Source organism: Myotis yumanensis, unplaced genomic scaffold, assembly GCF_028538775.1.
Source record: "Myotis yumanensis isolate MYYU_CA2020_CCGP unplaced genomic scaffold, mMyoYum1.0.hap1 SCAF_2, whole genome shotgun sequence".
Taxonomy (NCBI): domain Eukaryota; kingdom Metazoa; phylum Chordata; class Mammalia; order Chiroptera; family Vespertilionidae; genus Myotis; species Myotis yumanensis.
The window spans coordinates 172788823-172849770 of NW_027223753.1; the positions used below are offsets into that span (position 1 = coordinate 172788823).

At 40.4% G+C, this 60948-nt stretch overlaps 2 protein-coding genes across 2 annotated transcripts in view; both read right to left on the reverse strand.

The window, feature by feature from the left end:
* Positions 1–10725, reverse strand: part of LOC139004016 (fetuin-B-like) — a 17721-nt gene extending 6996 nt beyond the window's left edge. The window contains exons 1-5 of the mRNA XM_070406615.1: positions 10423–10725; positions 9967–10077; positions 7667–7754; positions 5661–5824; positions 4827–4928 (exon numbers count right to left, since the gene is read on the reverse strand). Coding sequence (XP_070262716.1) covers positions 4827–4928; positions 5661–5824; positions 7667–7754; positions 9967–10077; positions 10423–10647 — 690 coding nt within the window. The 5' untranslated portion in view covers positions 10648–10725. The remainder of the gene's footprint in view (positions 1–4826; positions 4929–5660; positions 5825–7666; positions 7755–9966; positions 10078–10422) is intronic.
* Positions 10726–21127: 10402 nt separating this feature from the next.
* LOC139002230 (fetuin-B-like) lies at positions 21128–45274 on the reverse strand. The gene is made up of 7 exons (XM_070403608.1): positions 44975–45274; positions 44519–44629; positions 41911–41998; positions 39881–40044; positions 39048–39149; positions 22492–22575; positions 21128–21548 (listed from the first exon to the last, which is right to left on the reverse strand). Exons 1-7 carry the CDS (start codon positions 45197–45199, stop codon positions 21219–21221), a joined length of 1104 nt encoding a protein of 367 aa, XP_070259709.1. The 5' UTR covers positions 45200–45274; the 3' UTR covers positions 21128–21218.
* Between the last annotated feature and the right edge of the window lie 15674 nt (positions 45275–60948).

Below are 60948 nucleotides of genomic sequence, written 5' to 3' on the forward strand. Positions count from 1 at the left end.
CCAAATAAACAAAATCAGAAATGAAAGAGGTGAAATAACAACCGATCCCACAGAAATACAAACAATGATGTAAAAATACTATGAACAACTCTATTTCAACAAAAAGGACAACCTAGACAAAATGGACATATTCTTAGAAAAATAGAAGCTCCCAAAACTCAACCAAGAAGAATAAAAAAACCTGAATAGGCCGATAACTACTGAAGAAATTGAAACAGTGATCAAAAGTCTTCCAGCAAACAAAAGCCCTGGTCCAGACAGCTTTACAGGAGAGTTGTAAGAAGCATTCAAAGAAGAACTAAAACCTATCCTCCTCAGACTATTCCAAAAAATTTAAGAGGGAAGGCATACTTCCAAATTCTTTCTGTGAAGCCAGCGTTACCCTAATCTCAAAACCAGATAAAGACACCACAAAAAAAGAGAACTACAGGCCAATATCCTTGATGAACATAGATGCTAAAAAATCAACAAAATTCTAGCAAATTGGATTCAGCAATACATTAGAAAGATCATACACCATGATCAAGCGGGATTTATTCCAGGGATGCAAGAATGGTACAGTATCTGCAAATCAATAAATGTGATATATCGCATAAACAAACTGAGAGACAAAAATCACATAATCATATCAATTGATGCAGAGAAAGCATTTGACAAAATCCAACACCCTTTCTTGATAAAAACTCTTAGCAAAGTGAAATAGAGGGATCACACCTCAACATAATAAAAGCCCTATATGAGAACCAAGATGGCGGCATAAGGTACAAACCTGTACGTGCTGCCCCGCACAACAACATTAAAACCACAACTATAAGACAAAAAAGCTATCATCCAGAACCATGGGAAAGCTGACCGAGTGGAAGTTCTACAACTAGAAGGAAAGAAAAAAGCATATTGAGACTGAGTGGGAGGTAGAGGCACCAAGAACACAGGTACGGAGGCGCACGCGAGGCTCTACACCTGTGTGCAGGGTTTTTTTCAATCAGAAGGGGATACAAGCTCTTGAATGCCCTCAACTCATTTACAGCGAGACTCTGGGGTCCCAGACTCCTACGGGGAGAAATGACACTGTCTTGCAGCTGGTCGGAAAGCGACCATAAATTCTTTCATTGTTATTGTTATCATGTTAATTGTTAACTGTTAACTATCCTGTACCCACCTAAGTAAAAAAAAGTATAATTGTTCACATTAACTATCTTGTACCCAACTAAGTAAAAGAAGTATGTATCTATCATTTTACTTTTACTTTTCATTCAATCTCAGAAGTTCCCTCCCCCACGGCTTTGCTTTCACACACCTCCCTAATCTATCACCAATGGATTTTATGTAACCCACTTACTTCTCCTCCTTTGATTGTAATGTATAAAACAAAGTGAAAAGCTGCCATTCTCCTGAGCATTTATCCAAATCTCTTGAGTCTCTGCTTCTCAGGAATTGTAGACAGTTTGGCTTAAATAAACTCACAAAAATTCTTTACAGGTTTGAATGCTTTCACGTTAACACTCTTCTCAGAAAAAAATCACTCTCGGCTCCTTCACCTTTTCTTTATTTAAAAAATAAAATAATTTTGATTTCTTATTACACATGCAATAGTTATTTAGAATATGGATAAACAGAACGAAAATAAAAAGACCTATAATTGCACAGAAAGATATGATTTCTTTTCTTCTAATCATTTTTCATGTGCATACATATAGTTTTTCTTCTGGAAAATAGGATTATAATTTATATATTCTTTATAACCCCCTTTTGTAAGTCAATAATATGTTGTGAAAAATCCTTTTATGGCACTGAATAGTCTTCTATGATCTTTTTAAAAATATGTTTTTATTGATTTAAGAGAGAGGAAGGGAGAGGAAGAGATAGAAACATAGATGAGAGAGAAACTTCATCAGCATTTGGCTACCTCCTACACGCCTCCTGCTGGGGTTTGGGCCTGCAATTGGGCATTTGCCCTGATCAGAAATCAAACCCACCATCTTCTGGTTCATGGATTAACGCTCAACCACTGAGCCACACCGACCAGGCTTCTATGATCTTTATAATGATTACCTAGTATTCCTCTGTTATTTAACAAGTTCTCTTTTGTTAGACACTAAATTATATCTCATTTGTTTTGTTTAAACATTGAAGCTATATCTTTTTATATATACCTAGTTAACTTCTTAAGTTAAATTCCTGGAAGAGAAATTTTAGACTCACAGAGGATAGACATTTTCAAGTATAAATAGAATATTATTATAAAATGTTGCCTCAATTTCTAAAGAATTTTAAGAATACAGTATTCACATTGAATTTACTAACATGTGTCTAAAGAGAGTGCCTGAATATTACTCTATCACCCATCTCCAGACTATATGAAGAGAAGATTAGAAATTCTTCAGAGCAGGAAAAATCCATTAATGTGGAAAGTTCTTGGAGAATGGTGCTTCAGACCTTCCCTTCTCTTCTTCATCACCAAATCACATAGGGAAAGGGCTCTGAGAGAACCTTCTGGAGAGACTGCAGGTACTGGTACCAAGTAGAGCCAGGCCCCTCACACTCAGCCTGGGATTTGCTGAGCTACCATATTTCCTAGGCCTACTTGAAAAACCAAATATCCATCAACTGATGAATTAATAATATGTGGTATATCCCTACAATTAAATATTATTTGATAATTAAAAGAAATGAAGCACTGATACATTCTACAAAATGGCTAAACCTTTAAAATGTTATGTTATTAATGTTTATTGCATTTAACATTATTATAGTTAAGATTGTTTTTCTTTTTTTTTTAAATATATTTTATTGATTTTTTACAGAGAGGAAGGGAGAGAGATAGAGAGTTAGAAACATCGATGAGAGAGAAACATCGACCAGCTGCCTCCTGCACATCTCCTACTGGGGATGTGCCCGCAACCCAGGTACATGCCCTTGACCGGAATCGAACCTGGGACCCTCCAGTCCGCAGGCCGACGCTCTATCCACTGAGCCAAACCGGTTTCGGCAAGATTGTTTTTCTTGAAATATTAACGTTTATTGCATGTAAAACAGTAATAAAAATAAAATTGATTTAAATTAAAATAAAAAAATAAAAATTGTTATGTTAAGTGAAAGAAGACAGATTCAAAAGGCCATACAGTATGTTTCCAATATATGAAATGTTCGGATAAAGGGAAAGTCACAGAGATAGAAATAGATTAGTGGCTTCCATGAGCGTGGGTAAAGGACTAAGGAGACTGATTGCTAATGGGTATGGAGTTTCTTTGGAAACTGATGAAAATATTCTAAAATTAGATACTGATGGTGGTGGCACAACTCTGAGAATACACTAAAATGTCACTAAATTGTATAGGTTAAAAGGGTGAATTTAATGGTGTGTGAATTATGTCTTAACAAAGCTGTTATCCTATCTAATAAAAGACAAAATGGGTAATTGACCATACCTTCGCTATGCTTCCCATTGGCTAATCAGGGTGATATGCAAATTAACCGCCAACAAAGATGGCGGCCGGCAGCCACGCAGCTGAAGCGAGCAGGAGGCTTGCTTGCTCCAGTGATGGAGAAAGTCAAGGTTCCCCACCTGCTGCAGCCCAGCTTGGAGCTCAGAAAGCAACAAAGTTTCAATTATAGAAGCTAAACAAACCCCAAATACCTGCTTTCAGCAGGCTGTGGCCACAGAGCTGGAGCGAGCATTAGCTCCAGTGACGGCAACAAAGTTTCAATTATAAACGTAAATAAATCCCAAGATTAAAAAAAAAAAGAAAATGGCCCTCAGTCCCTCACCCAGACTGGCCAGGCACCCAAGCAAGACCCCCACCCTGATCAGGGACACCCTTCAGGGCAAACCAGCCGGCCGCCACCTGTGCACCAGGCCTCTATCCTAACTAGTAAATGGGTGATATTCAAACTGACCCTAACAGCAGAAAGACTGGGAATGACTGGTCACTGTGACACACACTGACCACCAGGGGGCAGACACTCAATGCAGAAGCTGCCCTTTGGTGGTCAGTCCGCTCCCACATGGGGGAGCTCTGCTCAACCACAAGCCAGGCTGATGACTGCCAGTACTGCCAGTGGTGGTGGAAGCCTCTCCTGCCTCCTCAGCAGCACTAAGGATGTCTGACTGTCCCTTAGGTCTGCTCCCTGCTGGCAAGTGGACATCCCTGAGGGCTGCCGGGCTGCCAGAGGGATGTCTGATTGCCAGCTTAGGCCCAATCCCCTGGGAAGCAAGCCTAAGCCAGTAGATGGTCATCCCCCGAGGGGTCCCAGACTGCGAGAGGGCACAGGCCAGGCTGAAGGATGCCCCCCCCCCCCGCCCCGATTTCACCAAGCCTCTAGTTATAAATAAGTAAATAAATGGAGAAAAGACTTTGAGGCATTTTGTCCAATTGTGTTACAACATGTTGTGCCAACTGGCATTCCCAGCAGGTATGTCAGATGGCTTCAAGTCACTCTCTCGACCTTAGATGCATTCTTTCAAAGACGTCCTGTTTGACTTTGTCCTTCTTAAAGAGTGGCCCAAGGAATAAAACTGTATTCTAAATGTAACTGGATTTGTTCAGATATAAGTAGGACCACAATCAACCACTGAGAAGGTTTCTCTATATTTTAAACTATGATCTCTATGATCTTTTTCTGCAAAGGCATAACATTGCTGATGAAGATTGTATTTGCAATAAAATATTATTGCATCTGAGCCACCACAACCTCTAATTAGTCAGTTACTCCTTGAGGAGAAGAAAAATGTCTTTGACAGCTCATACATAATTTATGCTCAATCATACTTATAGATGATCTGGGAACACAAATCTTAAATTAGGAAAACATTCAGGAATACTCACCCCAGAGTCAGTGGGCTGATATCCAGAACTGCTGGCTTCAGTTTTGATATCTGGTGACTCTTTGATTAAATATTCCACAAAGTAGGAGGGGCCAAACACCCACTGGTATGACACAAGAGTTGAGAAATAAAAATTAAACCTCTCTATGTAGAGAAACAACTGAGGTTTGGCAGCATTATTTTTATAGAAATCATACATTCTCTGAGTCATTGTCAACACTGGTCTCCTGTTGTCCCTGTAATTCCCACCATGATCAAACCCCCTATTTTGATTTTGTTATTTAGAAAACATAATCAGCATTCATTTCTTCCCTCTTAGGGATTTGAATGGGTTCTAAAAACCTTCCCTTGGGTGAGCTTAATTTTCTTCAAGCAGTTTTGTTTTTAGATTAGTTTTTCTTTATATGATAGATATCAACATAATTCAAATGCAGATGAGCCTCCATGTCTCCTAATCCACAAAACTCAACATCCACTCCAGGCCTTAAAATAGAGCAGAAGCTGACCTGCTAAATGAGATCCATGGTCAATCAGATATGAGAATGTCGCAGTAAATAGTGAACCTGCGTAGAATAAACCAAGGAGACTCTGAGTCTGTTTCCATTCACGCCTTAAAGGCAACGAGGTAAAATCAAATCCCACAACTCTTGTGGAAATTTCATGGAATAACTTAGAAACTGAAACATAATTGATTGAATGTGCTTCAGGTCTACCAAAGCAGGGAGTAAAGATTGGATTATAACCAAAGAAGTGCCTTAATATTCTCCTCTCAGTTTAGAAATCAATAGCAACAGTCATGAGACATTGTTGGTGTAACTGGGCATTTCCACCTCACCTGGCTAGAAGCCCGGGTGACTTTGACAAGAGAATATTGCCCTGTTTTGCTGTCCTCATTGAATTTTGCAAGCGTCTCAGTGACAGTTTCCAGAACATTGGGATCTGACAAGTTAGTGGGGGGTGGGCAGTCGGGACACATTCTCTGAATCTTTCTTCGAGAAACTGTTGATGACAAAGAGAGTAGTTTAAAAATAAAGCCTCTTAATGGTTTTTAATCCTATCAATCATATGACCACAGCAAAAGCAGAGATTAAATAAAAAAAGAATTCAGTTTCGGCAAGGAAAAGGCATTATCTGGAATGAAAGTTAGCTATCAGCAGTGAGTTTTCTGCAATGAGCATGCATTCCTTTAATAATGTATTAAAAAATCAAAGCAAAATTTTTTTTCACCTAACACAAATGTATTTATGCTAGGAATTTTGTTCAAAACACATATGTGTTTATATTGACACAAAACCTTCCCCCCTATTAGTAGCTCAATACATTCTATCATTATTGCCTCTGTAAACCAGTCGAGTATCTTAAAAGGTTGGGATCTTATTATTGGTATGTCTTATTCATTTCTTAGTCTCTAACACCTAAGATAATGTAAGTGCTTTGCAAATGCTTATTGAGTGAATGAATTAGTGACATATGAAAGGTTCAAAAATGCAAGTCAGCCAGAAATTGGCCAACTTATTGTATGATTGGCTAGAATAATCATTCTAATGGTACAGCCAAAATTTCTGACTGGGGGTTACAAAACTAGTGTGAAAGTCAGAGTAAGAACTTCTCTGCAAGTTATTACAGAGCAAAACAGTTGATCAATCCTGTATTTATATGAGTGTATTTGGCTATTCTTTGGGGGAGTTACATCCACAATTTGTCACTCGTGGCACCAAACCTATGTGTCACTTTCTGACCTCCCATACCTCTGGTACCTGTGACTTTTGAGTCCTGATCTGTTTTACTAGTTGTTGTTCTCTAATTTAAGTAAGGCTCATCTTCTCAACCAGGAAGCTTCAACTGTGGCTAATGCAACATTTGTTCTGTTGCCTTGTCCCTCAAAGGAACCAGCAGCAGTGTTATGACCTGGAGCTTGCTAGAAATGCAGACTCTCAGGCCCCACCACAGACCTGTGGAATGAGAGTCTGTACTTGAACAAGATCCACCAGGGGAGTCACATGCACATAGTAGTTTGACAAGTAGCCATATCCAATTTTCCCATGCGTTGGATGCTTGCTTTCCAAAGAGAAGGATCCAGAATGAATACATGTGCATATTTGAAATGTCATTAGTTACACCCTCATTCTTAGTTCATTTGTTCAACAATATTATGGACTCCTTACACTTCTTAGGGACTTGGGGGAGGCTGTAGCAGGAAGAAAGAAGGTATAAAATACTCTGCATGAAATAAGATAGAAGACTTCAAATCAAGGCAGTGCATGGTCTATGCTCCATGAGTGCTTACGTTAAAGTTTCATAGGAATGAGAGCAGGAAAGTTTTTTCCTTTCCTGAATAGAGAACATTATAGAGAACATTGGCAGTGGACATTAAAGAATAAATATGAGTTACAAGTGTGTGGGTACCAGGGGAGGGCATCCTCAGCAGAGGGAAAGTTACAAGCAAGATGCAGAGATTTGAAAGTGCAATGTGTATTCAGAAAAGAGTGGGATTTTCAGTTAAATGAAGTACAGAGGTGATATAGTCAGAGAGGTAATGGCAAAGATAGCTAGAAAGGGAGCTTGGAGACCAGTGTAGAGATGATCCCATTTACGTCAGACTAAAAATTTAGGATTTAATTCAATATTCATGAATAAAACTATTGCAGGTAATTTAGGAAGACTAATTATGGGAAGAAGAGCAGTGCAAGTTGAATTTCACAGGGGAGGCAAGTATCAGATACATTAAGAACCTAGCCTTGGTATGAATAGGAAATAAGAATAGGAGCATAGCTCTACTTATTTCATTTTTCATCTTTCATTAAAATAAACAAAATAAACAAAATAAGAGCGCTCTCTTACCTGGGCGAAGAGTACAGTTATAAGCAGGTAAATAAAGAATTCTTAGTGGCCTGTTCACATAATATAATGCTTTGCATTTGCCATAAACCTGGAACCAACAAACATATTTTATGACATCATGGTACAAACTCTGACTTTTTAAAATACCCCCCAAAATGAAATTGGACTTTTTATTTTTAAATATATTTTTATTTATTTCAGAGAAAAAGGGAGAGGGAGAGATAGAAACATTGATTGACTGCCTCCTGCATGCCCCCTACTGGGGATAGACCCTGCAACCCTTGGCATGTGCCCTGACGAGGAGTCAAACCATGACCTCCTGGTTCAGAAGTCGATGCTCAAGCACTGAGCCATACCAGCCAGGCTGGACATTTTATTTTTAAATAATGAAAAATTTAAGGTCAATTTTGGTGGCTTTGAGAGTGAGAAACTGCCAGGGGGTAGTTTCAAACAATTTAAACTTCTCCTGGGACACACCTATACTACGTTTCCCAGATTCCCTCCCAATTAGGTGTGACTGTGTATAACTGAATTCTAACCACATAAAAGTGAGCAGAAGTGGCTGCAATCACTTCCAGGATGGCTCATGAAGATCTCCTATGTGCCATCTGTCCTCCATGCTTTTTCTATTTCTAGAGCTTGATGTAGATGAGCATGGTGACCACAGAAGCCATTAGTTGAAGGTGGCAGAGTCTAGAGCCACAGTGTGGAAGGAATCTGGGTCTCCAAATCATTCCTGGAGGAAAGCCTCCTCTTGAATAAGAATTTCTGTTTTGAATTTATATGAATAAGAAATAAACTTCTATCATGTTGGAATCAGTATATACTTTTTGGGCATGTGTTTTAGCAGCTAGTATAACCTTTATAACTATAATTTACAACAGGGTAAATGAGACTCCCAGAAACACCTCTTTAAAATCAGGTAGGTACAGTTTGACAAATCTGGTTACATGATTAGAAAAGATATCTTGATCAAATAGCTTACTTCTAAACACAATCATGTACTCAAAAGTGTCATATCAATAAATGGAAATAACTCAGGATAATTGAGAACAAATAAAAATTATTATTTTCAAGCCTCTTCAATGGTCATCTTTAAAAGGATCAATTCTCAGGCCCTTTAGGTCCTGATTCCAGAAAATTCTTCCACAGCACCCCTGAGAGCTTCAACTGTAAGCCTTTCCATTCCCCAGCCTCAAACTTCATATTAGTATTCATTAAAAAAAAAAAAGCAAAAAACAAACAAACAAAAAACCCAAACAAATAAAAAGCTCTCCCTTTACTGCTTCCACAGTCTTCCTTAAACACACATCCAGAGCACTACAGCTCAGACCTTCTTCTCACAATTTAAACACAGGCTTCGAGCCTACAGAAGAGTCTTGGAAGTAGGAAACAATTTGGGTATCACAACCCCAATAGGACTCTCAGAAATTCTCCCAAATTAAACTCTGTTTTGTCTAATAGAATTGGAATAACCACAGGGTAACCATTGTCATGAGATTCTAAAAAAGGATATTTAAAAGATGGCCAGGACACCCCGGCCCACAAGGCTCAGTGGTCGAGCGTTATTGACCTATGAACCAGGAGGTCCTGGTTCAATTCCCAGACAGGGCATATACACAGGATTTGGGCTCTATCCCCAGTGTGGAATATACAGGAGGAACCCAGTGTTAGATGTGCAGGAGGCAGCCAATCAATGATTCTCTCTAATCACTGATGTTCCTATTTCTTTCTCCCTCTCCCTTCCTCTCTGATATCAATAAAAGTAAACTGAGTGGCCAGATTATTATGACCACCCCTCAGTACAATGAAGTGAATTAGCTATGCAAATAATAATAAAACCTTGAGAGTATTTGCTTAGAAAGTTTTCAATATTTTTGGAAGTGTCAATAAAATACTGATGGGGTGGTCATAATAATGTGGCTGGTCATAATAATCTGGCCACTCAGTGTATATTTAAAAAAAATAAAATATGGTCAGAGACATAGAAACATGGAACAAACTGATGAATCTCAGAGGGAAGGCAGGGGTAGGTAGGTGGTGGGAAGAGATTAACCAAAGAACTTATATGCATATATGCATAACCCATGGACACAGACAATACTGTGGTAAAGGACTTGGGCAGGGGGCAGGGGCAGACTAGAGGAGGTAAATGGGGCGGGGGAATGAGACATCTGTAATACTTTCAACAATAAAGATAAATTTTAAAAATAAAAGATGGCATACAATGAGCAATCTTCACCCTTTAGACAGAGGATACTCTATTTCTCCCCTAAAATTCCTGGGATACAAACACTTACCTGTTCATGCAGGGGCCTCTTTTCACAGTCCTTCCACGGCTTCTTGCTGAGCACATGGCAGGTAGTATGCAGTACGTCCATTGTGAAATAGAACAGAGATCCCAGACCATCCTGTGGGAAGGGGTGAAAAAATGTACCACAGCCCACATGAAGCAGAAACCCCTAAAGACGGGTCCAAAATGTTTCTGATTTATGGCGGAACCAGTGGCTATCATATTTGTGATGATGTCTTATAGTCTATGAGACACTCGACAAGTGTCAGAGTAAGATACTGTTAGCACTTGTTCCTGTTAACAGTAAAAGCATGTAGTACAACCCAGCAGAGGGGAGCAGAGACTTCTCAGCAGGTTTCCAATTTTGAAAGCACCTGCCAACATGTGTCCCTGCAGGTCTATCCCATGGCCGGCCTATGCAGCTTGTGCAAACACCTGCCCCAGGTAGGGGATTGTCACTTACCTGTCTGTGTTCTTGGACAGCGCTCACTCGGTTGAGGCTCAGCACATAGCCTTCCTTTAGGTCGTTATTGATGTCCTGCAGGACAAATGCTGCCATACCCAGCATATCTGCATCATTGCAGCCATGAAGGAGGAAAGGCAAGTGGCTGGGGACCTTCAGGGGCACAGATGTAGTGGTGCAGCTCACGGCCAAGGTGCAGAGCACCAGGAGTAGGAGTAGACCCATTCTGTGGGGAACAAGACCCAGGGTGCTTCAGTAAATGGAGCTGCAAGGATGGGATACTTATAGGACTCTGTAAGGCCAATTTGACTGGTTTTGTAATCACAATCTGAACCTTGGACCAGAATTTAAAACACAATGTCGCATTTTATCTCCTTGAACTCTAAATGTGGATTTCCATGAGTCAGCACTTTGGATGGGATTTGCCAATGTCTTAATCTTAGACAGCTGAACAAACTCATATTCACGCGTACAGGTAAGCAAACTTACGTAACCTAACCCTTTCCCTAGAAATCATAATAAACACTCAGGTCAAGGCTCCTAAGAGGTCATGATTGGATTCTGGTTTGCCTCCTTGGTTCCAAATGAATCAGAATATACAAACTGTCCTATTCTCCCATTTCCCCTAGCACCTTCCCTCCAGCTGATGTCCTTGGCCACACCAATAATTACCCCAGACTTGGAGCCTGGGGTCACAGTCCATGATACCAATTGTATTAGTTGAATTCACACTTCCTGCCTGGCCTTCCATGTTTACCATTCTTGTTAGATCAGGAAAAAAGGCTCTAACCCCACATCACCTACATGAAAGACCAACGAGATTCCTAAAGCCCTTTGGGGATCTGGCTAGGAAGTGGTCTATGTATATTTTTTAAAACAAAGACTTCATTTAAGTAAAAAAAAAAGAGAGAGAGAGAGAGAGAGAGAGATGGTATATCAAAAGTTCATGCATCATATGCCAAACTTTTTCTTCCTTTTGTGGAGCTGTGTGGAAGCAAACTCATAAGGAAACTGAAACCTATTAGTATTGTTAGGAGGTAGACAATGATTGACAGGTAGGCTGGAATGTAAATCCCTCAAGGTTGGGACTCTTGCTTTTCTCTTTCAGCTTCTGCTTGGGGTTCAGGAAGTTTCTACTGATTGGAACTGTACAAAACACAAATATCTTTTAAAACCCTATTTAAAAAAAAAAAACCCACAGGGAGCCACTGAGAACTCTGGGATCTAATACTGAAGCTGGGCTCCCCAAGAGAGAATATTACATCTAGCTGTGAAAAGCAGTGGGAGTGGCAGCTGAAAGTTTGGGCACCCTCTTAAAGAGTCAATGCACAAAAATTCTCGGTGAAGCAACTCACCTGGTGCTCTGGCAGAGGGAGGGTGAAGCAGACTGGAGCCTTGAGAGCAAAACCCAGGACTGAGGCCTTGGGGGATAGAGCACAGAAGGCAGACAACCCAAGTTTCCTGGGCTGAGTCATTCCCTCACACAGCAGAGGACATCTTTCCCAACAGACATCTGCCTTGCATGGGTGGAAGACAGTTAAGTCACCCTATTGGAAAACACCTTGCCCTGAGGCCACTTAAGAGATTAAAAGTAACAATTAACCTCCAGGCAGAAGCAACTGCCCCACCCAGTTGAAATAACTCTCCCCACATCTGAGCACAATTGCCTAGGGCAATTCACTTCAGAATTTTATTAGTCTGTAGACCAGTGATTCTCAATCTTGGCTGCACATTACAATCACCTGGGAATCTTTTCTTTATTATGGGGTGGGGCCACAACATTAGTAACAAAAAAACAGAATTTCCAGAGGATGAGGCCCAGAAATCAGGATTTTAAAAAGATTCCCAGGTGATTCTAATGTGCAGCCAGGGTTGAGAACCACTGCTGTAGACAGAGGTGGTCTCTGGAGGCTTTGCATCTTTGCCTGATCCAATTTGTCAGAAAGAGCCTTTAACTCGTCCTACACTAGAGATTGAGAGGTGTAGAGGATCTACCTAATACACAGTCACAAACCCAAACAGACAACCAAAATGAGGAAACAAAGAAACACCCCCAAATGAAAGAACTAGCAAATTCTCCAGAAGAAAAGATCAATGAAGCAGAGATAAGAAATTTATCTGAAACAGCGTTCAGAGTAATGATGTTAAAAATGCTCAACAGTATGAAAAAAGATATAGTAACTATGAAAAAAGAACAGTTTGAGATAAATAATGACATAACAAATAAAGAACACGTTGGAAGGAATACACAGCAGATTAAGGGAAGTTGGGGATTGAATCAGTGAATTAGAGACAGAGTTGGAAATATCACTCAATTAGAGAAACAAAAAGAAAAAAAAACAATTAAAAAACAGGAGGAAAGCTTAAGGGAGCTGTGGGACAATGTGAAACGTAGCAATATCAGAATTGCAGGTGTGCCAAAAGAGGCAGAAAGGGAGAAAGGAATAGAGAAGGTGTTTGAAGAAATAATGGTAGAAAACTTCCCTCACCTGGTAAAGGAAACATCACACAAGTTCAGGAGGCACAGAGAACCCCAAACAAGAAGAACCAAAACAGACCCATGCCCAGACACATCATAATTAAAATACCAAAAATTAAAGACAAAGAGAGAATCTTAAAGGCAGCAAGAGAAAAGAAAACTATTACCTACAAAGGAGTTCCCATAAGGCTGACACCTGATTTCTCATCAGAAACTCTACCGGCCAGAGGGAATGGCATGAAGTACTCAAGGTAATGGAAAGCAAGGATCTGAGACCAAGATTACTATATCCAGCAAGGCTATCATTCAAAATAAATGGTCAAATAAAGAGCTTCCCAGACAAAAAAAAAAAAAAAAAAAAGGCTAAAGGAGTTCATCACCACCAAGCCAGCATTATAAGAAATGTAAAGAGATTGCTGTAAGGGATTGCTGAGAAGAAAAAACTGAGAGACAAACCTAGCCATACAGAATTAAAATGGCTATACTAGTAAATAAGTAGCTCTCAATAATAACTCTAAAAGTAAGTGGATTAAATACTTCAATCAAAAGGTGTAAGGTAGCAGAATGGATGCAAAAACATGACCCAACTATGTGCTGTCTATAAGAGACCCACCTCAAAGCAAAAGACATGCACAGGATGAAAGTTAAGGAAAAAAATTTTCAATACAAATGGAAAAGAAAAAAAAGCTGGAGTAGCAATACTAATATTCTACAAAATAGGCTTTAAAAGCATCATGCTAAGTGAAATAAGCCAGTCCAAGAAAGAGAAATATCATATGATCTCTCTCATTTGTAGAATTTAATGAACAACATAAACTGATGAACAAAAAGAGAGCCAGAGGGGTAAAAATATCCTAGAATATAATAGAAGTAATCCTGTTATTTGCAGGTTTTTAATATTTACTACACTTGGGTATGCTATAACATTTAGATTCCTATTCATAAAACAGCAGTACTTCCAGTATACGTATACACACACACACACACACACACACACACACACACACACAGAGATACACTCACTTGTAGAAAGAAGGGGACATATTTCCTCTTTCCCTGTGGTTTCCAGCCACACTCAAAAAGTGAAAAGAAACAGATAAAATTAATTGTAATATTTTGCTTAACCTGATGTATTCAAACATTATCATTTCAATCTGTAATTAATATAAAAATATGAATGAGCCTTAGCTGGTTTGGCTCAGTGAATAGAGCATCAGCCTGTGGACTAAAGTGTCCCAGGTTTGATTCCAGTCAAGGGCAGCTACCTTGTTTGCAGGCTCAATTCTTAGCCCCAGTTGGGGTGCATAGGAGAGGCAACCAATCAATGTGCCTCTCTTACATTGCTGTTTCCCTTCCTCTGTCTCTCCTCCTTCTTTCCACTCTCTCTAAACATTAACGAGAAAATATCCTCAGGTGAGGATTAACAACAACAATATATATATATATGAGAGAGTATACATTCTTTGTTTCATACTACCACATACCACGATTTGTTCTAGCCTCATTTATGGTGGTCCATAGTCACAGGTGGCCACCCGATCAGACTGCACAGGCTCCTCTCTGTCAAAGGAAGGCAGCAGGAGCCCCTTCTCCTGAGGCTGCTATAAGGACTGGCCACGGAAAAAACAATGCCAGGTGCTTGGCACAGCCCTGGCACACAGGACACCTGGGGACAACGTCTGCCATCAGTGCTCTGACTGCTCCTGTGGTCCTTACCTCATCTCCCACAGTGCAGATCCCAAGTGGCTCTGCTGGCAGCCTTTCCCCAGTCTACCTGAATGGAGTCAGATAAGGAGAAGCAGGGATTTGATTTTCCTCCTGGCAGGTGTGATTCAGGGCAGCGATTTAGGATTGGTTTCAGAACAGCACAGGTCAGCCACGTGAGGCATTGTTTGCTGCAGAGCTGGGTGGGTGTGGTACTTGGGATTAGGTCTCTGGGGAGTTAGAAATACAGGTATGAAGTCTTGACCTGAGATGGTGGGGTGTGTACTCAGGAAAGTTGTGCAGCAGCCACAGCTCCAAAATATCAGGCTGGCTCTGACCTGGTTAGCAATGATCTCTGCAGCTGGTTGGTTTTTCTCTCTCTTTCCCTTTCTCCTTTATCTTTTCTTCTTTCCACATCCTGAATGAACATCTACTCACTATGCTGCCAAGGCCCAGTGTTACAAATATAATAAATAACACTGATGAATTCTCAGAATGTGCCCAGCCTTGTGCTAAACCCTGTCTTCCTTCTTTCATTTAAGGTCCACAACCAAACCAGTGCTGTAGGGTACCACTGTTATTCCCATTTTATAGATGAGGAAAACTGAGGAGCAGTGAGGTTATGTAGCTTGCCCAAGGTCTTATAGCCAGGGTTAATATCTAGCCTATATGGCTTTGGGAGGAAGGCCTAGTTCTTGCCCTCAATGAGTGAGTACTAAGAAAGCAATAGGAGGAGAAACTAGCTATGCTGGGGAAGTCACTTCTCAGAAGAGGTTACATTCTGTCTGGGGCTTAAGGGCTGAATAGGAGTATGCCTGATGAGCAAGGCAGGGAGGGTAACCAGAGAAGTGGGAGCAGGAGGAGTAAAAGCAATAAATGTGAATTACATAGTTTACCTTCTGTCCTGTCAATCCTTCTCACTGTCTCCAATATAAACTGGATGGTGTCACTGCCAATCCACCCAGTAGCCTCAGGCCTCTTTTGGCAGTCTGTCTCCTAAAGTATCCTACATCTGGATACTCTTACTTTTATCAATCATATTTAGGTAATGTATGAAAAAACTCAGGATGTTTGAGGGCATGTTTTAGTGTCAAAAATATTCTTAGGATGCCATGGATGCATGGTTTAGTTGGTTGGAGCTTTGTTCTGTACATCAGAGGGTTGCAGGTTCGATTTCCAGTTAGGGCACGTGCAGTAGGCAACCCATGGATGTTTCTCTCTCTCTCTCTCTCTCTCTCTCTCTCTCTCTCTCTTCCTCTCTACCAAAATCAATAAAAACATATCCTCAATGAGCATATATATATATATTTTTTCTTTTTCCTTGGGGAAAATCTACCTTATAACATCAAAAGTGGGATTTCCTCCAAGAATCCCTGTGGTGTTGTGGTCTAAAGCACAGACTATGGGCTCAAACAAACCTGGGTTAGAATCCCAGCTCTACCACTCATCAGCTGTGTGACAAAAAGGCTTCTCACTCTCTCTGAATTTCAGATTCTTCTTTGATAAATTGAGGCCACAGAGAACCCATAGGATGGATGTGAGGGTAAGATGGGATCCCACACAAAAGTACCTGGAACACAGTTTGCCTTTAGCATCTCACCAAAGAGAATCTAAAAGAAAGAATCTAAAAGATAAGAGGAGATGGGAAGACAGGCAGGATCTCCACATGTAGGTCTCATACTCACATTCGTGAAGGAGGGTGGAGGCCGCAGTGCCGGTTTATGAAGAGATGTCCAGGATGTCAGGCTTTCCTGAGAATGCAGGGTCACTCAGACCAACCCTATGCACAAGCAACTTACGTATAAACCAGAAGCCTGGTGGCTAATTTACACTGGGGAGGGAATGCCTCTCCAGTGTCTCCGGAGCCAGGCTGGACAAGTTCTTCCTCTCAGATCACCCTTTTATATCCGGCAATCAGGCTTCATGGTCACTTCAGAACACCAGGCAACAATGCACATGGCTGAGCCGCCACTGCCAGGCATACACCCTGGTTTCTGCATGAGAGGTGGGGTCCTCAGCAGAGGTCAAAGCTTTAATCCGGGGCAGTCTCTTTCTGAAGAGCTGCCCAGCACCTGGATCAGACCTGGGCACTTCCCAAGTTACCTCATCAACACCTTCAGAAGCCAACTCAGAGGGTGTGGCCTCCCTTCAGATGGCTTCCTTCACCCAGAGGTACTGGTTCTCATGGGTTTCACTCCCAATGGGCGCATTTATTGTTAAATTCTACTCTACCCGATACTGCCCATACATGGGAAAGGGAAGCAGCAGTGCCAAGAGTCTACTGCGTGCCAGCACTGCTGAGTCCAGGTACTTACACTTAATCCCCATGATGTCTTGTTGGGAGGCATCTTCATTCCCATTTGGTGACTGTGTCACACAAAGCAATGTGTGCTTTCTAATACCCCCAGTGTGGCAACATCTGCCAAACTAACAACCAGACGTGATGGTATGACCTGTTCTCATGGAGGGCTGCAGCTCTGGCACATTTTCTTTCAGGGGAAGCTCAGCTATGAGCACGAAGAGACAATTATCAATTAAGCCTTTCTGTAGTGCATTAGAGTCAGGAATGAGGGCTCTGTCCTCCAAGATGTAACACCGCAATTATGCCTGTTGCTGGTAATTACCACTTATCAGCTGAACTGAGCAATTCCAGAATACCTAGCATAGAATTAATAATTATATAGCCCAGGCTGCATGGCTCAGTGATTGAGGTTCAACCTATGAACCAGAGTTCAAGGTTTGATTCCTGGTCAGGGCATTTGCCCAGGTTGCAGGCTTGATCCCTAGTGTGGGTTCTGCAGGAGACAGCTGATCAATGGTTCTCTCACTCATTGATGTTTCTATCTCTCTTGCCCTTTCCTTTCCTTTCTTAAATCAATAAAAATATTTTTTACAAATAACATATTTGAATGGGTAAAATTTCTTTTAGAAAGACAAAGAATTCCAGACCAGCCCATGTGTCTCAGTGGTTGAGTGTCAACCCAGGAACCAAGAGGTCACATTTAGATTCCTGGTCAGGGCACATGCCTAGGTTTCAGGCTGGATCCCCATATTTGGGTGTGCAGGAGGCAGCTGATCAATGATATTCCTCCCTCATTGATATTTCTAACTCTCTATCACTCTCCCATCCTCTCTTTCTAAAAATCAACAAAAACATTTTTAAAAAGAGAAAGGCAAAGACTTCCATATTAAGTTAAAAACAAAATTAATGTATTACATTTTCAAGAATAATGTCTTGGAATATAAAAGATAAAGGTAGATTACACATAATGGATGATCAAAACTATATGAAGCAAATATAAACAGAAAAAGGATCAAGAGTATTAATATTGGACAAAGTAAAATTCAGGGTAACAAAAAAATCTCATGATGGTAGTAAAGAAGATAATTTTATTTTTATAAAGATACAGTCTAGAAGCATGAGGTTAAAATACATAAAACATAAATTAAATATATATGTGTAGAAATAGATTAAAATAATGGTGGTGGAGAAATTTTATATACAACTATAAATTTAAGATAGACCAGTCCTACTTTGGGAGGAAAAAGCAAGATGGTGGCATAGGTAAACACCGGAGATTGCTACTTAGCGAAACCACTTCAAGAATACAACTAAAAGACAGAACGGAAATCATCCAGAACTACAGGAAGGCTGCATGAGTGGAAATTCTACAACTGGAAGGAAAGAGAAAAGCATACCGAGACTTAGAGGAGGTACAGTGAGGAAATAAAGTACAGAGGTACGGAGGCACACACAGAGAGGGCTGGTGGCTGAGGACACGGTTGTCTTTTTCAGTCGGTAGGGAGTCTCAAGCTCTGAGTTCCAGTTCCGGGCGAGTCTCAGGGGACCCAGACTCATGCGGGAGAAACTGGACTGTCTGGCATCAGTCAGAACTTGAGGGCAGCTTTCTCTTGGACGTGCTTGCAGTGATTGCCGGGACACTGAGAAGCGGGGCCTCTGAGGGCAACTATAGCTGCTTGCTCCGCCCTGTTGATCCCCTGGAACCCCCGCCCCATCCAAGCTGTGCCCCTGCTTTTGCATATGAAAGGCCTGGCCCTTTGCAATCTGAAAATTACCTAACAAACTGCAGCTGGCCCAAAGCCCCATGGCAACTCCCATTGCTTCACAGCTGAGTTCCTGCTGGGTAGACTCAGGCAGAGGCTAGATTAGCACCTCCTTAGAGATCCAGAAGCCAGTGTTCCCGGTGGTCAGAGTGGGACCATCCAGATTGCAGCTCCTCGGATCCATCCATGACACACTCAGGGGGCGGACTCAGTGAGCACCAAAGCCCACTGAAGCAAGTCTTGCCCCAGAAGGGTGTCTCCAGCACAGAAGTTCTTCCACTGCAGACACACTAATTCTCACAGCCAATTGGCCTGGAGGTCAATGCCTCTCAGTGATACCAACAACAATCAAGGCTTAACTACAACAAGACTGTGCACAAAGCCCACAAGGGGGTGCACCAAGAGTGTCGACCTCAGGTAATAAGGAAAGCTCAGCCACTGGGCTCTATAGCACACCTAGCACAGAAAGCCACTCTATCAACACAGGGAAGCATAAAAAAATGTGGAGACAAAGAAACAAGCCACAAATGACAAAAATGGAGGAAAGCAAACTACTGGATATAGAGTTTAAAACCACACTTATAAGGTTTTTCAAGAATTTTCTAGAAACCTCCGATAAATTTAGTGAGACCCTCAAGAAATCTAGTGAGACCCTCGAGGATATGAAAAAGGACCAGCTAGAAATTAAGCATACACTGACTGAAATAAAGAATATTATACAGAGTTCCAACAGAGGATCACAAGAATCAAGTCAAAGATTTGAAATATGAAGAAGCAAAAAACACCCAACCAGAAAAATTAAAAAAAAAAGAATCCAAAAATATAAAGATAGTGTAAGGAGGCTCTGGGACAACTTCAAGCATACCAACATCCAAATTGTGGGGGTGTCAGAAGAAGAGAGAGAGCAAGATATTGAAAACCTATTTGAAGAAATAATGACAGAAAACTTCCCCTACCTGGTGAAACAAATAGACTTATAAGTCCAGTTAGTGCAGAGAACCCCAAACAAAAGGAATCCAAAGAGGACCACACCAAGACACATCATAATTAAAATGCCAAGAGCAAAAGACAAAGAGACAATCTTAAAAGCAGCAAGAGAAAAACATTCAGTGACCTACAAGGGAGTACCCATATGACTTGTCAGCTGATTTCTCAACAGAAACTATGCAGGCGAGAAGTGAGTGGCAAGAAATATTCAAAGTGATGAATGCCAAGAACCTACAACCAAGATTACTTTATCCAGCAAAGCTAGCATTCAGAATTGAAGGTCAGATAAAGAGCTTCACAGATAAGAAAAAGCTAAAGGAGTTCATCACCACCAAACCAGTATTATATGAAATGTTGAAAGGTATCCCTTAAGAAGAGGAAGAAGAAGAAAAAGGTAAAGATACAAATTATGAACAACAAATACACATCTATCAACAGTGAATCTGAAAATTAAGTGAATAAATAATCTGAGGAACAGAATAAACTGGTGAATATAATAGAATCAGGGGCATAGAAATGGAGTGGACTGACTGTTCTCAGGGGGGAAGGGGTGTGGGGTGTGCGGGAAGAGAATGGACAAAAATCATACAGCTATGGATGAGGACAGTGGAGGGGGGGGCGGGGTGGGCAGGGGGGGGGGGGTGGGAACCCCATTGAGGGGAGCTATGAGAGAAAAAAAGAGGAACAACTGTAATAATCTGAACCATAAAGATTTAATTAAAAAAAAAGAATTTAAATTTTAAAAAAAAGGTATATGTGTGTGCCTATCTGTATCACATATAAACACAATTTACATATAAATGTACATAATATAATATGTTGTCTACATCTCTTTATATATTTTTAAGGGGGAAAATTGGGAATGAATGTTACTTGGGCTCTTAATTTATCCTCTGAGCAAAACTATTAAATAAGCTAGAAAACTCCCGAACTTGGAAACACTATCTGATTCTCTCCAGGCTTAGCCACAGGCAACTATTTCTTCCTTCTAACCCCATTGAAAGGTGACTTTATCAAGTTCTGGGCTCAGAGACTATTTATACAGGTAAGAAAAAGAAGTCCACCTTCAGGTTGAAGGCTGTGCAGACAATATCTGACAAATATTTAGTGTTGAAATAATTATGCAGTAGAAGATGCATGAAACTATGTGATGAATCTCAGTCTCTCGGTGTCCTTCAATTTTTATCTCATTTTGATCAAAAGAATAACAATATGTTCTTGCTCAGATAGGGCAGGGCATTCCTAAGTATGACAGGTCCTGCATCAAAGACACTTGGCTAAAAGTCAGTAATCGTTACAAAGGGAAAGGTAGAGGACATACGAGGCAAGTATTCATGGATTGATATCTTGGATGGCTCAGAAAGCATGCATCGCAGTGTACAAGTGGAGGGTGTGGTTTCATTTCCACTTTCAGCCAAAATGATGAGACCAAGAAAAGTCACAAAGACACACTTTATTAGCTATTCTCTACGTTCAAATCCTCTGTCTCTCTGTCTCCCTTCCCCACTACCTCTCATCTCCTGCAGGGCACCACATCCTCATGGAATCCTCTATGTGGTTCTCATGGTGGGAGAATAATAGGGTTGCTCATGAAGGCTTTTCCAGGACACTCAGCAGAGCGTTGTTCTTCTTTGGGGAAAGGTAGGACAAACAGCTTCTTAATCATAGGCCCATGGAAGAGGAAGGAAACATTGAGGGGTTCTCCCTGGGGATTTGTGGTTAGATCCAGGTGCACAGGGAAGGCCTCAGCAAGATCCGTTTCCTGAGATTCTTCATCATCCAGCTCAGGAAGGTACTGGACAGATCTGCTTAGCACATTTTTGGAGGGTGAGTGCGTGGGTTTTTTGTTTCTCTGGTAAACAGCGAATTTTCTCCTTCTAGGAATGGGAGCCTGAAATAAAAATGCTTTCAATAAGGAAATGTTCTCTAGGGAAATCTCTTCTGTGGCTAGTGCCAGGCTAAGCTGTTCTATGCCTTTCTGATGGAATGTTTCAAGGGGAGCCAGCTAGAGGGATGGGCCTTTGGTTAAAGGGTTTTAAAGCAAGCAGATAAGGGCCAGGAGGAACTAGGACTTGTAGAAGCTTGATAGCAAGCTTGATCCAGAGGACTTAAATGGCATATTCAAAGTCCCTAGTGGGCTGTCTTCCTGCTCCTAGTGTGACAGCAATAGCACCATTACTAATTGTTTATGCTCTGCCAGGCCCAATACAGCACCCTTTATCCAGGTCTTCTCACTAATTTCTCACAAGAAACTGAATAAGGTAAGCATTGCAAGCCCATTCATAGATGAGGCAACCATGACTCAGAGAGGTAAGAATTTTCCCATGGTCACCTAGCTCATAGGTAGCAACCATGACTCAGAGAGGTAAGAATTTTCCCATGGTCACCTAGCTCATAGGTAGCAGAGCAGGACTGGAACCCAGGTGGCCTCTCTCAACCACCCTTTCAACTATATCAGGCTGTCTCATATCAAGTGCTCAATAAATACTTCTGGAATGGGACCAACTATTTCCATGGAAACAACTTCTCCCATTAGTTCAAGGTAAGGGTCTTTGGGACACCGAATTTAAGTTCTCAGGGCCTGAGACATCCAAGCTCAGAAGTCCCTATTTATGAAAGTCTTAATTATTCTGCAGGAACTCCTTGGGACTAAAACAAAGAGTGACAGGTCTTTAACTAGCTAGCCTATGGGTGTGACCTCAGGGCAGACTAAATAAAATGGTGATCATGGATCTTAGGAAAATAAAATGAGAGGATGAGGTAGGGAGAGTTAAAACATAGATATTCTGCTTTTTTTCTTCAGAGAAAGATAAACAATTAGAATGAAAAAATACCTGTGATTGAAAGAAGTCACAATTTATACCGACAAGCTTTACTTCAAATCTTCGACGCAGAGTACCTCTGCAAATACCAACAGGCTAAAAAAAGAGAGAGAGAGAGAGAGAGAGAGAGAGAAGATACAAAATTGTTTGAGTTTTATAATTATCAATTATCATAAATGGAAATCAACTTGCTTTCTGCCTGTGTGGACAAACAGCCAATCAACATTTATATGCTACTACCATGCAATAGGGAGGCTCTGAGCCAATTATCTCTAGACTAGTCACATGGTGCATGGATTGGTGCACACTGAAAGAAAATTAATTAGAAGGTTGCTGGCAGAGTGGGACTGAACAAAATGGGCCGAACACGCCCTGGAGCCATAGCTCAAAGTCTGAGGAATGAGTGAGGTCCCTCCACCAGGTGGAGTCCCTTGGCCAGGCCTGCAGGGATTGGGCCAAAACTGGCTCTCTAACTTCCCCTGAGGGGTTCTGGAGTGCAAGAGGGCACTCTGCAAAGTTGCTGTCGTACAGGGTGTGGAACACAAAAGCAAGTGTTCAGTAAACCAGATTTGGGGATGACAGTTCCCCAGCAACAACATAACCCACAGCCAAAGGTAGAATCACGCAGCCCCAGGAGTAATTGTGTCCCCTCCTCTTTGGTTTCAGAGTGCATCACCCAAGACCCGCTGCTGCCAAGTCACTGCAGCTTGGCACCTTCTGCATACAGTGTCTGCCCCCTGGTGGTCAGTGAGCATCATAACGGCCAGTTGGATGGAGGGAAGAACACTTAGCATATTAGCCTTTTATATATATAGATTATCCCTCCAGATAACCACCTAAACAAGTCTAAATTGCCTTCAATGATGGAAAATTTAAAACGTCTTGAGGAGGAGGAGGAGAAAGATAGCTGGCGACAGGATGGCAGACTGCAAGATAGTGTGTGAGTGAGAGAACAAAAGGAGAATGTGTGGACGTACGTGGAGTGTATATTTGTGGGTGAGGAACAGCTATACTCCAAGGGACTGTTGGGGACCGCCGGACCAGGCTCCCCGGAACGACAGCCTCCACTGCTGCTGAAATCTCTCCCAGAGCAACCAACTCTGCCGTGGAGACCACACCATCTTGAAGGGGAGAGTGGCTATTATGGGAAGCCTATACATCCCAGGACTCTACAACTACAACACCCAGGGACCAGCTGCGAACTCAGGAACACCAGATCTCAAGCAGCATGAATACAGGGACTCGGATGAGCTCTGCACCTTCTTATGGAAAGGTCAGAATTCGCCTAGGTAAAGGTGGGGTCTGTGATCCAGAATGGAGAGAGAAATGTGCACAATGGGATCTAGAGGTTCGGGAGAATTCTGCGCCCCACAAAATCCACAGCCATTGGGGCTAGCATGATCCGCGAATGTGGAAGGGGATCCGCAGGGCTGCTGGCAGAAGGGAACTCTAAAAATCAACCCATAGCTGAACCGGGAACAAAAAGTCAGCCTGAAATTTTACCAGTGTGCCAGCTGCTTAGTACCAGGGGAAAAAAGACATGCACAGAGACGTTCACAGAGTTGCACACAGTGCCAGAGGGTAAAAGTTGAAAGTTCACACCCTTACTCTGGCTCTTTTTTTCTCTTTAAATCCTTGCTTTTGATTACTAAGCCAAGTACATAAGATCACTCGATTGGGGACACTCTATGACAGCGGTTCTCAACCTGTGGGTTGCGACCCCTTTGGTGGTCGAACAACCCTTTCACAGGAGTTGCCTAAGACCATCCTGCATATCAGATATTTACAATACAATTCATAACAGTAGCAATATTACAGTTATGAAGTAGCAACGAAAATAATTTTATGGTTGGGTCACAACATGAGGAACCTGGGGATCAGAGAGGGGAGTAATGATCAGAGAACTAGATCTGGGGCAGTCCATTCTTCCAAACCAGTATTAAGTGCCACAGGGAAAACAAAATCTAAATACTGGCTAGAGAGGACTTATAACCCTGGAGGTCAATCCAGAAACACTGCCAGCCAGGGGTTGAATCACAAATTGACTCTTATGTAAACACAAATAAAAGAGCATAAGAAACAAAGAAATACAGCCTGCTTGAAAATCAGGACTATGGCTTACAACACAGAGGAGCAGTGGAACACAGGGACTTCAATACTGTCCTGACTACCTGACAGGAAACTGGCGCGCCAAACAGGACAGTAATGGAAGTGAATGACCTTCACTACTGCACATTTTTATATTTTTCATCTTTCACTTAGGAAACAAATTTTTTTTCTTTTTCCCTCATTTGATTTTACCTTTATAATTATTATATTTTTATTTTTAATCAGTATTATTACTACTACTATTTTACCTTTTTTTAAAAGTGTCATTTTATTTTCTCTTTATTTTATTTTATATTGGCATTAGTGTTGTGCATTCTATTTTCATTTTTCCTTTAGCATAATTTTGCTCTATCTCAACTTTACCTTTATGCCAACACTCTCTACCTCACTTTCCCCTTTTGTTGTCCTGTTTCCCTTACCCTATTCCTGCTATTAGATTATCGCTATTCCTTCTTTTTACCCCATAAAAATTCACCCTACTTATATATCTAATTTTTGATCGCCTGCTCTAAGTCCATACATAATTCTCTGTTTTCTTTCTTCACTATCCAAATTTTTTTCTCTCTTCCCTTTTTTGTTGTTGTTGTCATTGTTTGTTTGTTTTGTTTTGTTCTAGGTTTTTTGTTTTATTTTGTTTTGTTTTGCCTTGCTTTCTCTCTGTCCTATTGTTGTTGTTTGCTTGATTATTGATTAGATTGGGAGTTTTTGTGCTTGTTTCTTTTTTAGGTTTTTTTGTTTATGTTTTTGTTTGTTTTTGCTTCTGTTTTTACTCTCTTTTCTTGTTATTAGCTGTTGTTTGTAGTTTGCATTCATCTCTGGGTGTTTGTTGTTTGCATTTTTTGGGATTTGTGGTTGTTCCATTGGTGTTTTCTCCCCACATAGTTTTTTTCCCTCCTTCTTTATTATTCTCTTTCTTTTTCTCTCTTACTTTATTTCCTTTTCTCAATATAATTTTGAACTCCTTTTTTTTCTTATCCCCTAATTCTCTTTACTCTGGTGGTCACCTTTATTTGGGGTTATTACTATCGTGAATACATTTGTGTTCAGTGCCTTGTGAATTATGCGTTGTTGTGTTGTATTTTGTGCCTTTCAATCAATGCTGGAGAGAGAGATCTACATAACCAGATACCCAGAGAAGAGAGATCATGGGCAACAAAGAAACAGCCCTCATATGAAAGAAAAGGAGACAGCACCAGAAAAAGAGGTAAATGAAATGGAGGCAACGGAGGTAAGCAACCTGTCAGAGAAAGAATTCAGAGAAATGGTCATAAGGTGAATGAAAAGAATGGAAGACAAATTCAACAATATGTGTAAGAACCAAGAGGAAATGAAGAACCAAGAAGAAATGAAAAATGACATCGCTGCTATAAAGAACTCAATAGAAAACATCAATAATAGACTAGAAGAAGCAGAGGACCACATCAGTGAGCTAGAAGACAAGGTAGGAAAAAATACCCAAACAGAGCAGCATCTGGGGGAAAAAAACAACTTAAAAAACAAGAGGAGAGCCCAAGGGAACTTTGGGACAACACGAAACAAAATAACCTCCGCATAATAGGGGTACCAGAAGGAGAGGAAACTGAGCAAGGAGTAGAAAACCTGTTTGAAGAAATAATGACAGAAAATGTCCCTGATATAGGGAAGAAAACACTCACACAAACCCAAGAAGCTCACAGAGTCCCAAACAAAATGAACCCCAAAAGACTGATACCAAGGCACATTATAATTAAATTGGCAAACACCAATGACAAAGTAAGAATCTTAAAAGCGGCCAGAGAGAGACAGAAAGTTACCTACAAAGGATCCCCCATCAGACTAGTCACTGATTTCTCAACAGAAACACATCAAGCCAGAAGAGTATGGAATGAAATATACAAAGTCATGCAAAGGAACGGTCTGAATCCAAGAATACTGTACCCAGCAAAACTATCAATCAAAATTGAGGGTGAAATTAGGATCTTCACAGATAAAAAAGGACTAAGGGAATTTATTACCACCAAACCAGCAATGCAAGAAATGCTAAAGGGTCTGCTATAAAAAGAAGAAATAGGAAGCGAAGAAGGAACACAGGCATAAAGAATAAAAATGGTGACAAACAAGTACCTATCAATAATAACTTTAAATGTAAATGGATTAAATGCCCCAATCAAAAGACATAGGGTAACTGAGTGGATAAGAAAACATGACCCATATATCTCCTGTCTACATGAAACTCACCTCAGAAAAAAGTACTCACACAGACTGATGGTGAAGGGATGGAAAAAGATTATTCAGGAAAATGAAAATGAAGAAAAAGCTGGGGTTGCAATACTTATATCTGACAAATTAGATCTCAAAGTGAAGGACATAACAAGAGATTAGGAAGGCCACTTCATAACACTAATGGGAACAACCCAACATGAAGAAATAACTCTGGTAAACATATATGCACTCAATACAGGGACACCCAAATGCATAAAAAAAACTTCTGGAGGATATCAAGGGAGAGATTGACAGCAATAGAGTCATAGTAGGGGACTTTAATACCCCACTACCACCATTGGACAAATCCTCTAAACCAGTGGTTCTCAACATTCCTAATGCCGGGACCCTTTAATACAGTTCCTCAGGTTGTGGTGACCCCCAATTTCATTGTTACAAATTGAACATAATTAAAGCATAGTGATTAATCACAAAAACAATATGTAATTATATATTTGTTTTCCGATAGTTTTAGGCGACCCTTGTGAAAGGGTCGTTCGACCCCCACAGGGGTTGCGACGCACAGGTTGAGAACCACTGACCTAGATGAAATGGACATATTCTTAGAAAAATAGAAGCTCCCAAAACTCAACCAAGAAGAATAAAAACCCGGAATAGGCCGATAACTACTGAAGAAATTGAAACAGTGATCAAAAGTCTTCCAGCAAACAAAAGCCCTGGTCCGGACAGCTTTACATGGGAGTTCTGCCAAGCATTCAAAGAACTAAAACCTATCCTCCTCAGACTATTCCAAAAAATTTAATAGGAAGGCACATTTCCAAGCTCTTTCTATGAAGCCAGCATTACCCTAATCTCAAAACCATATAAAGACACCACAAAAAAAGAGAACTATAGGCCAATATCCTTGATGAACATAGATGCTAAAATCCTCAACAAAATTCTAACAAATTGGATTCAGCAATACATTAGAAAGATCATACACCATGATCAAGTGGGATTTATTCCAGGGATGCAAGGATGGTACAATATCTGCAAATCAATAAATGTAATATATCACATAAACAAACTGAGAGACAAAAATCACTTAATTATATTGATTGATGCAGAAAAAGCATTTGACAAAATCCAACACCGTTTCTCTATAAAAAATCTAGGCAAAGTGGGAATAGAGGGATCATACCTCAACATAATATAAGCCCTATATGACAAACTTACAGCCAACATCATACTCAACAGGCAAAAAAACTAAACCAATTTCCCCTAAGAATAGGACCAAGACAAGGATGCCCACTTTCACTACTCCTGTTTGACATAGTACTAGAAGTACCAGCCATAGAGATCAGACAAGAAGAAATAAAAGGCCTTGAAATTGGAAAAGAAGAAGTAAAACTGTCCATATTTACAGATGACATGATACTATAAATAGAAAACCCCAAAGACTCCATCAAAAAACTACTAGACCTAATAAATGAATTTGGCAATGTAGCAGGATACAAAATTAACACCCAGAAATCTATGGCCTTTTTATACACCAATAATGAACTCACAGAAAGAGAAACTAAAAAAGCAATCCCATTTACCATTGCACAAAAAACAATTAAGATACCTAGGAAAAAACTTAACCAAGGACATAAAAGACCTGTACTTGGAAAACTACAGGACATTGAAAAAGAGATAGAGGAAGACATAAACAAATGGAAGGACATACCATGTTCATGGATTGCTAGAATCAACATCATTAAAATGTCCATACTACCTAAAGCAGGGGTCCTCAAACTACGGCCTGCGGGCCACATGCGGCCCGCTGAAAACATTTATCCGGGCTTGCTGGGTGTTTTTGCTGCCGCTGCCTGTCCTGCTCAGCAGCCAACTCATCCTGGGCCCGCAGTGCGCATGTGTGGAATGTCTGAGGGACAGTGAACTGGCCCCCTGTTTAAAAAGTTTGAGGACCTCTGACGTAAAGCAATCTATAGATTCAATGCAATACCTATTAAAATACCAATGACATATTTCAAAGATCTAGAACAAACTCTCCAAAAATTCATCTGGAATAAAAAAAGACCCCAAATAGCCACAGCTGTCCTGAGAAAGAAGAACAAAGTTGGAAGGATCACAATATCAGACATCAAACTATATTACCACGCCTTGGTTCTCAAAACTGCCTGGTACTGACACAGGAACAGACAGATAGATTAATGAAACAGAATAGAGGACCTAGAAATTGATCCAAGCCATTATACTCAATATTTGACAAAGGAGGCAAGAACATACAATGGAGTCAAAACAGCCTCTATAATAAATGGTGCAGGGAAATTTGGTCAGATACATGCAAAAAAATTAAACTAGATCACCACTTACACCATACACAAAAACAAACTCAAAATGGCTAAAGGACTTGAATGGAAGACGGGAAACCATAAAAATCTTGCCGAAACTGGTTTGGCTCAGTGGATGGAGAGTCAGCCTATGGACTGAAGGGTCCCAGGTTCGATTCCGGTCAGGGGCATGTGCCTGGGTTGCGGGCACATCCCCAGTGGGAGATGTGCAGGAGGCAGCTGATCGATGTTTCTCTCTCATCGATGTTTCTGGCTCTCTGGCTCTCTCCCTTCCTCTCTGTGGAAAATCAATAAAATATATTTTTAAAAAAATCCTACAAGACTCCATAGGCAGTAAAACTGCAGATATATGTCATATCAATATCTTTACAGATACAGATCCTAGAGCAAGAGAGACTAAGGAGAAAATAAACAAATGAGACTACATCAAAATAAAAAGCTCTGCACAGCAAAATAAACCATGAACAAAATAACAAGAAAGCCCACTGCATGGGAGAACATATTTTCCAATGTTATCACTGATAATGGTTTAATTTCCAACATTTACAGGGAACTCATACAACTTAACAAAAGGAAGATAAACAATCCAATCAAAAAATGGTCAAAGGACCTAAATAGACACTTTTCGAAAGAGGACATTCAGAAAACCAAGAGACACATGAAAACATGCTCCAAGTCACTAATCATCTGAGAGATGCAAATCAAACAACAATGAGGTATCACCTCACACCTGTCAGAATGGCTATCATCAACAAATCAACAAATGACAAGTGCTGGAGAGGATGCAGAGAAAAATGAACCCTCCTTCACTGCTGGTGGGAATACAGACTGGTGCAGCCATTGTGGAAAACAGTACGGCATTTCCTCAAAAATTTAAAAATGGAACTTCCATTTGACCCAGTCATACCACTTCTAGGAATATATCCAAAAAAAAACAGAAACACCAATCAGAAAGGATATATGCACCCCTATGTTCATAGCAGCACAATTTTTATTAGCTAAGATTTGGAAAGCCTAAGTGGTCAACAGCAGATGAGTGGATTAAAAAAAACAGTGGTACATCTACACAATGGAAAACTACACTGCCATAAAAAAGAAGAAATTCTTACCATTTGCAGCAGCATGAATGGAACTGGAGAGCATTATGCTAAGTGAAATAAGCCAAGCAGTGAAAGAAAAATACCACATGACATGATTTCACTCATTTATGGATAATAAAGAACATTATAACCTGATGAACAAAAAGATAGATACAGAGGCAGAGAAGCATCAAACAGACTGTCAAATTACAGCAGGAAGGCTGGGGAGTGTTGGTGGGGTGGGGGCCGGGGGAGCAGTGGTAGAGATCAACCGAAGGACTTGTATGCATACATATAACCAATGGACACAAGACACTGGGAGAGGCAGGGGGTGAGGGCCTGGGTGGGTGGTAGGGGAGGCTGGGGAAAGGTCAATGGGGGGGACAAAAAAGGAGACATATATAGTACTATTTATAATACTTTAAACAATAAAATAAATTTTAAAAATAAAACTTCTTGAGGAACAAACTTTATTAGAAAATTCTTTATACGAAGTGGAAATCTGTGTCTATAGACTGTGTACCTCTTGGCCCTATTTCTACCCTTGAGTCACTTAAAAAACTCGTTCTCAACTCTCATGTAGAGCAGTCCTTTATGTATGTTCCATCTGAGTTAACTCTTGTGGACGAAAGGGGCCACATGCTAATCTGACAAGCTCAGGGAAGGCCTTCATGGCGGTCTTGCAGACTCAAAGACCTAAAGTAACCACAAAGGATGGTCTGAAATTAAAACTTTAACTAAAGGCAGTTTATAGTGGGTAGTCATGTCCTAGACCAGTGATGGCGAACCTTTTGAGCTCGGTGTGTCAGCATTTTGAAAAACCCTAACTTAACTCTGGTGCCATGCCACATATATAAATTTTTTGATATTTGCAACCATAGTAAAACAAAGATTTATATTTTTGATATTTATTTTATATATTTAAATGCCATTTAACAAAGAAAAATCAACCAAAAAAAATGAGTTTGTGTGTCATAGGTTCACCATCACTGTCCTAGGCCAATATCTTTCCTGACAAAGGTCAATCTTTACCTTAACTGAGCCTATTGTCTTTTTGCATTTAAGATAACATACCTAAAATGTCAGGGTAACTTTATCTTCCCCTTTTCCAGACCCTTCAGGGTACAACCAACTGTTTACAATTATCAATGGGATAATTGTAAGGACAGAGACCATAAATTCTTTTCATTGTTATTGTTATCATGTTAATTGTTAACTGTTAACTATCCTGTACCTACCTAAGTAAAAAAAAGTATAATTGTTGACATTAACTATCCTGTACCCAACTAAGTAAAAGAAATATTATCTATAAATTTACTTTTACTTTTTATTCAGTCTCAGAGGTTCCCTCCCCCACAGCTTTGCTTTCTCCCACCTCCCTAATCTATCACCAATGGATTTTATGTAACCCACTTACTTCTCCTCCTTTGATTGTAATGTATAAAACAAAGTGAAAAACTGCCATTCTCCTGAGCATTATCCAAATATCTTGAGACTCTGCTTCTCAGGAATTGTGGACAGTTTGGCTTAAATAAACTCACAAAAATTCTTTACAGGTTTGAATGCTTTCACGTTAACACTCTTCTCAGAAAAAAATCACTCTCGGCTCCTTCACCTTTTCTTTATTTAAAAAATAAAATAATTTTGTTTTCTTATTACACATGTAATAGTTACTTAGAATATGGATAAACAGAAAGAAAATAAAAAGACCTATAATTGCACAGACAGATATGATTTCTTTTCTTCTAATCTTTTTTTTCTGTGCATATATATAGTTTTTCTTCTAGAAAATAGGATTATAATTTATATATTCTTTATAACCCCCTTTTGTCAGTTAATAATATGTCGACAAAATCCTTTTATGGCATTGAATAGTCTTCTATGATCTTTTTAAAAATACGTTTTTATTGATTTAAGAGAGAGGAAGGGAGAGGAAGAGATAGAAACATAGATGAGAGAGAAACTTCATCAGCATTTGGCTACCTCCTACACGCCTCCTGCTGGGGTTTGGGCCTGCAATTGGGCATGTGCCCTGATCAGAAATCAAACCCACCATCTTCTGGTTCATGGATTGACGCTCAACCACTGAGCCACACCGACCAGGCTTCTATGATCTTTATAATGATTACCTAGTATTCCTCTGTTATTTAACAAGTTCTCTTTTGTTAGACACTAAATTGTAACTCATTTGTTTTGTTTAAACATTGAAGCTATATCTTTTTATATATACCTAGTTAACTTCTTAAGTTAAATTCCTGGAAGAGAAATTTTAGAATCACAGAGGATAGACATTTTCAAGTATATATAGAATATTATAATAAAATGTTGCCTCAATCTCTAAAGAATTTTAAGAATACAGTATTCACATTGAATTTACTAACATGTGTCTAAAGAGAGTGCCTGAATATTACTCTATCACCCATCTCCAGACTATATGAAGAGAAGATTAGAAATTCTTCAGAGCAGGAAAAATCCATTAATATGGAAAGTTCTTGAGGAATGGTGCTTCAGCCCTTCCCTTCTCCTCTTCATCACCAAGTCACACAGGGAAAGGGCTCTGGAGAGACTGCAGGTACTGGTACCAAGTAGAGCCTGGCCCCTCCCACTCAGCCTGGGATTTGCTGAGCTATCATATTTCCCAGGCCTACCTGGTGCTGAAATTAAAGGAGACCACAAAAAGGGAGTTTGAAGGCATGCTTAATGTGTGAATCCTAGAGTTTAGGGACATATGGGCTATAGAGATAGGGATTTGTTTCTCTCTTAGAGCATTCTAAGAGAGGTTCTTGGTAAAGCAGCCTACCATGGTAAGAAGAAAGAGCAGCAAGGGAAGCCTATTTCCACTGTCTGAGATAGTAAAATTCTGTGAAGTTTACATGGGACAAGCAAATGTCTATGTATTATTCTTTTGAATGTGCCCACCTGAAGGGACTTTCAAATATAGGACATTTAATAGTAAAATTTTGTGGGGGCTCTAAGAAGGGACAGTTCCAAGGAGCCAGCTGGAGAATACATCATCCTACTAGGAAAAGACCTCTGGATGAACTCACGGCTGTACCCTCTGAAAGAACCAACACTGGAGCCTGTTTTATAGAAAGCCAGCGTAGACCAAGAGAAAACTACAACTGTAGATTTAGTTGTATAAAAAAACTCGGTACTCTCTTCTCTACTCCTCTCTCATTGTTCTTTGAACTTGGAAGATCCAGAATTAAGCAAAAGATTTCAGGAGGGGAAGAAAAAAATGGAAGAACAGACCTTGATCCCTTCCTCACATCAGGTCTTAAGCTCTAGGTCAGGCTTGAGCTACAGAAAGGGAAAACTCTGTATTAAATGCGAGATTTCTTGTTGATTCAGAATTGACTGAACAGTCAATACCTGAAAGTGAATCTTAATTACCTAAGTGAAATTGTTTCTCTTATTGAAAATAATCAGATAGCTAGATCTGCCCAGGAAGTCATTGACAAGTGGAAGATTCCACAAAATAGGGTGAAGATGTTTTCCCAATTATTCCTTGACAAAATTGAGAATATTCAATTGACTGGTTGCAAAAGGCTTTTGAGAAACACACATAGGTTGAAAGTAAAAAGATGGAAAAAACTTACACTGTAAACAGTAACCAAAAGAGAGCTGGAATGATTATACAAATATTAGGCAAAATTTACTTTAAGACAAAAATTGTTACTAGAGAGAAGGAAAAACATTTTATAATGATAAAAAGTCAATTTATTAGAAAAACATGACAACTATACATATATATGACCTGCAACAAAGCCCCAAAGTACACTAGCCAAAACTAACTGATTCAAGGGGATGTAGAAAATTCAACAGTAACAGTTTGAAACCTCACTTTCAATAATGGATAGAACAACTATGCAGAATATTAACAAGGAAACAGAAATTTTACACCACAGTATAAACCAACTAACCCTGACAATTACCAAATAATTCACCTAACAACAGCAAAATACACATTCTGCTCAAGTGTACATGGAACATTCTCCAGGATATTCCTTATTATAAACCATAAAATAAACTTTAGTAAATTTAAGAATTAAAATCATTCAAAGTACATTCTCCAACCACAATGAAATGTTTTTAGAAACAGAATAACAGAAGAAAATTGGGGAATTTCAAATATATATATATTAAGTATGCTACTTAATATATATATATATATATATATATATATATATTAAGTAGCATACTTCTAAATAACCAATTTGTCAAAGAAGCTATCACAATGAAAATTGGAAAATACTTTCAGATGGATGGAAACAAAAACACAATGTACACAACTTGTTGAGATGAAGCTAAAGAATTCCTTCAAGCCGAAACCGGTTTGGCTCAGTGGATAGAGCGTCGGCCTGCGGACAGAGAGGTCCCGGGTTCGATTCCGGTCAAGGGCATGTACCTGGGTTGCGGGCACATCCCCGGTGGGGGATGTGCAGGAGGCAGCTGATCGATGTTTCTCTCTCATCGATGTTTCTAACTCTCTCTATCTCTCTCCCTTCCTCTCTGTGAAAAATCAATAAAATATATTAAAAAAAAAAAAAAAAAGAATTCCTTCAAAAATAATTTATAGATGTAAACGCTTATGTAAAAAGAGCCCTGGCCAGTTGGTTGAGCATCTTTCCATGAATTCAAAGGTTGCTGGTTCGATTCCCACTCAGAGAACATACCCAGGTTGTGGGTTTGATCCCCAGTAGGGATGTTTCTCTCTCTCTCTTTCTTCTCCCTTCCCCTTTCTCTCTAAAATAAACAAAAAATATATTTTTTATAAAAAAGAAAAGAGAAAAAAGATTACAAATCAATAACCTAAGCTCTACCTTAGCAAACTAGAAAAGGTAGAGTAAAATAAGCCCAATGCAAACACAAAGAAGGCAAAAATAAAGAATAGAGAGGAAATAAACTAGGTGATAAAAATAACACAAAGAAAATAAACAAAACTGAAAGTTGACTCCTTGAAAAGATCAATAAAATTGACAAAGCCCTAGACTGACCCCCCAAAAAAGACTCAAAATACTAAAATTAGAATTAAAGAGGGAACATTATTTCAGATCCTTCAGAAATAAAAAGAGAATACTGTAAACAACTATACTGGCAAATTAGATAACTTAGACAAAATAGACAAATTCCTAGGAAGATACAAGCTACCAAAATCCACTAAAGAAGAAATAAAAAAATCTGAATAGACTTATAACAAGAGATTGAATTATTAGTCCAAAAAAACTTCCCACAAAGAATAGCCCAGGCCCAGATGGCTTTATTGGTGAATTCTACCAAACAGTTGAAGAAGAATGAATACCAACAAACTCTTCAAAAATAAAATAGGAGAAAATTTTCGACTCATTTTATGAGGCCAGTGTTAAACTCATATTTAAAATACGGCAGAGACAACACAAAAATAAACTATAGATCAGTATCTCTTATGAATATAGATAAAAATCTTTTTAAAAATACTGACAAATGGAATTCAGCAACATGTAAAAAGTATTGTACACTATGATCAATTGGGATTTATTCCCAAAGTGCAAGACTGTATTAATATAGAAAAATCAATCATTGCTATATATAATACTAATAGATTAAAAGGGGGAAATCAAATGATTATCTCATTAATACAGAAAAAGCATTTGACAAACTCTAACACTCTCTCTTGATAAAAATATTCAACAAACAAACATTAGAAGAAAACTTTCTCAACTTGATAAACAGTATCTATGAAAAACCTACAGTTAATATCATATTAAATAATGAAATACTGAATCCTTCCCTCCCTAATAACAGGAATAAGATAAGGATATCTGTTCTCCCCACCTCTATTTAACATTGCACTGGAAGTTCTAGCCAGGAATATTAGTCAAATAAATGAATAAAGGCATGCAGATTAGAAAGGAAGAAGTAAACTATTTTTATTTGCAGATGACATGATCTTGCACATATATAGAAAATCTTAAGGAATCTACTGGAAAACTATTAGAACTAATAAATGAGTTTGGCAAGGTTATAAGATACAGATCAATTAAATTTTACAAATCAAGATATATAAAAATCAATTTTATTTCTATAAACTTGCTATGAATAATCCAAAAATAAAATTAAGAGGATAAATATATGATGGTAGCATCAAAGAGAATAAGATATTTAGGTGTACAAATAAGTAGAAGTCTTGTGCACAGAAAACTACAACACATTGTTGAAAGAAATTAAGTTCTAAAAAAATGAAAAGACATCCCATATTCATGGGTTGGAAGACTTAATATTGTTAAAATGACAATACTTCCCATATTGATCTACAGATTCAATGCAATCAGTCCCTCTCAAATAACCAACTGCCTTTTCTTTTAATCCTTACCCATATTTAGGACATATTTTTATTGATTTGAGAGAGAGAGAGGAAAGGAGAGAGAGAGAAGCATTTACATGAGAGAGAAACATTGATCAATTGACTCCTGTACACACTCTAACTGGGGATCAAACTCACAATGTACTAGTAGGTATATGCCCTGACAGGGAATCGAACTTGCAACCTTTTGGTATATATGATGATGTTCCAGCCAACTGATCTACACAAGCCAGGGCTCCAATTGCCTTTTTAAAAATAGAAACTAACAAAGCTGATCCTAAAATTGTTGTAAGAATTCAAGGAATCTAGAATACCCAAAACAATCTTGAATGAGAGCAGGGATGACTCACACTTCCCAATTTTAAAACTGACTACAAAGCTATAATATTTAAGTTAGAGTGGTAGTGGTGTAAGAATAGATATATAGATGAGTGGAATAACATTGAGAGTATAGAAATAAACCCTTATAATTATGGTCAATTAATCTTCTTGAAGTATGCAAGACAATTAAATGGGGGAAGAAATAGTCTTTTCAACTAATAGTGCTGGGACACCTGGACATCCACATGCAAAAGAATAAAGTTGAGTCTCCTACCTCTCATCATATACAAAAATTAACTAAAAATGGGTCATAGATAAGAGCTAAAACTATAAAACCCTTGGCTCAATCCATAGGAGTGAATAAATCTTACTGATCTTGGATTAGGCAATGGTGTTTTCAGTATGACATCAAAAGCACATTCAACAAAAGAAAAAATATACAACTATGACTTCATCAAAATGAAAGACTTTGTACTTCAAAAAACATCATGGAGGAAATGAAAAGAGAATCCAGACAACGGAAAAAATATTTGAGAACCCCATATCTGATGAGGGGATTATATCCAGAATATGTACAGAACTCTTACACATCAACTATAAAAAATAAATAGGCCAATTTTAAAATGAACAAAGGATTTGAATAGATTTCTCCAAAGAATATATACAATTGTCCAGTAAGCACATTGAAAGATCCTCAACATCATTAGCCGTAAGGAAAATGCAAAATAACAACCAAAATAAAATATTACCTCATACCCAGTAAGATGGCTATAATAAAAATTCAGATAATAATAATAAGCATTGACATGTGTGTAGAGAAATTAAACCCTCCTACATTGCTGATGGGTTTATAAAACTGGTGCAGTCACTTTTCACAGTTAGTCAAAAGGTTAAACAGAGTTCTCATATGACCCAGCAATCCCAGTCCAAGGTATATACCCAAGAGAAATGAAAACATATGTATCCATAAAAACTTGATGTTCATAGCAACATTATTCATAATAGCTCAAATGAGGAAACCCAAATATCCATCAACTGATGAATTAATAATATGTGGTATATCCATACAATTAAATATTATTTGATAATTAAAAGAAATGAAGCACTCATACATTCTAAAAAATGGATAAACCTTTAAAATGTTATGTTAGCCCTGACTGGTTTGGCTCACTGGATAGAGCGTCGGACTGCGGACTGAAGGGTCCCAAGTTCGATTCCAGTCAAGGGCATGTACCTTGGCTGGGGGCACATTCCCAGTAGGGGGTGTGCAGGAGGCAGCTGGTCGATGTTTCTCTCTCATCGATGTTTCTAACTCTCTATCCCTCTCCCTTCCTCCTTGTAAAAAATCAATAAAATATATTTTTTTAAGAAATGTTATGTTAAGTGAAAGAAGACAGATTGAAAAGGCTATACAGTATGATTCCTTTATATGAAATGTTCAGATAAAGGTAAAGTCACAGAGATAGCAAATAGATTAGTGGATTCCATGGGCATGGGTAAAGGACTAAGGAGAGTGATTGCTAATGGGTATGGAGTTTCTTTGGAAACTGATGAAAATATTCTAAAATTAAATACTGATGGTGGTGGCACAACTCTGAGAATACACTAAAATGTCACTAAATTGTATAGGTTAAAAGGGTGAATTTAATGGTCTGTGAATTATGTCTTAATAAAGCTGTTGTTATAAATAAGTAAATAAATGGAAAAAGACTTTGAGGCATTTTGTCCAATTGTGTTACAACATGTTGTGCCAACTGGCATTCCCACCAGGTATGTCAGATGGCTTCAAGGCACCCTCTTCATCTTGGATGAATTCTTTCAAAGACGTCCTGTTTGACTTTGTCCTTCTTAAAGAGTGGCCTAAGGAATAAAACTGTATTCTAAATGTAACTGGATTTGTTCAGATATAAGTAGGACCACAATCAACCACTGAGAAGTTTTCTCTATATTTTAAAGCCTCTATGATCTTTTTCTGCAAAGGCATAACATTGCTGATGAAGATTGTATTTGCAATAAAATATTATTGCATCTGAGCCACCACAACCTCTAATTAGTCAGTTACTCCTTGAGGAGAAGAAAAGTGTCTTTGAGAGCTCATACAGAATTTATGCTCAATCATACTTATAGATGATCTGGGAACACAAATCTTAAATTATGAAGACATTCAGGAATACTCACCCCATAGCGAGTGGGCTGATATCCACAACTGCTGGCTTCAGTTTTGATACATGGTGACTCTTTGATTAAATATTCCACAAAGTAGGAGAGGCCATACATCCACTCGTATGAGACAAAAGTTGAGAAACAAAAATCAAACCTTCCTTTGTAGAGAAAGAACTGAGGTTTGACAGCATTATATTTATAGAAACCATACATTCCCTGAGTCACTGTCAACACAGGTTTCCTGCTGTCCCTGTAATTCCCACCATGATCAAATCCCATATTATGATTTTGTTATTTAGAAAACATAATCAGCATTCCTTTCTTCCCTTTTAGGGATTTGAATGGGTTCTAAAAACCTTCCCTTGGGTGAGCTTAATTTTCTTCAAGCAGTTTTGTTTTTAGATTAGTTTTTCTTTATATGATAGATATCAACATAATTCAAATGCAGATGAGCCTCCATTTCTCCTAATCCACAAAACTCAACATCCACTCCAGGCCTTAAAATAGAGCAGAAGCTGACCTGCTAAATGAGATCCATGGTCAATAAGATATGAGAATGTAGCAGTAAATAGTGAACCTAGGTAGAATAAACCAAGGAGATTCTGAGTCCATTTCCATTCATGCCTTAAAGGCATTGAGGTAAAATCAAATCCCACAACTCTTGTGGAAATTTCATGGAATAACTTAGAAACTGAACATAATTGATTGAATGTGCTTCAGGTCTACCAAAGCAGGGAGTAAAGATTGGATTATAACCAAAGAAGTGCCTTAATATTCTCCTCTCAGTTTAGAAATCGATAGCAACAGTCATGAGACATTGTTGGTGTAACTGGGCATTTCCACCTCACCTGGCTAGAAGCCCGGGTGACTTTGACAAGAGAATATTGCCCTGATTCACTGTCCTTGTTGAAACTTGCAAGCGTCTCAGTGGCAGCTTCCAGAACTTTGGGATCTGACAAGTTAGCGGGGATGGGGCAGTCAGGACACATATTGTGAATCTTTCTTCGAGAAACTGTTGATGCCAAAGAGAGTAGTTTAAACATAAAGGTCCTTAATGGTTTTTAATCCTATAAATCATATGACCACAGCAGAAGCAGAGATTAAATAAAAAAAGATATTCAGTTTTGGCAAGGATGGCGTGGAAAAGGCATTATCTGGAATGAAAGTTAGCTATCAGTAGTGAGTTTTCTGCAATGAACATGTATTCCTTCAATAATGTATTAAAAAATCTAAGCAAAATTTTTTTTTCACCTAACACAAATGTACTTATGCTCAGAATTTTTTTCAAAACACATATGTGTTTATATTGATAAAAAAACCTTCCCCCTTATTAGTAGCTCAATACCTTCTATCGTTATTGCCTCTGTAAACCAGCTGAGTATCTTAAAAGATTGGGATCTTATTATTGGTATGTCTTATTCATTTCTTAGTCTCCAACACCTAAGATAATGTAAGTGCTTTGCAAATGCTTATTGAGTGAATGAATGAGTGATATATGAAAGGTTCAACCACTCTCTCTCTTTGATTCAAAAATGTAAGTCAGCCAGAAATTGGCGAACTCATTGTATGATTGGCTAGAATAATCATTCTAATGGTATAGGCAGAATTTCTGACTGGGGGTTACAAAACTAGTGTGAAAGTTAGGGTAGGAACTTCTCTGCAAGTTATTACAGAGCAAAACAGTTGATCAATCATGTATTTATGAGTGTATTTGACTATTCTTTGGGGGAGTTACATCCACAATTTGTCACTCATGGCACCAAACCTATGTGTCACTTTCTGACCTCCCATACCTCTGGTACCTGTGACTTTTGAGTCCTGATCTGTTTTACTAGTTGTTGTTCTCTAATTTAAGTAAGGCTCATCTTCTCAACCAGGAAGCTTCAACTGTGGCTAATGCAACATTTGTTCTGTTGCCTTGTCCCTCAAAGGAACCAGCAGCAGTGTTATGACCTGGAGCTTGTTAGAAATGCAGACTCTCAGGCCCCACCACAGACCTGTGGAATGAGAGTCTGTACTTGAACAAGATCCACCAGGGGAGTCACATGCACATAGTAGTTTGACAAGTAGCCATATCTAATTTTCCCATGCCTTGGATGCTTGCTTTCCAAAGAGGAGGATCCAAAATGAATACATATGCATATTTGAAATGTCATTAGTTTCATCCTCATTCTTAGTTCATTTGCTCAACAATATTATGGACTCCTTACACTTGTTAGGGACTTGGGGGAGGCTGTAGCAGGAAGAAAGAAGGTATAAAATATTCTGCATGAAATAAAATAGAAGACTTCAAATCAAGGCAGTGCATGGTCTGTGCTCCATGAGTGGTTAGGTTAAAGTTTCATAGGAATGAGAGCAGGAGAGTTTGTTCCTTTCCTGAATAGAGAACATTATAGAGAACATTGGCAGTGGACCTTAAAGAATAAATATGAGTTATAAGTGTGCGGGTACCAGGTGAGGGCATCCTCAGCAGAGGGAAAGGTACAAGCAAGAAGCAAAGATTGGAAAGTGCAATGTGTATTCAGAAAAGAGTGGGATTTTCAGTTGAATGAAGTACAAAGGTGATATACTCAGGGAAGTAATGGCAGAGATAGCTAGAAAGGGAGCCTGGAGACCAGTGTAGAGATGATCCCATTTATGTCAGACTAAAAATTTAGGATTTAATTCAATATTCATGAATAAAACTATTGCAGGTAATTTAGGAAGACTAATTATGGGAAGAAGAGCCATGCAAGTTGAATTTCACAGGGGAGGCAAGTATCAGATATATTAAGAACCTGGTCTTGGTATGAATAGGAAATAAGAACAGGAGCATAGCCCTACTTAATTCATTTTTTCATCTTTCATTAAAATAAACAAATTCAGAGCGCTCTCTTACCTGGGCGAAGAGTACAGTTATAAGCAGATAAATAAAGAATTCTTAGTGGCATGTTCACATAATATAATGCTTTGCATTTGCCATAAACCTGGAACCAACAAACATATTTTATGACATCATGGTACAAACTCTGACTTTTTAAAATACCCCCCAAAATGAAATTGGACTTTTTATTTTTAAATATATTTTTATTTATTTCAGAGAGGAAGGGAGAGGGAGAGAGAGATAGGAACATTGATTGACTGCCTCCTGCACGCCCCCTACTGAGGATAGAGCCTGTAACCCTTGCCATGTGCCCTGACCAGGAGTCAAACCATGACCTCCTGGTTCAGAAGTTGATGCTCAAGCACTGAGCCATACCAGCCAGGCTGGACATTTTATTTTTAAATAATGAAAAATTTAAGGTCAATTTTGGTGTCTTTGAGAGTGAGAAACTGCCAGGGGGTAGTTTCAAACAATTTAAACTTCTCCTGGGACACACCTATACTACGTTTCCCAGATTCCCTCCCAATTAGGTGTGACTGTGTATAACTGAATTCTAACCACATAAAAGTGAGCAGAAGTGGCTGCAATCACTTCCAGGATGGCTCATGAAGATCTCCTATGTGCCATCTGTCCTCCATGCTTTTTCTGTTTCTAGAGCTTGATGTAGATGAGTATGGTGACCACAGAAGCCATTAGTTGAAGGTGGCAGAGTCTAGAGCCACAATGTGGAAGGAACCCAGGTCTCCAAGTTATTCCTGAAGGAAAGCCTGCTCTTGAATAAGAATTTCTGTTTTGAATTTATATGAATAAGAAATAAACTTCTATCATGTTGGAATCAGTATATACTTTTTGGGCATGTGTTTTAGCAGCTAGTGTAACCTTAATAAATATTATTTACAACAGGGTAAATGAGACTCCCAGAAACACCTCTTTAAAATCAGATATAAACTGATGAACAAAAATAGGTACAGAGGCAGAGCAGCATTGAACAGACTGTCAAACTACAGTGGGAAGCCCAGGGAGGGTTGGGAGGGGTGGGTAACAGATCAATCGCAGGACTTGTATACATGCATATAAGCATAACCAATGGACACAAGACACTGGGGGGTAGGGGAGACCAGGGGAATGTCAAGGGGGGGGGGGGGGTGCGGAAGGAGACATATGTAATACTCTTTGTAATACTTTAAGCAATTAAAAAAATTTAAAAAAAGAAATATGAAAAAATTTCAGATAGCTGCAGTTTGACAAATCTGGTTACATAATTAGAAAAGATATCTTGATCAAATAGCTTACTTCTAAACACAATCATCTACTCAAAAGTGTCATATCAATAAACGGAAATAACTCAGGATCATTGAGAACAAATAAAAATTATTATTTTCAAGCCTCTTCAACTGTCATCTTTAAAATGATCAAATCTCAGGCCCTTTAGGTCCTATGATTCCAGAAAATTCTTCCACAGCACCTCTGAGAGCTTCAACTGTAAGCCTTTCCATTCCCCAGCCTCAAACTTCATATTAGTATTCATTAAAACAAAAAAGTAAAAAGCAAACAAACAAAAAACCCAAACAGATAAAAAGCTCTTCCTTTACTGCTTCCACAGTCTTCCTTAAACACACATCCAGAGCACTACAGCTCAGACCTTCTCACAATTTAAACACAGGCTTCGAGCCTACAGAAGGGTCTTGGAAGAGGAAACAATTTGGGAATCACAACCCCAGTGGGACTCTCAGAAATTCCCCCATATTAAACTCTGTTTTGTCTAATAGAATTGGAATAACCACAGGGTCACCATTGTCAAGAGATTATAAAGAAGGATATTTAAAAGATGGCCAGGGCCCCCCGGCCCACATGGCTCAGTGGTTGAGTGAGTGTTGACCTATGAACCAGGAGGTCCCAGTTCAATTCCTAGACAGGGCATATGCCCAGGTTTTGGACTCTATCCCCAGTGTGGAATATGCAGGAGAAACTCAATGTTAAATGTGCAGGAGGCAGCCAATCAATGATTCTCTCTAATCACTGATGTTACTATTTCTTTCTCCCTCTCCCTTCCTCTCTGATATCAATAAAAATACACTGAGTGGCCAGATTATTATGACCACCCCTCAGTACAATGAAGTGAATTAGCTATGCAAACAATAATAAAACCTTGAGAGTATTTGCTTAGAAAGTTTTCAATATTCAGTATTTTTGGAAGTGTCAATGAAGTACTGATGGGGTGGTCATAATAATGTGGCTGGTCATAATAATCTGGCCACTCAGTGTATATTTAAAAAAAATAAAATATGGTCAGAGACATAGAAACATGGAACAAACTGATGAATCTCAGAGGGAAGGCAGGGGTAGGTAGGTGGTGGGAAGAGATTAACCAAAGAACTTATATGCATATATGCATAACCCATGGACACAGACAATAGTGTGGTAAAGGCCTTGGGCAGGGGGCAGGGGCAGACTAGAGGGGGTAAATGGGGCGGGGGGGGGCGGGGGAATGAGACATCTGTAATAATTTCAACAATAAAGATAAATTTTAAAAATAAAAGATGGCACACAATGAGTAATCTTCACCCTATAGACAGAGGATACCCTATTTCTCCCTTAGAATTCCTGGGATACAAACACTTACCTGTTCATGCAGGAGCCTCTCCTCACAGTCCCTCCACGGCTTCTTGCTGAGCACATGGCAGGTAGTATCCAGAACGTCCATTGTGAAATAGAACAGAGATCCCAGACCATCCTGTGGGAAGGGGTGAAAAAATGTACCACAGCCCACATGAAGCAGAAACCCCTAAAGACGGGTCCAAAATGTTTCTGACTTATGGCGGAACCAGTGGCTATCATATTTGTGATGATGTCTTATAGACTATGGGACACTGGACAAGTGTCAGAGTAAGATACTATTAGCACTTGTTCCTGTTAACAGTAAAAGTATGTAGTACAACCCAGCAGAGGGGAGCAGAGACTTCTCAGCAGGTTTCCAAGTTGGAAAGCACCTGCCAACATGTGTCCCTGGATGTCTACCCCCTGGCCGGCCTATGCAGCTTGTGCAAACACCTGCCCCAGGTAGGGGATTGTCACTTGCCTGTCTGTGTTCTTGGACAGCGCTCACTCGGTTGAGGCTCAGCACATAGCCTTCCTTTAGGTCGTTATTGATGTCCTGCAGAACAGATGCTGCCATAGCCAGCATATCTGCATCATTGCAGCCACGAAGGAGGAAAGGCAAGTGGCTGGGGACCTTCAGGGGCACAGATGTAGTGGTGCAGCTCACAGCCAAGGTGCAGAGCACCAGGAGTAGGAGTAGACCCATTCTGTGGGGAACAAGACCCAGGGTGCTTCAGTAAATGGAGCTGCAAGGATGGGATACTTATAGGACTCTGTAAGGCCAATTTGACTGGTTTTATAATCACAATCTGAACCTTGGACCAGAATTTAAAACACAATGTCGCATTTTATCTCCTTGAACTCTAAATGTGGATTTCCATGAGTCAGCACTTTGGATGGGATTTGCCAATGTCTTAATCTTAGGCAGCTGAGCAAACTCATATTCATGGGTACACGTAAGCAAAATTACATATCCTAACCCTTTCCCTAGAAATCATAATAAACACTCAGGTCAAGGCTCCTAAGAGGTCATGATTGGATTCTGGTTTGCCTCCTTGGTTCCAAATGAATCAGAATATACAAACTGTCCTATTCTCCCATTTCCCCTAGCACCTTCCCTCCAGCTGATGTCCCTGGCCACACCAATAATTACCCCAGGCTTGGAGCCTGGGGTCATGGTCTATGGTACCAATTGTATTAGTTGAATTCATACTTCTTGCCTGGCCTTCCATGTTTACCATTCTTGTTAGATCAGGAAAAAAGGCTCTAAAAAAGGCCCACATCACCTACATGAAAGACCAACGAGATTCCTGAAGCCCTTTTGGGGATCTGGCTAGGAAGTGGTCTATGTATATTTTTTAAAACAAAGACTTCATTTAAGTAAAAAAAAAAAAAGTGTGTGTGGGGGGGTATATCAATAGTTCATGCATCATATGCCAAATTTTTTCTTCCTTTTATGGAGCTGTGTGGAAGCGAACTCATAAGGAAACTGAAACCTAATAGTATTGTTAAGAGGTAGACAATGATTGACAGGTAAACTGGAATGTAAATCCCTCAAAGTTGGGACTCTTGCTTTTCTCTTTCAGCTTCTGCTTGGGGTTCAGGAAGTTTCTACTGATTGGAACTGTACAAAACACAAATATCTTTTAAAAATTCATTTAAAAAAAACCCACAGGGAGTGCCGGAGTTCATGTCCCAGCATCAAGAAGGGTTCAGGAATCTGGAAAAGGTGCTGTGCGTAGATGACATAGGAATCCAGAGACTAATTAAGAGTTCGGAGACGAGTTATAATTTTGAAAGGCATTGGGGGTCAGAGGACCTTCAGCTAAAGGAACTGAAGACCCCTCCTTATCTAGGACCCTTGCTTTTATTAACACAATTTGTCCTAAGGCAAGGTGGAGATAATACACCTCAAAGGGTAAGGTTTCAAAGGGTACAGAGTCCATTGTCAGAATGGGGGAATAGCCTACGGCTGTTCAGGTGTTTGGCCAGTAGAAGGCAATAACATGTAGATTAAGATGCCCTTTAACTGTCTGGCAGCCACAATCAGTTTCCTATTCAGGTTTGGGGAAATTCCCTCAGCCATTCCCAACAGGTGACTACATGTGGGACTCAACCCTGTTGAGTCCCCAAGTCTCATCAACCTTTTGATGAAACTCTTGAAATTATGACATGCTGGAATTGGTTCCGGCAAGGGAGCCACTGAGAACTCTGGGATCTAATCCTGAAGCTGGGCTCCCCAGCAGAGAACACCAGTGGAAGAGGATACCCACATAACATCTAGCTGTGAAAAGCAGTGGGGTGCTGTCTGCTAGGGAGTGGCAGCTGAAGGGTTGGGCACCCTCTTAAAGGGCCAATGCACAAAAATTCCCCATGGAGCCACCCACCTGGTGCTCTGGCAGAGGGAGGGTGAAGCAGACTGGAGCTGTGAGAGCAAAACCCAGGACTGAGGACTCGGGGGATAGAGATCAGAAGGCAGACACCCCAAATTTCCTGGGCTGAGTCATTCCCTCACACAGCAGAGGACATCTTTCCCACACAGACATCTGCCTTGCCTGGGTAGAAGACAGTCAACACACCCTATTGCAGTGTTTCCCAACCTTGGCTGCACATTGGAATCACCTGGGAATCTTTTTAAAATCCTGATTTCTGGGCCTCATCCTCCGGAAATTCTGTTTCTTTGTTATGGGGTGGGGCCACAACATTAGTAACAAATAGAATTTCCAGAGGATGAGGCCCAGAAATCAGGATTTTAAAAAGATTCCCAGGTGATTCTAACGTGCAGCCAAGGTTGAGAACCACTGCCCTATTGGAAAACACCTTGCCCTGAGGCCACTTAAGAGATTAAAAGTAACAATTAGCCTCCAGGCAGAAGCAACTGCCCCACCCTGTTGAAAAAACTCTCACCACACCTGAGCACAATTGCCTACGGGAAATTCACTTCAGAATCCTATTAGTCTGTGTAGACAGAGGCGGTCTCTGGAGGCTTTGTGTCTTTGCCTGATCCAGTTTGTCAGAAACAGCCTTTAACACTATCCTGCAGTAGAGATTGAGAGGTGTAGAGGCTCTACCTAATACACAGTCACAAACCCAAACAGACAACCAAAATGAGGAAACAAAAAAACACCCCCAAATGAAAGAACTAGCAAATTCTCCAGAAGAAAAGATAAATGAAGCAGAGATAAGAAATTTATCTGAAATAGAGTTCAGAGTAATGATGTTAAAAATGCTCAACAGTATGAAAAAAAGATATAGTAACTATGAAAAAAAATAGTCCAAGATAAAGAATGACATAACACTAATAAAGATTAAGGGAAGTTGGGGATTGAAATGGTGAATTATAAGACAGAGTCGGAAATATCACTCAATTAGAGAACCAAAAAGAAAATAAAACAATTAAAAAACAGGAGGAAAGCTTAAGGGAGCTGTGGGACAATGTGAAACATAACAATATTAGAATAGTAGGTGTGCCAGAAGAGGCAGAAAGGGAGAAAGGAGTCGAGAAGGTGTTTGAAGAAATAATGGTAGAAAACTTCCCTAACCTGGTAAAGGAAAAGTCACACAAGTTCAGGAGGCACAGAGAACCCCAAACAAGAAGAACCAAAACAGACCCATGCCCAGACACATCATAATTAAAATGCCAAAAATTAAAGACAAAAAGAGAATCTTAAAGGCAGCAAGAGAAAAGAAAACTGTTACCTACAAAGGAGTTCCCATAAGGCTGACACCTGATTTCTCATCAGAAACTCTACAGGCTAGAGCAGCTGTGGGCAAACTATGGCCCTCAGGCAGGATCCGGCCCGTTTGAAATGAATAAAACTAAAAAAAAAAAAGACCGTACCCTTTTATGTAATGATGTTTACTTTGAATTTATATTAGTTCACACAAACACTCCATCCATGCTTTTGTTCCGGCCCTCCGGTCCAGTTTAAGAACCCATTGTGGCCCTCGAGTCAAAAAGTTTGCCCACCCCTGGGCTAGAGGGAATGGCATGAAGTACTCAAGGTAATGGAAAGCAAGGATCTGAGACCAAGATTACTATATCCAGCAAGGCTATCATTCAAAATAGATGGTCAAGTAAAGAGCTTCCGAGACAAAAAAAAAGTCTAAAGGAGTTCATCACCACCAAGCCAGCATTATAAGAAATGCTAAAGAGATTGCTGTAAGGGATTGCTGAGAAGAAGAAACTGAGAGAGAAACCTAGCCATACAGAATTAAAATGGCTATACTAGTAAATAAGTACCTCTCAATATTAACCCTAAAAGTAAGTGGATTAAATGCTCTAATCAAAAGGTGTAGGGTAGCTGAATAGATACAAAAACATGACCCAACTATATGCTGTCTATAAGAGACTCACCTCAAAGCAAATGACATATACAGGATGAAAGTTAAGGAAAAAAATTTTCCATACAAATGGAAAAGAAAAAAAGCTGGAGTAGCAATACTCATATCTGACAAAATAGGCTTTAAAAACAGCATGCTAAGCAAAATAAGCCAGTCGGAGAAAGATAAATATCATATGATCTCTCTCATTTGTGGAATTTAATGAACAACATAAACTGATGAACAAAAATAGAGCCAGAGGGGAAAAAATATTCTAGAATATAATAGAAGTAATCCTGTTATTTGCAGATTTTTAATATTTACTGTAATTTTTGTGGTATCATACTATGTTAGTACAGTTTTGGTAATATTATTATACTTAAAATCCTTTTATTCTTGAAATATTAATGTTTATTGCAGACAATATTATATGTAAGATCATTTTTCTTAAATAATTGCTTTTTATTGCATGTAACATTATATTTAAAATCATTTTTCTTGAGATATTGTTTATTGCATGTAACATTATTATTTTTAAGATTATTTTTCTTGAAATATTAAGGTTTATTGCATGTAAACACACACATACACACACACACACAAAAAAAAAAAAAACAACCACACACATCAGAGATGTTTTGTCATAAGAGAAAAGAGCCAAAACTGGATGAGGCTTCTAGATTAAAATATCACAGAAGTTATTCCATAAAACCCTAGTCCATGAAATGTGTTCCCCACTCCACTCTCACCCCAGCCTCACCCCCACCTCCACCCCATCCTCAGTGTTCTGTGCTCACATAAGTTTGGGAACTGGTGCATTCACAGGTGTATAGTCTTAAAGCAACTCAACACGTATTATATGTTAACAGCTCTCCAAAGCTTTGAGGTGAAGATATCTATTTATACCTCAATGTCCTACATTATTTGACTATAAGAGATATCTTTTCGATACTTACTACTAACCCACAGAATACAGTTTGGGAATTATTGCACTAGTTGATAAGGATTGCTGTCTGGAAATGAAGATATTTCAAATGGATTTGGAGGGAAAAAAGTGACTGGCCTAAACCAAAATTCAGAGTGTGGTAAGCCATGGCTGATAACAATGAACTAAACATAAACAAGGCATTTAATGTTATCTATGTTTATTTAAAACTTTAATTTCGCACTAAACTTAAATGTTATGATTTGTGTCACTAGTTAGGATTACTGTAATTAGCTACTATGATACAATTAAAAAGTTGAGTGGAAAATATTTTTTCTTTTTTTTTAAATATATTTTATTGATTTTTTTACAGAGAGGAAGGGAGAGAGATAGAGAGTTAGAAACATCGATGAGAGAGAAACATCGATCAGCTGCCTCCTGCACACCTCCTACTGGGGATGTGCCTGCAACCCAGGTACATGCCCTTGACCGGAATCGAACCCGGGACCCTTCAGTCCGCAGGCCGACGCTCTATCCACTGAGCCAAACCGGTTTTGGCAGAAAATATTTTTTCTTATTTGATAACCAAGTCATGGTACTGTAGGTCATTTGGTGGCAGTATATATATAAATAGACTCACTGAAAGTACCCTTAGTGGGAATTTAGTAAATCTAATCAGCACATGTGTCTGTCATCTAAGAGAACTGAAGTGTACGAAGCTGGAGTGCATAAACAAAAATTATAACTGAATTAGTGGCAGAACCAGTACAGAAATCTTCTAGTTTAGAATTCTTTTTATCAAACCAAGCATTATAGCAGTAGCCTAATGGTAACTCTTTTAATTACCAACTAATAAACTTGGAAAGTCACTTAAACACTATAAAAGCCTCAGTAGCCAGATCTGTAAAATGGGCTCATCATAGAACCCACCTCAAAGGATATTATGTACATGGAGGGCTAGACACACACTTGGCACACAGTGGTAGCTTTGTTATAATTATAGTAATTACTTAAAATTCTACAGGCACTTATTGAACACATCTACAATGCCAGGAACTGTGACAGGCTCTCTGTAATCAAGGGTTAATAAGACTAATTAGATTAATAAGATACAGTTCCTAACTAATTTCTGCAAGCCAATAAACAGTTTTAGAGTCTTGATTTAAAAACCCAAATCTAATGAGCATAGGTTCTTAGAGATGGGTGTTAGGCAGTGTTTTCAAATAGGAGCAATACTATGAAAATGAGTGTGAAAACCAGAAATGGGCATGGAAACTAGATGTTAAAATTCTGGGGTTGAACAAAAATTTGCAGCCAGTGAGTAAACAAACATTTACAGGGCTGAAGTGATGTATGAAAAAAGGTTTGGAAGCACCGGATACAAGATTGGAGAGGGGCCCAAATGGGAGGAGACAGTCTAAGGCCTGAGGAAATGCATCAAACGTGCATTGTGCATTGGTGAAGGCCATTACTGTGACTAGAATGAAAGGTGGGACTGAGGGGAAGGCAGGTGGGGGGAGGTGAAGAGGATAAAGTGGGGATAAACAGGGATGGAAGGATACCTGATTTAGGGTTGTGAACACACAATGCAATATACAGATGATGTCTTATAGAATGGTACACCTGAAACATGTATAATTTTATTAACCAAGTAGAGGCCCAGTGCACGAATTCATGCACCAGTGAGGTCCCTTGGCCTGGCCTGCGGGATCAGGTTGAAACAGGCTCTCTGACATCCCCAAGAGGTCCCAGATTGCAAGAGGGTACAGGCCAGGCTGAGGGACCCCCACTGGGGCATGATCAGGGCCAGGAAGAGATGCGGGAGGGCTCTAGGGTGTGTCCAGCCCATGTAGCTCAGTCCTGATCGGCCAGACCCCAGCAGTAAGCTAACCTACCAGTCAGAGCGTCTGCCCCTTGGTGGTCAGTGCACATCATAGCGACTGGTTGACTGGTCGACTGTCTGCCCCCTGGTGGTCAGGGCACGTCATATGAGCAGTTGAGAGATCTTAGCATATCATTAGCATATTACACTTTGATTAGTTGAACCAGACACTTAGCATATTGGGCTTTTATTATATAGAACTAGAGGCCCGGTGCACAAAAATTTGTGCACTCGGGGGGGGGGGGGAGGGGGGTCCTCTAGCCCGGCCTGTGCCCTCTCACAGTCTGGGACCCCTCGGGAGGTAACGACCTGCTGGCTTAGGCCTGCTCCCGGGTGGCAGAGGGCAGGCCCAATCCCTAAGTGCAGCCCCTGGTCAGGCTCAGAGCAGGGCCGATTGGGGAGTTGGGGCGCCGCCCCATCATGCACAGAGCAGGGCGGATCGGGAGGTTGCAATGCCACCCTCAGTCACTTTCAGGGTAGACTGATTGGGGGGTTGGGGCACCACCCCCTGTTACACTCAAGGCAGGGTCAATGCGGAGGTTGCGACGCCACCTCCTGTCACGCACAGAGCAGGGCCGATCAGGGGGTTGGGGCACTGCCCCCTGTCACTCACAGAGCAGGGCCAATCAGGGGGTTGGGGCACTGCCCCCTGTCACTCACAGAGCAGGGCCAATCAGGGGGTTGGGGCACTGCCCCCTGTCACTCACAGAGCAGGGCCAATCAGGGGGTTGGGGCGCTACTCCCTGTCACTCACAGAGCAGGGCTGATCAGGGGGTTGAGGCGCTGCCCCCTGTCACTCACAGAGCAGGGCCCATCAGGGGGTTGAGGAGCTCCCCCCTGTCACTCACAGAGTAGGGCCGATAGGGGAGCTGGGGCACCGCCTCCTGTCACACACAGAGCAGGGAAGATCAGGGGGTTGGGGTGCTGCACCCTGTCACACTCAGGGCAGGGCCAATGGGGAGGTTATGGCTCTACCCTGTCACACACAGAGCAAGGCCCGTGGAGGGGGGTTGGAGCGCCACCCTCTATCACCCACAGAGCAGGGCCGATCAGGGGGTTGGGGCACCGCCACTGTCACACTCAGGGCAGGGCCGATGGAGAGGTTATGGCTCTACCCTGTCACACACAGAGCAGGACCCGTGGGGGCAGGGGGTTGGGGCACCGCACCCTGTCACACACAGAGCAGGGCCGATCAGGGGGTTGGTGCGCTGCACCTTGTCAAACACAGAGCCGCAGGGCAATCAGGGGATTGGGGAGCTCCCCCCTATCAGGCACAGAGCAGGGCTGATCAGGGGGTTTGGGCGCTGCCCCCTGTCATGCTGATCCCGGTGCTGGGAGGCATATTACCCTTTTACTATATAGGATAGAGGCCTGGTGCACGGGTAGGGGCCGGCTGGTTTGCCCTGAAGGGTGTCCTGGATCAGGGTGGGCGTCCCCACTGGGGTGCCTGGCCAGGCTGGCTGAGGGGCTGAGGGCTGTTTTCCCGCTGGCAGTTGACTAAAAGCTTCCAACCGCTCCTTGTTTTCTTTTCTTTTCTTTTTTTTTTTTATTCTGGGCCAGCTTTAGCTCTGAGGCCTCGCTGCTGAAAACATGGATACAATGTTGCGGTCCAGGGCTGACTGAAAGCTGGTTTTGTTTAGCTTCTTATTTGCAACATAGTAATAGTTGCTTAGAGTTGCAGTTGAGAGGCTGCAAGTGAGGTGGGGAACGTTGGAGTCTGCAGTTCCTGGAGGAAGCAAGCCTCCCTGCTCACTTCAGTGCATGGCTGCCGGCCGCCATCTTGGCTGACAGTTAATTTGCATAAGGATATGCTGATTAGCCAATGGGAAGGGTAGCGGTTGTACGCCAATTACCATGTTTCTCTTTTATTAGTGTAGATGACACCCCAATAAATTCAATTTAAAAATTAAAAAAATTTTAAAGGGGGATTAAACACTTATAGGAGAGTAAAACAGACTTTAACTCAAGATCCTGATTTGACCCTTAACTCTGTGACCAAGGGCAAGTGGTATAAGCTTTTTGAAACCCATATTCCTCACCTGTGAAGTCAGGTGCAGAACACACAACTGCTGAGAGCCCTTTCAATTCTGACAGGAGGGCATTCCTGCCTTTCTCTTTACCTGTCCATTTCCCGGAGATATCACTCCTCAAATCCAATACAATGGAACTTGTTCAGCACTGCCCAGGGATCAGAGTTTCAGCCTAGTCTCAAACAACCTGAGCACAGCCTCCCTCTAGGTCAGTGGTTCTCAATCTTGGCTGCACATTGGAATCACCTGGGAATCTTTTTAAAATCCTGATTTCTGGGCCTCATCCTCCGGAAATTCTGTTTCTTTGTTATGGGGTGGGGCCACAACATTAGTAACAAAGAAACAGAATTTCCAGAGGATGAGGCCCAGAAATCAGGATTTTAAAAAGATTCCCAGGTGATTCTAATGTGCAGCCAAAGTTGAGAACCACTGCTCTAGGTTGTGAAGCATGGGAGCCTTGGGTGCGGTGGCAGAGGGAACAGGCCAGCTTTGGAGTCAGACAGACTTGGTTTAAATTTCATCTCTGCCATTTGCTTGGTAGGGGGCCTGAGACACTTGGGTATGCTATAACATTTAGCTTCCTATCCATAAAACAGCAGTACTCCCAATACATGTACACTCACACACACACACACACACGCACACACACACACACACACACAGAGTTATACTCACTTGTAGAAAGAAGGGGACATATTTCCTCTTTCCCTGTGGTTTCCAGCCACATTCAAAAAGTGAAAAGCAACAGATAAAATTAATTGTAATATTTTGCTTAACCTGATGTATTCAAAACCTTATCTTTTCAATCTGTAATTAATATAAAAATATGAATGAGCCTTAGCCGGTTTGGCTCAGTGGATAGAGCATCAGCCTTCAGACTGAAGTGTCCCAGGTTTGATTCCAGTCAAGGGCACCTACCTTGTTTGCAGGCTCAATTCCCAGCCCCAGTTGGGGCTCCTAGGAGAGGCAACCAATCAATGTGTATCTCTTACATTAATGTTTCCCTTTCTCTGTCTCTCCTCTTTTTTTCCACTCTCTCTAAACATTAATGAGAAAATACCCTCAGGTGAGGATTAACAACAAAATATATATATACCACACATTCTTTGTTTACATTCTTTGTTTCATACTACCACATACCATGATTTGTTCTAGTCTCGTTTATGGTGGTCCATAGTCACAGGTGGACACCCGATGAGACTGCACAGGCTCCTCCCTATCAAAGGAAGGCAGCAGGAGCCCCTTCTCCTGAGGCTGCTATAAGGACTGGCCATGGAAAAAACAATGCCAGGTGCTTGGCACAGCCCTGGCACACAGGACACCTGGGGACAACGTCTGCCATCAGTGCTCTGACTGCTCCTGTGGTCCTTACCTCATCTCCCACAGTGCAGATCCCAAGTGGCTCTGCTGGCAGCCTTTCCCCAGTCTACCCGAATGGAGTCAGATTAGGAGAAGCAGGGATTTGATTTTCCTCCTGGCAGGTGTGATTCAGGGCAGCGATTTAGGATTGGTTTCAGAACAGCACAGGTCAGCCACGTGAGGCATTGTTTGCTGCAGAGCTGGGTGGGTGTGGTACTTGGGATTAGGTCTCTGGGGAGTTAGAAATACAGGTATGAAGTCTTGACCTGAGATGGTGGGGTGTGTACTCAGGAAAGTTGTGCAGCAGCCACAGCTCCAAAATATTAGGCTGGCTCTGACCTGGTTAGCAATGATCTCTGCAGCTGGTTGGTTTTTCTCTCTCTTTCCCTTTCTCCTTTATCTTTTCTTCTTTCCACATCCTGAATGAACATCTACTCACTATGCTGCCAAGGTCCAGTGTTACAAATATAATAAATAACACTGATGAATTCTCAGTATGTGCCCAGCCTTGTGCTAAACTCTGTCTTCCTTCTCTCATTTAAGGTCCACAACTAACCCTGAGCTGTAGGGTACCACTGTTATTCCCATTTTATGGATGAGGAAAACTGAGGAGCAGTGAGGTTAAGTAGCTTGCCCAAGGTCTTATAGCCAGGGTTAGTGTCTAGTCCAGCTGTGGGCAAACTACGGCCCGCAGGCCGGATCCGGCCTGTTTGAAATGAATAAAACTAAAAAAAAAAAAAAAAAAGACCGTACCCTTTTATGTAATGATGTTTACTTTGAATTTATATTAGTTCACACAAACACTCCATCCCTGCTTTTGTTCCGGCCCTCCGGTCCAGTTTAAGAACCCATTGTGGCCCTCGAGTCAAAAAGTTTGCCCACCCCTAGTCTAGCCTATATGGCTTCTGAGAGGAAGGCCTAGTTCTTGTCCTCAATGAGTGAGTACCAAGAAAGAAACAGGGGGAGAAACTAGCTATGCTGGGGAAGTCAATTCTCAGAAGAGGTTACATTCTGTCTGGGGCTTGAGGGCTGAATAGGAGTATGCCTGATGAGCAAGGCAGGGAGGGTAACCAGAGAAGTGGGAGAAGGAGAAATAAAATCAATAAATGTGAATTACATAGTTTACCTTCTGTCCTGTCAATCCTTCTCACTGTCTCCAATATAAACTGGATGGTATTTGTCACTGCCAATCCATCCAGTAGCCTCAGGCCTCTTTTGGCAGTCTGTCTCCTAAAGTATCCTACATCTGGATACTCTTACTTTTATCAATCATATTTAGGTAATGTATGAAAAAACTGAGAATATTTAGAGTGCATTTTTTAGTGTCAAAAATATTCTTAGGATGCCATGGATGCATGGCTTAGTCGGTTGGAGCTTTGTTCTGTACATCAGAGGGTTGCAGTTTCAATTTCCAGTCAGGGCACGTGGAGTAGGCAACCCATGGATGTCTCTCTCTCTCTCTCTCTCTCTCTCTCTCTCTCAATAAAAACATATCCTCTACTAACAGTACTTACTTCATTGGCTTGTTGTGAGAAATGAGTTAATGCATGCAAAGGTCCTAGAACAGTGCCTCACACACCTCAACAATCATCACTCATCCATTTAAAGTATATGTATTGCATGGTTCTGCATGGTGCCATATACCAGGCACTGTGCTGGGCACACCAGTCCTCAGGTACTACTAGTCCTCACCAGCCAGGTGACTCTAAGTGACCCAACTTCTTTGAGCTTCCATTTTCTCTTTTGTCAAATAATAAAGATGAAGTCAATAATCTCAAAAAAAATAAAAAAATAAAAACATATCCTCAGTGAGGATATATATATTTTTTTCTTTTTCCTTGGGGAAAATCTGCCTTATAACATCAAAAGTGGGATTTCCTCCAAGAATCCCTGTGGTGTTGTGGTCTAAAGCACAGACTATGGGCTCAAACAAACCTGGGTTAGAATCCCAGCTCTACCACTCATCAGCTGTGTGACAAAAAGGCTTCTCACTCTCTCTGAATCTCAGCTTCGTCATTGACAAATTGAGGCCACAGAGAACCCATAGGATGGGTGTGAGGGTAAGATGGGATCCCACATAAAAGTACCTGGAACACAGTTTGCCTTCAGCATCTCACCAAAGAGAATCTAAAAGAAAGAATCTAAAAGATAAGAGGACACAGGAAGGCAGGTAGGATCTCCACAGGTACGTCTCATACTCATAGTCGTGAAGGAGGGTGGAGGCCGCAGTGCCGGTTTATGAAGAGATGCCCAGGATGTCAGGCTTTCCTGAGAATGCAGGGTCACTCAGACCAACCCTATGCACAAGCAACTTACTTATAAAGCAGAAGCCTGGTGGCTAATTTACACTGGGGAGGGAGTGCCTCTCCAGTGTCTCCGGAGCCAGGCTGGACAAGTTCTTCCTCTCAGATCACCCTTTTATATCCGGCAATCAGGCTTCATGGTCACTTCAGAACACCAGGCAACAATGCACATGGCTGAGCCGCCACTGCCAGGCATACACCCTGGTTTCTGCATGACAGGTGGGCTCCTCAGCAGAGGTCAAAGCTTTAATCCGGGGCAGTCTCTTTCTGAAGAGCTGCCCAGCACCTGGATCAGACCTGGGCACTTCCCAAGTTACCTCATCAACACCTTCAGAAGCCAACTCAGTGGGTGTGGCCTCCCTTCAGATGGCTTCCTTCACCCAGAGGTACTGGTTCTCATGGGTTTCACTCCCAATGGGCGGATTTATTGTTAAATTCTACTCTACCCGATACTGCCCATACATGGGAAAGGGAAGCAGCAGTGCCAAGAGTCTACTGCGTGCCAGCACTGCTGAGTCCAGGTACTTACACTTAATCCCCATGATGTCTTGTTGGGAGGCATCTTCATTCCCATTTGGTGACTGTGTCACACAAGGCAATGTGTGCTTTCTAATACCCCCAGTGTGGCAACATCTGCCAAACTAACAACCAGACGTGATGGTATGACCTGTTCTCATGGAGGGCTGCAGCCCTGGCACATTTTCTTTCAGGGGAAGCTCAGCTATGAGCACGAAGAGACAATTATCAATTAAGCCTTTCTGCAGTGCATTAGAGTCAGGAATGAGGGCTCTGTCCTCCAAGATGTAGCACCTCAATTATGCCTGTTGCTGGTAACTACCACTTATCAGCTGAACTGAGCAATTCCTGTTGGTACTATTAGAGTAAAGATGAATGGGGAGGAGAAAGGGGGGGCTGGAGAGGAGAATACAATGACGGGTTAGTAGAGAAAGAGTGAGTGGAATTTAACATTTTCTGCCCCTTCCACACGACACTAGTACCTTCTGATTAGTTGGAAATGAACAGAGAACAGCATGTCTGAAGTTATTTTCTTTGTTTATGAGCATGACCTTGCACTTTCCAATGTTCACAAACTTTGATTATTTATTTATTTATTTATTTATTTATTTATTTATTACTTTCAAAACACAGTGAAGTTCTGGGTGACTCTAAGCAGTATCTTGGTACTGGGTGTAAGTTTCACACAGGAAGCTGCTCAAAAGCTTGAGAAATTGGCCCTGTAACTTTTCTAAGAACCAGTTTCCTCATCTTGAAAATAAGAATAAGAAAATCTCTCTCTCTTTAAAAAAAAAAAACGCTTTATTGTTGAAAATATTACATATGTCCCTTTTTTCTACCATTGACCCCTTTCAGCCCTCCCCCTCAGGCCTATATCACCTCTGTGTCCATGGGTTATGCATATTTGCATACAAGATTTTTGGTTGGGAAAAAAAAACTCTCTGAGGATTGGTGAAACTGAAGTCTTTGAGGCACTGGAAATGTGTTTCTCTCCCCTTCTTGTAAGAAGATGCCCTTTCTACAGGCTATGGGATGTATATCTTATCACACATACAAAGAGCATTCGAGATTGAAGTGTCCTGAGAGATGGGCAGGCCAATACACACTGCTTTTAAGTGAAATAACCACAGTTTTGAGAAATTAGGTGACCTGCCGGAGACAAGACATCCAGCTAAGGGTTGACCCAGCACTGGGTTACCGTGCTCTTCTCAGTGAGTATGTGGTATTTTTTTGTCCTTCTTCATTGTGGATCTTGGGTCAATACTCAAATAGACTAGTATTTATTAAACATTGTGCAAAACCAATATACACCCCCGCAACTTTGACCCAGTTTCTGCTAGTACAAGGGTTCTTGGCCTCTGGTGGGCTTACATCAGAGGACAATAACATCAGAGACTAATTTCTTTTTACCCTTCTCAGTGTAAGCACTGGCCTTAGAGGTGGGCACTCCCAAGAAGACCACTGTGTGTGGTATAGAGGAAAGTTGGGTAGACCTGCTGGATGGGTTCTGTTAGAACTGTGTGACTTCAAGCACAGGTGCAATTTATTTTTTTTCTGAGAGTTTTTTCATCAGTAAAAAATGGAGATAAGATGCACATTTCACAGGATTAACTGTGATCATGCATGTGATACATGCCCACCCAATCATAAGTCTTAATACTTGGGTATTTTTTTCTTCTCCCTTTTGATACAAAAGTATTTATGCCTATTATGGAGCTGAGTGGAGAGCTTAGAGAACTAAATACAAGTTGCTTAAATATTTTTCTCATTAAAAGAACATTATCAAAGCAATTTATATCTAGAAAAATTTTTTAAAAAGAAGGAAAATGATAATATTATATTACACTGGGTTTTTTTTTGGGGGGGGGGTGTGTTTTTTATTATTGTTTAAAGTATTACAAATAATAGTACACAAATCTCTTTTTTTTTCCTCATTGACCTTCCCCCAGCCTCCCCTAACCCTTGGAACATGCCCTCATCCCACCTCCCCCCCCCCCCCCACCCCAGTGTCTTGTGTCAATTGGTTGTGCTTATATGCATGCATACAAGTCCTTTGGTTGATCTCTCCCCCGCCCAATGCTCCCCAGCCTTCCTGCTGTAATTTGACCGTTTGTTCGATGCTTTACTGCCACTGTGTCTATCTTTTTGTTCATCAGGTTATAATGTTCTTTATTTTCCATAAATGAGTGAGATCATGTGGTATTTTTCTTTTATTGCCTGGCTTATTTCAGTTAGCATAATGCTCTCCAGTTCCATCCATGCTGCTGCAAATGGTAAGAATTCCTTCTTTTTTATAGCAGCATAGTATTCCATTGTGTAGATGTACCTATTTGGTCATAGTATATGATCTTTCTGATGTACTTCTGGATCCAATTTGCTAGATATTTGTTGAGGATTTTGGCATCTATGTTCATGAAGGATATTGGCCTGTAATTCTCATTGTGTTGTCTTTATCTGGTTTTATTATTAGGGTAATGCTGGTTTCGTAGAATGAGCTTGGAAGTGTTCCTTCCTCTTGAATTTTTTGGAATAGTCTGAGGAGGATAGGTTTTAGTTCTTCCTTGAATGTTTGGTAAAACTCCCCTGTGAAGCCGTCCGGTCCTGGGCTTTTGTTTGCTGGAAGCTTTTTGATGACTGCTTCAATTTCTTCCATAGTTATTGGCCTATTGAGATTTTTAGATTCTTCCTGATTGAGTTTTGGAAGCTTGTATTTTTCTAGGAATATGTTCATTTCGTCCAGGTTGTCCAGTTTGTTGGAATAGAGTTGTTCATAGTATTTTTTAACAATCCTTTGTATTTCTGTGAGGTCTGTTGTTATTTCTCCTTTTTCATTTCTAATTTTGTTTATTTGGGTCCTCTCTCTTTGCTTCTTGGTGAGCCTGGCAGGAGATTCATCAATCTTGTTTATCCTTTCAAAGAACCAGCTCTTGGTTTTGTTGATCTTTTGTATTGTTTTTTTGGTCTCTATGTCATTTATCTCTGCTCTGATCTTTATTATTTCCTTCCTTCTGCCCACACTGGGCTTTTCTTGTTGCTCTCTTTCTAACTCTTTGAGTTGTAGGGTTAGGTAATTTATTACCATTGTTTCTTGTTTTCTGCAGTAGGCTTATAGAGCTA

Coding starts and splice junctions, on each gene's coding strand:
- LOC139002230 (XM_070403608.1), bottom strand. CDS start 45,199: ATGGGTCTACTCCTACTCCTGGTGCTCTGCACCTTGGCTGTGAGCTGC. Junction 41,999..44,518: donor AGAGGCTCCTGCATGAACAG/GTAAGTGTTTGT, acceptor TGTTGGTTCCAG/GTTTATGGCAAATGCAAAGC. Junction 21,549..22,491: donor GTGACTTCTTTCAATCACAG/GTATTTTTTCAT, acceptor TTTTTATTTCAG/GCTCCCATTCCTAGAAGGAG.